General features: G+C 39.7%; 2 protein-coding genes across 3 annotated transcripts in view; both read right to left on the bottom strand.

Annotated features, from left to right (window-relative positions):
• TPH1 (tryptophan hydroxylase 1) overlaps positions 1-20,592 on the bottom strand; it is a 24,973-nt gene extending 4,381 nt beyond the window's left edge. The window contains exons 1-10 of one of the 2 annotated variants that reach the window (XM_069073122.1): positions 20,531-20,564; positions 17,351-17,447; positions 9,167-9,304; positions 7,679-7,862; positions 5,482-5,582; positions 4,032-4,099; positions 3,630-3,826; positions 2,340-2,475; positions 1,569-1,695; positions 1,291-1,386 (exon numbers count right to left, since the gene is read on the bottom strand). In XM_069073122.1, the coding sequence (XP_068929223.1) occupies positions 1,291-1,386; positions 1,569-1,695; positions 2,340-2,475; positions 3,630-3,826; positions 4,032-4,099; positions 5,482-5,582; positions 7,679-7,862; positions 9,167-9,304; positions 17,351-17,413 (1,110 nt within the window). In that variant the 5' untranslated portion in view covers positions 17,414-17,447; positions 20,531-20,564. Of the gene's footprint in view, positions 1-1,290; positions 1,387-1,568; positions 1,696-2,339; positions 2,476-3,629; positions 3,827-4,031; positions 4,100-5,481; positions 5,583-7,678; positions 7,863-9,166; positions 9,305-17,350; positions 17,448-20,530 lie in introns of both variants that reach the window. The other variant, XM_069073128.1, reaches the window with a different exon arrangement.
• Positions 20,593-45,042: 24,450 nt separating this feature from the next.
• Positions 45,043-62,755, bottom strand: SAAL1 (serum amyloid A like 1). The gene is made up of 12 exons (XM_069073110.1): positions 62,540-62,755; positions 60,912-61,028; positions 59,891-59,974; positions 57,223-57,302; positions 54,889-54,948; positions 54,642-54,757; positions 53,706-53,886; positions 52,249-52,331; positions 51,966-52,154; positions 50,123-50,316; positions 48,415-48,507; positions 45,043-46,803 (listed from the first exon to the last, which is right to left on the bottom strand). The coding sequence occupies exons 1-12, from the start codon at positions 62,678-62,680 to the stop codon at positions 46,711-46,713; spliced, it is 1,431 nt and encodes a 476-aa protein (XP_068929211.1). The 5' UTR covers positions 62,681-62,755; the 3' UTR covers positions 45,043-46,710.
• Positions 62,756-72,089: the final 9,334 nt, after the last annotated feature.

Here is a 72,089-nt window from a genome sequence, read left to right as displayed (position 1 = left end):
ATCTTAGCATCTTTTCTCTGAAACTACATTCAATTTATCATATGCATAGATAGATGATTGATAGATAGATAGACAGATGATAGATAAACAGATAGATGAGAGAGAGAGATACACACAGATATGTATCCACACACACACACATTATACATAGTTGTTTGTATGTTGTCTCCTCCAATAGACTGTGAGATCCTTGAGAGTAGGGACTATCTTTTGCCTTTCTTTGCATACCCAGAGCAATAGCACAGTGTCTGGCACATAGTAGGCACTTAATAAATGATTGTTATTATTATTATTACCATTTTATAGGTAAAAAAATAGAAGGAAGCAATGTCAACAAAATTGACTAGGGTTACAATCAGCATGCGTCGTAATCACAACTTGAACTCAGATATTTCTGATTCTAAGACAGACCTTTCTCCTAAATGACCTTTCCTATTTGCTTTAATAATAATAATAATAATAGATTCTTTTCTATGTTGATTGTGGATAGATTAATATAAATTATTTCTATCAGAAAATGACATTTCACCCTCAAAGAAATCCACACCTAACAGCATATGAGATGTCTTCAGAAGGACTTCTGTCAACAGTCTTAGGGTCAAAGATCAACAAATGGTATCAAAGATTTAAATATGGGAGAGATCTTTGTGGTCTTTAAGTCCAACTTCTCTCCCCATTTCATGAATAGGGAAACTGAGGCACAGAGACATTAAATGACCTGCCTAAAGTCATACAATTTGCAAGTATCTAAGGCAGGATCTGAACCCAGGTCCCATTCATTCTGGTCCAGTGCTCTATCCATCATACAATTCTGTCTCTCATCTTCTAATTAGATTCCTATCTAGATGATATAGTTCTTAACCTGGGGCCCATTAACTTTGTGGGGGGTTTTTTAATATTTGGATGACTACATTTCAATATAATTGACTTTCTTTATAATGTTATATATGTATAAATTTTTTGTATTGTATTTTATGTTTTCATTTTATATTATGCTTTTTTAAGAGCATTATTGTCTTCAACATGAATTTTTTTAAATGACACTTAAAAAATTAAGAACCCCTGTCCTAGATACATGTAAATGGAAAATTAGGATGCCAACTACAGTATAATGGTAGACATTATTTTAATCCTGCTGGAGAAATAGTAAGTCTACCTAAGATCTTTATATGGCTTCTGTCCTGAGGCCTTTCCATGTGCTTTCCATAGAGGGTGCCTATTTAATTCACCCAAATACTCCAATTCCTGTTAATAAAAGAAATGAAAAATGCAAATATTTATGGCTCTTACTTTGAGTTCACTGATGGAAGAGAGTAGCCCAGCACCACAAACTCTCAGCTGCCCTCCTTGTTTGCATAAGCCAAATTCCACAGTGAAAAAGTAACACTTAAAAAAAAGCACAGAAAAGGTATTTGTTAAATTGCTCCCCAAATCACTCTGCTTAACCAACATTACATTATATTCTTAAGCACCAAGTCCAATCATTTTAAGTAGGACGGTTGTGTGCATGCCAACTACTAATACCCTGGCCAACAGGACCACAGAGCTAGAAATGTTCAGGTCTATACCGTAGCCAGCTTTTGCACTTCCTCATCCGATGCTCCAAGGGACGCCAAGCCAATTTCCTGGGAGAACTGAGCAAAGCTAGGTTCAGCCAGAAGAGGGACATGACCCAAAAGTTCATGACAGGTATCCCTGAAACATAAAGAGATTTAAGCATAGCACACCATGATACTTGCTGACAAAGCAGAATGCAAGTGTGTGACTATTGACTTTAATTCAGCAGAAAATAAATTTTTAAACATTATCTTAATTTCACACCACAAGATAAAACTGGACATTTAATAGCTGAGGAGTCAGGAGGCAGTTTCAATGGAGTTATTTCTAACAGATTATGCGATATTAACTCTGGCATTAGATCCCAAAGGGTGTAAAGGCATGTACAATTTCTGTACTTGTTGAGATGAAGATCTGTGATTTAGTTAGTGTAGGGAACTCCCCGTATGTCAACTCCCTCCATCAATAGAGATCAAAACCCATCATTGATTTAGCATATGATTGCTAGGGAGAGGCTTGAGGCACCAAGAGGAACACAGAGCTGAAAGGGGTCTTAGAGGTCACTGAGCCCAATCCTCTCATTCCACAGATGAGGAAACCGAAGCACCAAGAGGTTAAGTGACTTGCCCAAGGGCATACAGCTAGCATGTGTCTGGGATGCAGGATTTGAACTGAGGTCTTCATAACTCCACATCCTGTATCCATTATGCAGCAAAGATGTTTGTTGAATATCAGAATTCTACAGGACGAGGATTTTGTAATCATCAAGTAACAATACTTACGGCTCTGGAGTATAGAGAGGGTCTGAACTGTGTCTCACATACTGGGTGCAGTGAAAAACACGAAATGCTAAACCTGCTAAGAAGTCTCTTGGTGACAAGTAGCCAGCAACTGGACGGATGGAAAAACCCGTGCGCTCTGAAATATAACAAAGAGATGTTTAAGAGGCCTTGAAACCTCATCATTTTCATTCTCAGCAAGATAATGATAATAATTAATATTTATGTTATAATAGATAGCAATATATACATCATATATACATAACTTACTATATGATAAGCACTGTATTAGATGCTTTACAGTTATCTCATCTGACCTTCACAACAACCCTGGGAAGTAGGTGCTATTATTACCCCTGTTTTACAGATGAGGAAGGTGGAGGTTAAGTGACTTACTCAGGGTCATACAGCAAGTAAGTGTCTAAGGTTGGATTTGAGCTTAGGTCTTCCTGCTTCCAGGTCCATTGCTCTATCCCACTGCACCCTCTAGCTGCCCAGATCAAAAGGTCCTATTGATCTCAATATCCTATCTCTGGCAATAACACCAAAGGACATTTGGTGAGAGACCTTGGCTCTAAACTTCCTTGCTCCCCCTCAATACTATCATCTATGTGTGAATTCTGCTCTAAATTCTTCCTGAAACTATGCAGATTTTCAGCTAGTGGAGGGGATACCTACGCAAATGATAACACCAAATTATATTCTTATTATATACTATGGCTCATTATCATAATATGCTATTGCAGCCAGCATTTATATAGTGCTGTAAGACCTGCAAGACACTTTACATGTGTTATTTCATTTGATCCTCGTGTCCAACCTATAGAGTATATGCTATTATTATCTCCATATTACAGAGGAGGAAACTGAGACTGAAAGAAGTTAACTAGTAAGTGTCTGAGGCTGGTTTTAACTCAGTTCTTCCTGACTCCAAATCCATCCCAGCCACCTAATCCACCACCCTTGTAGTTTACTCCATATTAAATTATTAATGTATGTTAAATATTAATATATTATATATTTATATATTTAAACTAGCAGTATAGCAAGTGAATCTCAGAATTATCACTAATACACAAGCAAGATAACAATAATGCTAAATACCACTGCTCCAAAAGTACCTCCCCTTGGGGTCATATAATTTTACTTCCCACCATGTACATCTTTTGCAAAGATGCATAGCAATTTGTATTCTCTTCACTCCTCTTTGGGAAGTTTTATGTTTCTAACATTAAGAAAATAGCATAGTTAATGTGCAGGACAGCATTTCTTTACACAACATAAACTGGTCACCTTTTAAGAAGTGTGAGACTTCTTCCAGTTGAGGGATATTGTCTTCCCGATACCCACAGTGTTTAGAAAGCAAAGGTAAGTTTTTGAGATATTCTCTGCAAGCGTGGGTTGGGTAGAGTTTACTGAGCTCTCGGAACACAGTTCCCCAAGTCTTTATCTCTTCTTCAGTGAATTCAATCTTGGGAATGGGGTCGCCACTAAATGAGATAAAAACACAGGTATTAATTTGAATTGAAAATCAATACATATAATTATTATATTTATATATCATATAAATATTATCCATTGATTTAACTTGCTTCAATTTGGCTAATTGGCAAACAAAGACCATTTGTTCTCCACGTATTACTTTGCTATTGTCTCAAAGTTAGATAAGATATGCTTTTTAATCATAGAACTTACTGTTTATAATTCATAGCCAAGTCTGCAAAATATTTGCGTCTTTTACGATACATGTTGTCTTTGAAACCCTGAGATTTGGAGAGAGAAAATATATTTCAATATTTTACAATGCTTTTGGTTTCATGTTGATATTAGGTGAAAAACTATGTATGTTAGGAGTAAGCTTCTTAAAAATCACATTTTTAAATGTTTTAATTTTAACTACTATATTAGTTAACAAATAAAATTAAAATAATAACTAGCATTTATATGGTTCTTTAAGGTTTTCAAGATACTTTACAAATATTATCTTATTTTAATCTTCACAACCTTGGGAGGCAGGTACTATTATGATCCTCATCTTACAGAAGAGGAAACTGAGGAAGAAAGAGGTTAAATGAGTTACCTAGGGTCACACAGCTAATAAGTGTTGGAGTTTGAATTTGATTTCAGGGCTTCCTGACTCTAAGCCTAGAACTCTTTCTGTAGCACCACTTAGCTAAAAAACTTTTGTCAAGTTTGGAGAGAATAAATAATCAAGCACGGCCCTGCACAGGTATTATTTTTTTCCCCAAGAGCCATTAAGTACAGTGGAAAAGAGTTTGCATTTGAATTCACAGGACTCATGTTCAAAACCCAGCTCTGATATTCAATACCTGTTTGACCTTGGGTAAAGGACAACCTCTATGGGCCTTGCTTTCCTCATCTACAAAATGGCTATGGTGGTGAGTGGACTAGATGGCCAGCATGGTACAGTTGAAAGAGCCCTAGTCATTCACTCTGGGTTCATATCCCACCTCTGGAGTTTGTTTGTTGCTGCTATCCTTTCATTTTTCAGTTATGTCTGACTCTTTGTGACCTTTTTGGAGGTTTTCTTGGTAAAGATACTGGAGTTATTTGCCATTTCCCTTTCTAGCTCATTTTACAGATGAGGAAACTGAGGCAAATAGAGTTAAATGACTTGCCCAAGGTCCTACAGCTAGTAAGTGTCTGAAGCTGCATTTGAACTCAAGAAGATGAGTCTTCCTGACTCTGGGCCCAGCATTCTATCCACTGTGCCACCTAGCTGCCCACTAGTATATGATGTTGGGCAAGCCAGTTTTTGAAGAAATTGGACCAAATGGTATCTGAGATCCATTTTCAGATCTCAAAATATGATCCTAGGAATTTGGGGTCAAAATCATCTGAATACTTTGCCTATGCCTTGACCTTCACAATCCAACCCAAAAGAAAGTATTTTGGGCCCAGTGGTGGAAGGCTATCTAGGGGCAGGCAAGGCCATATAATATCCCTACATCTCACCATATGAGTGACTACCTATCTTACCAATATGAAATACCAACCCTTTCCTCCTTAACCAGCATTGGAACAAACATCCAGTATATAAGAGATAGTCTGTTGCTTTCTCAACAGAACTCCTGAGAATTTTAAAAGTTGTTTTTTGCAGAAAGCTTCCCCCTTTATCACTTACAGGATGATCAGCATCTAACTCAGACCCATACATCAGAACTCTGTTGGCACATTTGTCCAAGTCAGAAATCTTCTTTGGAAACCAGGGAACAGTCTCCATATCTGCAAGTAGAAAAACTCAATGAGGAAATAATCTTCAATGAGGCCCTAAGCAAGAAAAAAACATTCCTGTTTTTAGACAGTGTCTTCAATTATCTAAGTGCTGAAGTGAGAGGATGTGCAGTATGGTAGAATGAGGGCTAAATTTGAAGTCAGGCAGGTCCTGGATTTGAATTCTGGCTCAGGTAGCTACTTAGTCATATGACCTTGAACAAGTATGTCTCTAAGCCTTAGTTTTCTTATCTGTAAAATGAAGATTATAATACTTATAATTCTATTTCACAGAGTTGTTAGGAGCAAAGTATTTAGGAAGCAGGATGATACAGTGGAAATGGCACTGGCTCTGGAGAGAGAACACTTGGGTTTAAATCCTATCTCTGCTACTTACTACATGGGTGAACTTGGCCTAAGTTTCTTAACCGCCCTAATCCTCAGTTTCCTTGGCTGTAAAATGAGGCAGTCAGGTTAGATGTCCTCTGAGACTCCTTCAAACTCTATGACCCTATATGCCATATAAAGTCAAGAAATTGTTGCTGCATGGCAGCCCTCTATGCTGCAACAGTGGTCAGTCAGAGAATGGAGGAACAGAGATAACTGGGCTAGGATGCCAGTATGTGTGTGTGAGAGAGTGTATATATGTGTATATGTCTGCCAAGACTAGCATTCAACTAGTGGTCAATTCAGTCACCCCAGATGTCATCTAAGAAAAGACCAAGGCCAATGAAATATAGGAGGAAATGGAGAAAACATTGAGGTTCAGCTTCTAGAAAAACCACCTTTGAAGGAGGAGCCAGAAAATGAAGAATATAAAGAAAAAAGACTGAAGTTAACCAAGATCTTGGGAAGAAGGGATTTAGTTAAAGACTTTGAGCATATAAAACAGATAAACCAATAGGAAAGACATTAATAACAGAAGGGAATATGACCTCTAGGTCATCTAAATGAATCCAGAAACCTATGAATGCATATTTCAAGACAAAGGAAAATGAATCAACACCTGATGAGAAAGAAATCTATGCTTCCCAAGAGAGCATGGAACCACAGCAGGATATAATGGCTTAAGAGAGGAAAAAAAAAACTGTGAAGGTAGAGTTGATGGTCTACACAGCAAAATATTTGGCAAAATAGAAAAATTTGAATCCACAGTGACATATCTTACCAGAGAGAGAGAGGGAGAGAGAGAGAGAGAGAGAGAGAGAGAGAGAGAGAGAGAGAGAGAGAGATTATTATTATTATTATTGCTGGATAGTTTATTCCAAGGCAATGTATTTATTATTCAAATCATTTGGCAAGCTCTTATTTAACAAAAAATAACTCTTATTATAGTGGTAACAATAAAGTATATGACTCTTCTGCCTTATTTCAAAAGCATATAGTGGGTTCTATATTCTAGAAACAAGGCAAAAGTCTGCATTTAGCCATCTCACCACGCAATACAGCAGGATGGTGAAGCATTTATTCTCTGTATAGGCAAGTTACTCATGTATTTTTAATCTTTCAAAATTATGATGATAGAGACTTAAGAAATATGAAAATCCATGATGATTTAAATGGACATGAACAATTGGAAATTAGCTTTCTTTTACTGAAGATTTCCTCTACAAGAGTCATTTCCTTTTCACTTTCATAGAAATGAAGTAAAAGAACAACCTAAAGTCAAAAACCAATGTGGTTCTCATTCCTCTCCCCCAAACCATGCCATAGCCCCAACACTAATGCTTTCAAAAATAATTCAAAATTTATTTCTTCCAGAAAGTCTTCTCTGATTAACCCCCTTTATGAAATTTCATGCCCTCTCATCACATACACCAACAGTTTAAATTGTGCTGTATCATGTTTGCTGCCATTTAGTCAGACGTTGCTTTGAAACTGTTCTCTGGTTGTGTCTATATTGTGTCCTACAACTAGCCTGTGAGTTCCTGGACACCAAAGACTCACTAACTCACTTATATTTTTGTTGTTGGCATCACCCTAAAATGTTCAACATGGGGCATGTCTCTACAGAAGGTGTCCATAAGCAACAAACAGCAAGTGCTTGATGAATGACAGAAAATACAATTCATTTGGGTTTTAGGGAATATTTTCTTTTTCAAACTTACCATCTTCCTGCATAGAAAAGGCTTCAGGTGAATTCACAGACAATACATTTGTATGGGACTTCAATAGGTCAAAAAAGTCATTCAGTTGTTCTCTGTTGGTATCACAATCAACAAAAATCTCAAATTCTGAGTTTCTTCTCTTTGACTTTCTGGACTCAATGTGCAACAAATTCACATGTGTCTCCTGTTTTAAATCAGTGAATGAAGATCATTTGAAAATCTCTCAGTAATGAACAATCTTCTGACTAAATTTATGTCAATTTTATGATCATTTAAAAATTCATTTTATTTACAAAACAGCAAATGAAAGGGCAAAAAAGTTGTTTCCAGTACCACCCTCAATGATAGAGTTGCTTATTTTCTGCCCCTAAATCTTAAAAGGGATTTATTTGTATCCCAGTCCTTTGCAAAAGTGTAGGCACATGATAAATGCTTTATCTATAAATCAGCTGAGAGATCAATCCATCTACGTATCAATCAATTTATCTGTCTTTGTGTAATTCTCAGATTCGCATGTAGAAATGAACTTAATACTTCAGTTGTATGTTTAGTACAGTGGGGCTATCGCTTCCCTAATCCTGGATACTATGTTTTTCTTTATATATCTAACCTAAGACTGAATTAGCTATGTTGGTTTCCTTTAACACTATAGATTCATACTGAACTTGCATCCCACTGAAACTCCTAAATCTTTTTTCAAACAAACTCCTATATGCCGATGCCTCCCTCACTTTATACTACTAAAATTAATTTTTTTAACCTGAATGTAGGAGATTACATTTATACCCACTCAATTTAATCATCTTAGATTTGGTCCAATGTCTGCCAAAATCTTTTTGGATCTTGACTCTACAAAATAATGTATTTTCTGTGCCTTCTAATTTGGGGTCAAATCAAGTTTGATATAATCAGGTCATCAATATATGTCTTTATCTCTGTTATTAGGGAGAGACAGCAACAGAGAGAGAGAGAGAGAGAGTTAGATTGATTCAGAATCCTAAATTGTAAGATAAAATATAATCAGAATTTAAAAGACAGTTCCTTAAGGGTTGTGATCTTCAGGGAAAGTTTTCATGGAACACTTAGGAATTAAAATGGACTTTGAAAGATGGATAGGATTTGGATAAGGGAAGGACATTCAAAACAGGAGGAATGACATGACAAAGGGACGGAGAAGGGAAATGAGCCTGGAATGTGCAGGTAATGGTGAGGGGACAGGAATGGAGGGAGCTAAGAGTATGTATTGAAGATTAACTATAAATTAGCTTAGTTAGGTAGGGTCAATCTTGGAATAAAAAATAAAAGGCTTATGAGTGGGAAAGAAAATTTGGATTTGTTGGTTTGGAGGTGAAGGAAGAGGAAAAATTTCTAGTGCTCTTCTAAGACTTCTCTGTATCCTACATCAGGAGAAGATGCATCAACCCCAATAGTACATTTCATGCATAATTTTAAAGATTTCCATTTCACAATGACAGGAAAATCACCAACCTGGAATAGTTTCAGAGCTTTTACAAGTCCTCCCACCTCATTCTTCAAGGAAAAAATGATAGTAACTCTGTCTCTTTCTGAAGAATGGTCTCTATTCTCTTTATTGTCTTCCATCATGTTGCCATTTGTCTTATTTATCTAAAAAATAAATGCAAGAATATTGATAAATTGCTAAGAAGGCTCTTGCAGGAGTTCAGTGGTTTCATCTGAGAAGCATCAACTTGGGGTGTTCGTTCCTTGACAGATACATTCGTCCAACATGATTCTTTTCCTACAAGCTGACATTTGCTGAATGGCTTCTTTTTTATGGTTGTTAACCTGCCACCAGATGCTTGGTGGCTCAAATGCAGTGCAAGAGTGTGAAGAAAAATTGGTTGTAACAGAGCATCCACTAGGACACAGTCTCTGTTCCCTGAACATCAAGAGCATTGCACACACTATCTAAGGCTTTTTCTTATGTTCCCTTCCTTTCCCTCTTGACTGTTACTGCTCTTACCAACTGACCAACACTGTTTGAAAAAGGTAGCATGGGGTAGTGGAAGAAGCACTGAATTTGGAGTCAGAAAATCTGAGTTCAAATCTCGGCTCTGCCATTGGCTACCTGTACGACTTTGGACAAGTCACATTCTCTCAACCTTGTATTCCTCACCTCTAAAACAAGATGATTAAACTAGATGACCTCCAAGGTCCCTTTCAAATTTAAACTCATGAAAACTGTACAGGGCTCCCCTTAGTATTGTTTAGCATATATCCCTAGTCTTTCAACCACACCTCCCTCCTAATCTTTTTCCCAGGCAAAATTGGTTCTTCTGGACGCTCCCAAATATTGTGCTCTCTATTAAAATGGCTGTGGCCAACAGCATGACTTCCTTTCACTCCTAATTTGTATAATTTAATAATCTTGATGATGATGGCTGGTACATGTAGCAGTTTACAGAACACTTTGCTCAAATCCACATTCAGAGATATTGTCCCCATTTCTCAGGTTAAGAATATGAAGCTCAAAGAATATATATGACTTTCCCACAGTCACATGGCTAGTAAGAGGCAAGCATCCATGGATAAGATCAACCTCTACCATTAGGAAATGGATCACTTGATGTGTAGTGCTGGGGGTGGAGTAGGGAGTGGTGACCATCTTTACATTTTGTACTTTAGACCATAGCTGCTGGAAACTCTTCTGAGTCAACTGGCCCCCTGGGTTTGTGCCCAGATTCCTTTGTAGAGAGACATGCAAACTTGGTCATGGACTCATGCATACTATGTAACACGTGCGCTTGCCATCACATATCAGGAGGGGGACCCCTTGGGAGAAGAAACAGGCTTATCATTACATTCTTTGCAATGACACTTCTAAGTCATTTAGGAAAAAAAAGTACAAAGTCATTATGCAAATAATTAATGATGATTAAAATATCACTGGGTAGCAGGGGGAAACATCATACCCGATAAAAAAAATACTTGATATTTTTCAAACACCTTACATGTTAGCTTAGAGATACTCAGTTAGACAATAACGTTTTTTAGCTGATGTTATATAGCACTTTAAGTTTTTCAAAGCATGTTTGTTCCATTATTTAACCACGCACAGTATGATCTGCCTGTTACAGATGAAGAAACTGAGGACGAGGGAAGCTGTTTGCCCAGGATCATGGCACTAGTAACGGTCTCAGTCAGGATTTGAAATCAGCTTTTACTGATTCCAAGATCAGCCCTGTCTATTATACCAGGCTGCCTTTCTACATCCCAGGAGAGATATTATAAGTTCATTTCACAGATGGAGACATTTGGGATGAGGCTGAGTGATTTTCTCCCATTCATTAAGCAAGTGAATGTCAAAGTCTCCAGGCTTCCTAACGCTGTGGCAAGTACAAAGCTTCTTTTCCTCCTTCACACACAGGGTGATTTAGCAGGGAGAAATAGTACATTATGGTAAAAAAGAATACCGGTGGTTTTTCTCCCTAAATTCTGCTTAGGACACTAAAGCTATGGCCTCTGCCCTTGGGGACCTTACCATTTTACTCAGGACATGCAAATTAATTCCATGAAAGCTTGAGAATGCTACACAGCAGGACATAACCAACCATTGAATTGTGCAGTTTTCTCCCAGTTCTATCACCTAAACTAAATGTCAATGAGGAACTTCCTTTTGGGGGTCCTCACTTTCTTTATCTTTAAAACATCAATAGTCATACTTTCTCCATCTGACAGGATTATGGGTGGGATCAAATGATGTCATGGGTGTAAATGTTTAATAAGGCATAAAGTGACATATAAATATAAGATCCACAAAGTCCTGCTCAATGTCTCATCATGGCATGGTGATGATCCTGGGTTCTTTAAGGCAATGGTGGCAAAGAGTAAGCTCTGGCAAGGTCTGCCATGTTGGAAGGGCTTTGAATAAGGTCCCAGTAACAAACAGAATCTGTTTTCTGAAGACCATTCTATCTAAGCCTGTGGAAGCCCAGTTACCAGGAAGCTGGTCACCTGGTGATGAAGATGTTTTTGGTCATGGAATTCCATTTAAAAAAAAAAGAAAAAGTGGTTCTCAGTCCAATGTAGTTCCCTTTCCTTTCTGCAGTGATGGTGGTGGGAAATAGGGGAGAAGATGCTAAGTATCACATAGAAAAGTAAACTAGGACAATTTAAAGGGGATAGACTAGACCAGGGATTCTTAACCTTTTGTGTATCATGGACTCTTTCAGCAATCTGGTAAAAAAAAAAACTATGGACCCCTTCTAGGAATCATGTTTTAAGCAAAAGGAAATGCTAAATTTCAGTTAAAGATTGGTGAAAATAATGATGTCATTTCCCCCTAAATTCACAGACCCCTTAAAATCTGTTCACAAGCAGCTTGGAAGGATCTCTGCCTTTCCCATGCTGGTATTGTTCCCCCTCTTCCTAAGACCAGGTGGAGTGCTGTATCACCCAGGTTGAATGTTGGGTCAGCTTCTTTGGTCTCTGCAAACATCCTCCATCCTAACCACCATCATTCCATCATATTATCCCCATTCTCATGACTCTACCATGGTTTCCTGACTATTCCCTCAAATCTAAACTTGTCTACCTAAGTATAACACAGCAACACATTTATTAAAACTTTATTGTATGCCAAGCACAACGTCCATTGCCAACGGATATACAACCTTTAGATAACCAATAAATCATCAGTCATTAATATATAAATACAAAAATGGAACAATCCCTGCTCTCAAGGAACCTACATTCTATTGGAGAAGACAATGTGTGTATGTAGAAGTATATACCAAATCAATCTAAGATAATTACATGGAGAGAAGTTCCAGCAGGGGGAAGGGCAGGGATGGAGAATGGTGGGAGAAGATCAAGAAAGTTCTCAGATAGATGGCTGAGCTTTATAAGATCATGTGCTGCTGTCCAGTAAGAGGATAAGTCACTAACATGGATAACTGTAACACACATGTCATTCAGGTTTATCTTTCTTATCTAAACTTATCTCCCACTACTCCATGACCATGAAACCATTCTGTTCTAGTTAAGCCAATACCTTGACCATATGATACATTCTCTTCCTCTTTAGCCTTTACTTATGCTGTATCTCTGCCTTGAACACACGTCTCCCCTTTATCTCTGAGTATACAAATACTCCAAGGCTTGTCTCAATTCCTACCCTTCCCATGAACCCATGCTGATCTCCCCTTTCTCTGAAATCCTATATGGCTCTTACTTTTTTTGGTGGGGGGCAGGACTTGAGGCTTCACTGGTGAAAGAAACTCCAGGTAAGGAACTGTATGTACTTACCATTGTAGAACAGCACCTTCTCTGTGACTTAGAATCTCTGGCTTCCTTCAAGACTCAAATCAAGTGCCATCTTCTGCAGGAGGCTTTTCCTGGCCCCACAGCTGCTAATGCTTTCCTTGCCAGGGCTGCCTTCCTTTACCCTCTATGTATCTTATACATACCTATTTGTAACACATGTTGACTTCCAAATTAGAATGTAAGCTTTGTGAGGGCATGGACTATTTTCACTGTTTCTTTGGATCCTCAGTGCTTATCACAGTGTCTAGACAGTTTCTAGAAAGTGCTTTAAAATTGTCAATAGGTTGACTGATTATAACCTTAGAGATTTTCCTAAGGCACTAAGAAATTAAGTGACTTTCCCAAAGTCACATTGCCAGGATGCCTGGAGAGGTAGCCTCAAATGTAAATCTTTGGGACTCCAAAGCCAACTCTCTATCTGCTTATATTATATTGTTATTATTAATTATCCACTTGCTGTACTGGCTTTTATACAATACATCTGAGCACTTAATTATAGAGTCTAATGTATTGCCTGTTTTCATAGATGTGATTCTTGTCTCCCTAATAAAATAGTTAACTTCTCAAAGGCTAATATTATGACTTCTTTGTAATGCTACGATGGACCTTGAAGAATAACATATTTATGCTTTAAAGTTTTCAAAGTTCTTTCTTCGTTATGACTAAGCTAGGTAAGTAATGCAAATACCATCTCCATTTTACAGATGAGGAAACTGAGGCTCAGAGAGTATAACAAGTGTGATAACTTATTTTATATTTTAGGTATTTTTTAGTGGGCACTTATATTAATGTCTCTTCTGTTTTAAACATTCTCTCTCTCTCTCTCTCTCTCTCTCTCTCAGAAACAAGATTCAAACTCAAGTCTTCATGACTTCAAGTTCAGTACTCAGAATGTAGTCAGAGTGATAAGACCTGGGTTAAAGCCCTAGTGCTGATATTTATTATCTACATGATCTTGTCCAAGACACTTATCCTCTCTGAGCCCTCCCTAGCAGAGCTGCAGCCAAAGCCAAATCCTCTCAAAGCTCTCTCCACAAGAAACAGAACAGATGTCTACCTGGCCATCTTCCTACTAATCTCTACTCTCTTCCCACATACATGCCACCTTACCCCTTTCCAATGTCCTTTTCACTTGATACAGTACAACTACACTCCCAAAATAAAGACACATGATTGTCTTGGAAAAGATTCAAAAGACTCTCAAGGGTCAAGCAATTTTCTGAAGCTCATTTACTAGTTCATAATCCATGTTGTGTTAGGAGGTCCAAGGGTCAAAGACTCCACCTGTCGGCATCACCTGACCATTCTCTGCTTTGGAACTGTTACTTATTACCTCTAGTCACTTTCCTCAGTGAGCACAAGTGAAACAGCAGGAGCCAGCAGATTGGGTAGTAGAGTGATCTGCTGGCACCTGTGTGCCCCTTCCATGCTATTAGAGTAAACCAAGTGGCACAAATCATTTCTGAGGATCCAGAAATTGGGTTGTGTTTTAACAGAGAAAAGGTGATATTTTAAAAATCTAAAATATTTATATTAGGGTCACAGAGTTGTCCAAATCAAGGAATTCAAACATATCTCAAGAAATTAGTATCTTCTTGGTTCAAATGCTCTCCAGAAATGCCAGCTTGATGACCCTAATTTTATGTACTATGAGTTCTTCTGAATATGAAGGACCTTTTTTTGGATGTAGTATGCTACTATATTTTTAACTGCAAGTTATTACAATGTAACTTAAATTTGTTATGAATTTTTTCTACTTCCACAAAGTTTCTACTCTGATGTCCCATAATGGCATAAAGGTGAACCTGGGTTCTCAAAAGCTATGGCAGTGGATCTCTTTCAGGTTCAATCTGTAAAAGCTTCAAGTATGACCCCAGTAACAGACTGTCTACTTTCCAAGGACCAACCCAACTAAATAGGGAGAGACTTAATACCTGTAGGCTAGCCACTTGATGATTGGGGGAGGGGGGGAGTTGTTGTTTTATGAGTTTTTGGCCATGACAACTCATGAAGCAAACAAAAAAATACAAAATATCACTCAATCTTGCATAGTCCTAATCTACTTCTGCAGTGACCAGAGGAGAGGGTCATAAGATTAGGCAGAGGGTGCTAAAAATCACACAGTTTTCAATCCATCTATAGGTTTAATTATACTATTGGTACTCTAAATGAAAGATCCTTGTCCAGTAAACAGTATTAGACATAGAACTGGAGAAGTTAATCAAATACATTGTTATAATTTGAAGTTAAAGATGTAGTAATTTGCTACATCCAAATGGAAACTTCATATTCAGAAGAACTTATGGTACTTAAAATTAAGGTCAAGGAACTACCATATCAGAAGAGCATAGAGGAGATCCTTTGAGCCAAGAAGATATAATCTCTCAAGATCTGTTTCAGTTCCTTGATTGTAATGAAATTCTTTGAATTATAGGTTGAGATCCAAAAGGGTCTTAAAGATGAATCAGTCCAACCCTTCATTTTGCAAGGTTACTAGGTGGCTCAGTGAATAAAGTGCCCACCCAGAAGTCAGAGGACCTGAGTTTAAATCCAGCCTCAGACACGTACTAGCTGTGTGACCCTGGGCAAGTCATTTAACCCTGTTTGCCTCTGTTTTCTCATCTGTAAGAGAACTAGAGAAGGAAATGGCAAACCACTCCAGTATCTCTGCCAAGAAACCCCCCCAGATGGGGTCACAAAAAGTCAGACATGACTAAACAATTCATTTTACAGATAAGGAAAATGAGGCTCACTGAGGTTAAGTAAACCTGCCCAAGGTCACACAGATGATAAATTGTAGGGGTAAGATTGAAACCAAGGTCACTTAATTCTAAATCCAGGACTTTTTTCCATTGCGCCCCCAAAACCAGAAGAAAACGGAAGTTGAAGCTACATGGAAGACACACAGCTTTTCTCTTGGAGAAGCAAAGAGAGGAGTTGGAAGAGTTGGCTTTATCATCTGTTCAAAGGCAGTAAGAAAAATTACATCACTGGATATCTGTTCATTTTGTCTTGCAGAATGACTATAAATATTTAACATATTAACACTATGTAAGGCTATAAGAACAAAAAGACCATCATGAAAATAATTGCAGCTTATGTATCAATGTTGGTTATTAAGAATAAACACAAATTTGATGCAAAACTTGATAAGAATGCCTATATCAAATAGATACTCTGATGCAAAATTGGGAAAATGAGAATGGCAAGAACAAATCAAGAGAATCCCCAGTGAAGATACTCATAGAGAACAAGTAGACTTTTTACAAATGATATTTAAGAATTGATCATATTACCATTATTTTCAATTGATTGGAAGATGTAGAGAATATAAAACCCAATGTATTTATTGTTTGTTGATTACGAGGAAAATATTTGATTCAGTACAGCAAAATTCTGTCTTTATAGCTATTTTCCAATAAAGTGTCTCCCATATACACATTAAAACCATTCAAGATTCCTTGAAAGGTATAACAATGAAATAACCCCATTTCTAACCCTCTGATTATAAACACCAAACAAGAAATAAAATAGGCAAATATTCAAAGAAGATGCCAAGGGTGTTCATCATTGTGATGGAGAAGATCAGCACAGAGTCTAAATTAAATATACTCTAGGGATGGCGAAGTCCTCCCAAAGGTCCTATTTGCTAATTTCATCTAGCCCAAAAATATTGTAGCCTCCTGGAAGTTATCTATAACAACTCAGAAGAGTTTATCCTGACCACCCACATAGAAAAGATTAAATGAATGAAAAATGTGTGTTGCTTTATAATTTGCATTTAGACAGATGACCTTGTCCACACAAGATAGGCAGAGTGGGTGAGTAGTGGTTTGCCACAGATTTAAACCAGAAGAGCCAAGTGAATTGGATACCATTAGGAAATAGCAAAATTCCTTTAATGACTCCAAGCTTCCCATGAAAACAAAGGCCTATCTTTTTAATACCAACATTCTACTGGTATTCCTATATTACAGTGAAATATGGAATGCAACAATCTCTGAATAATTAAAAATGAAGATCACACAGAAGACAATAGAGAGATGTATAGTAGCTGTGAACAGGTGCAACATATAACCAGTAAGGAACTTCAAAGAAAAAGAGTAAAAGATGTCATCCAGATAATATATGATAGGAAGAAGACAAGATGAGGTGGCCGTGTGGCAGAGGTAAAAGATAGTAGGTAGACAGATAGAATGTTGGTATCTTGGCAACATAAGGAAAAAATGAGGAAGGTCTCTAGTACTTTTGATGAATTCTTTCATGAGTATATGGGAGGATATGGCCAAGAGTTGCATAAGCACGTATAGATTATGCTTTGCATAATTGATAATTCTAAACCTTTGAGGTCACAGGTCTATTGGAGTAATTTTATGTAAACTCTACCTTAAAATTCCAAAAGAAGGAATTTCCATAATCTACCTTCAATAAGAATTTAAGGGCTTCCATTTGGTGTTGGTTGGTTTGCTGGACTGCTTTTTCCCTTTAAAAAAAAAAAATCTTTTATTACAAAGGAGAAGGAAGGGACACATTCAGAAATGAAGGTGATGTAAAACAAATGATAGCAATAAAAAGGGATTTAAAAAAAACCAATGTTCTCCCCACATTATAGGAAACTATGCTAATCCATGAAACCAGGATGAATGATAATGTGATAATATTGAAATAACAGAAGTCTGACCACTGACTCTTTGCTGCCCCCAAGTTGGAGGTGTAGATGAGTCCTAACAGACTTTGAAACTCAGTGTAGGCACTACAGGTCCCTTCTCACTGCCATTCCTTCTAGATCATAAGCTCTTTGAAAGAAGAGACTCTTCATTTTTCTCTTGTATCCTCAGCACCTAACACAATGCCTTGCACACAGTGGGCACTTAATCAATTATTTGTAGGATCGAATAAAAACACATTTAAATAGTGCTTTAAGTTTAAATGTAGTAGAAAGACTACTGGGCTGGGAGTCAGAAATCCTCTCCTAATAACTCACTAGCTGTGTGAAATCATTTTACCTTTCTGAGCCTTGATTTACTGATCTGCAGAAATGAATGGGTTGGACCAAAAGGTCTAAGGTTTCTTCCTGCTCTGACAGGCTTTAATTTTACTATACAACACTTAGTAACAGGAAGTTCTTAGTAGGACAGATAACAAGACACAGGCTCTGTGTGAAGGTTATACCCTTTGGTGACTTTTGAACTGAAACAGTGGATACTTATAAACAAGAACTAAAGGGTCTTTTGAAACATTTGACTTTGACACAATTTGAACAATGCATGTTCAAGCAAATCCCCTTATAAAAGACATTCCCTGATCAAGTGTTAGCTTATCAATGAGAAGAGGTGAGTTTTTGTAGTCATAAACACTCAGAGACTTTTTTTGCCCTGTCCAACTTTGATTCAGGCTCCACATACCTTTCTCACTCAGCCTACAAAGGATCCTTTCCCACAATATGCAAATGTACTACCTTCCATCACCTACAAGTGGGAGACACATACATTTATAAACAGACCATCTTGTTGTAAGATAGCAAAAATTTCCCTCTCAGGGGTTTTATATTAGAAGATGCAAGTAAATTCAATTCAATTCAGAAAGCATGTATTAAGTACCTCTGTGTGAGGTAGATGCTAGGTAGCTAACTTCAAGAAATCGGCATCCTATTTTTCTGATTCAAATTTTTATTCTCTCTGTATGTGTGAGTATTTGCAAGACTTTTTTTTTTTTGAGGGAGAAGTCAGGACAATTGGGGTTAAGTGACTTGCCCAAGGTCACACAGCTAGTAAGCGTGTCAAGTGTCTGAGGTTGGATTTGAACTCAGGTCCTCCTGACTCCAGGGCCAGTGCTCTATTCACTGTGCCACCTAGCTGCCCCCGCAAGACTTTTGTGTCATTCTATTTGGTGACAGTTGTGTTTGTAGTTCTTCTTTTTTATATGCTGATTTTTAAGTTTAAGTATTTTATTTATTAAGGTATATAAGTGCAGCTAGAACACTGGGCCTAGAAACACTGGGTTCAAATGTAGCCTCAGGCATTTGCTTGTTATATGACACTGGACTAGTCAACTAATGCCTGTTTCTTCATCTGTGAAATAGATATAATAATAGCACCTATACCCAGGATTGTTGTGAGGATCAAATGAAGTAATATTTGTAAAGTACTTAGCACAGTGCCCATCACTATATAAATGAGTTGGTATTATTATAATTATTAAAAATGTCTGACTAGAGTTCATTTGGTGTTACATAAAGATGGACGGAATGAAGCATTGAAAAATAATCTGCCAAATCCTTTCTTCTCTGTTTACTCACATAATCTACCACCATTTGCCTAATATTTTTATTATAAAACAGGGATGCCAAAGAATTATATGATCATATGAAGCCTTCAGTGAACTCTACTACACCATTAAATTTATTCTATGAGCAACCACAAATCCACAGAATGTCAGAGTTGAGAGGGAACCTGTATTCCATGTGGTCCAACACCCTGGATCACAGGTAGGAAATCTGAGGCTCAGATCAGTGCAGCAAGCTGTCCTAAGTCACAGATAATAAGTTGCTTAAGTGAGACCAGAATGAAGTTTCCTGACTTTCAAATACTGTCTATTCCTGTCACTGAGCTTTGCATCCATTTACCAAGGAACACAATTACACAGCAGGCAGGTAAAGGAAATCAAAGTTGTCCAACTTTTTTACTTCCTTACAAAACACATATACATATACAACTACAAAAAAACAGAGGAATGTCTACTCCTTTATACTGTATTCATTTGTTTTAATCTAAAGAGAGATCCATTTTTTCTTGACATCTCCCAACCTCATGGAGAAACAGTAAGGTATAGAGGAAGAAGCATTTAATTTGGAATTAGTGGAGCCATGTCACCTGCATTACCTTGGGAAAGCCATTTTAAATTATCTGAGCCTCAGTTTCTTCATCTGTAAAATGAGACCTAATGACTGCTAAGGTCCCCTCAGTTTTAAATCTATGATACTCCAAACATTCGATGGTAGATTTAAGCTCCTACTGAGTTAGAATGGAGGGAACGTAAAGAGTTTCTATCCAATGAATTCTGAGGCCAATTACTAGATACCCTAATTCTTGTCCTTAATTCATTGGAAGAGAACATCAGTGGAAGCTTCATTGTAAGCCCCTGAAAATGCAGTAATGCTAATCCTTCTCGAAGTGGTCACTAGTTCTGATCTGGAAAGCAGCTGCTTCCTCCCCAGTCAGGTTCTATAACCCAGCTCACATCTCCGTAGTTGGAGTGGGGAGTGTTGCAAAGTGACTGCCTGGGACTACCTATTACCCAAGGAGTCTCTGTAACTCTTATGGGGAAGGAGAAAGGAAGAAAGGAAGGGTTGGACAAAGAGAAAAAAACAATGTCTTGGCGGGGAAGCTCCTGTCACAACCTCCCTGGGTCCCTAAACCCAGAGGGTGGCTGAGTGTTCGCCTCAGCAATGGCAAGAAGTCAAAGCCTCTATCCCAGGGAATATATGGGAGACCCCAGACTGAAGCCTTCCACCCTCAGTGACCCCAGTTCGCAGACCTCCTCTACAACCCAGCCCTTCTTGGGTACCTGACTAAGCGGCTGCACTCCGGTTTGCAGAGAGTCCAAGGATGTTCCACGGCCCAGTAACATAGTCTTGTTCTACCCCCTTCTAGCCCATTTGCGCCTCTTTATATAGGAGACAGCTGAAGGGTGGGGTCAATGGGACAGGGAGGGTTTGAAAACAGGGCCAATGAAAAGGACGGGGGGGGGGGGGAGGGAGCGGGGGGGGGGGGGGGGGACGAGGGAAGGCTGGCTCCCACAGGCTTCCCAAGTCCCTGGTAGAACTTCGAGGAGCTGTCCACAAGCTAAAGGTACTGACAGTCCGAGGGCCAGGTTCTGCCAAAAATTTTCCTCCGGAAAACCCTTTCTCTGTTTCTCCTTCAGCAACTATCTGTCCTCCAGTTGGGTCAGAGCCATCTCAAACTTCACTTACTTTCTTGTTTATTTCTAATTCCTCAGAGACATAAAAATCCTTGCATTTTAAGCACGCGACTTTAAAGTCGGTGCCTGACTTAACTTTGCTTGAACAGTTCCTCATCTGTAAATTGCCTCTAAATTCCCTTACAACTCTCAATCTATGACCCTGTGATTCTGTGACATTATTAACCTAATATTTGTTGTTCAACAGACAAGCAGAACATCTTTTTAAAGTAAAGTATGGAATTACATACTTTTTAAAAGTGGGTATGAAATGGAATCCGAGGTTTCATGTTGAATTTGCGTGGGTGTGTTTTGCTGAGTGTATATGGAAATACCCCTTTTAGATTAAGATCAGAATAATCAATACAATTTTAATTTCGATAAAAACCAATGAACCTGCATTACAGAGCTGCTAGGTAATGATAAACCCTGGGCTCCAATTTACAGAGATCCTTCCTCACCACTGCATTGTGAGGGGAGGGAGGGGGGGAAGGGAGAGGGGAGAGGAAGGTGCAAGTAGTATTACCTCAATTTCCAGATGAGGATTCCAAGTCAAAAATAATCTTTTACCAGACCATGCTGCCTATACCAGGAATGCATTCCACACCGCACATTCAACACATTTACTCTTTAATCTCGGGTAGCAGCTACTTTCTGCAAGATTAGCAACCTTTTAAAGATTCACAGTTGGCCTAAAGCCATTTGTCTCTCGGAGGTTATTCTTTTTTAACGGCTATACTCCAGATGTGTCTGTCTATCTGCCTTCTGCTGCAATTGTCTAGGGATTGGGGGGGTGAGGAGCAATTCAATTTACCGACCGAATTAGACAAACATTTATTAAACACCTACAGTGTGCAAAGCGCTGAAGGATCCAAAGGAAGTGATCCCCGGCCCAAAGATCTTGCATTCTACTGTGGAGATTAAACCTGTACACAATCCTTTCTCCTTGGTCCTTCCCTTTCGCCTTTGGGAAGAAGTGATCCGTGTAGCCGTCGCTCTCCCCCTCATCACCCAACCCCCTTGCTCTTGAACCAGTCCTTCCCACAAACGGTGAAAGGGAAACAGCCAGGCAACGAAGAAACGCAGTCACAGCTAGGAAGCTGTGTCAGTAGTCAGCCCCACATCGCTAAGGCTTTGGTGGAGAAGAAGATAGTCGGAGGGCCGACTAGTTCGCATGGCAGCGGGAGGGAGATACTCGCCAAAGACCCCGGGCAATCCATCCTCCGCACCTCCGCACCGTGAGCAGAAAATGGAGCCCCTTGTGGGTTTTAAGGAGAGAGCAAAGAGTATGCATTTAACCCCCACAGAGTCTGTGCCGGGGAAAAGGAAGAGAAGGACTGAGCCTACTTCACCTGGATAACGCTATGGCTGAAGAGAGCAAAGGGAATAGTGGGACAGGAGGAAATGGGGCTGAAGCTAAAAGAGGTGAAAGAAAAGAGGGACCATGGAACAAAACAGCTGCCTCTGGGCTGACTGGTGTGGACCCCTGAGATCTGGCCTCCGGGCTTAGTGAACAGAGAACCCTCCTTGAAATCAAGAAAACTTGGGCCCTTCCTATGGCATATATGTATATAACTCAGGAGACCTGAGTTTTGTCCCCGCTCTGCCACTAACTGTATGACCTTGGTCAGCTTACTAATTTTGTGGTCTCTCCCCTCATTTTAGCTTTTATTTTATCCTCAAAAGAACATAGGGCAGTAGGTGCTATCATTGTCTCCATTTTACAGATGAGAAAATTGAGGCGATCAGAGATTTAGTTACAACCAGGGTCAGGAAACTCGTCATTGTATGAGGTTAAGTTTTTTTAACTTGTCACTTTCTGACTTCTGGGACAGCACTCTATTCACCTAGCTGCCTCTCTAAGGTCCTGTGACCTGGGGGAAAAGGGGAAGAGGGAGACTGGGAAAAGAAGGGAGACAGTCAGACAGAAGCAGAGAGACAGAGACAGAGAGACATATACACACAGTGTTTGTATTCACACACACATAAGTACCAAAATGTAAAGGACCTATACCTGTGATTTCATTGCTACTTCATTACACTGGTTACCTTAAACTTGAAGCTATTTCAAACTAAAAAGTGTTTATCACATGAACCACTGTTCTAGCTACATCTCTCTAATTCTATACTTACAAAGCAGATATTTTTTGGAAGTCAGTTGTAGAATTTTGAGAAGTTTTATCTTATCAGAGTTCTAACATATTGAAGTACTTCTGATACTGTCAGTCAACAAGTTAACAATTTCTCTCAGCTTTCTATCATCTGAAAAATTTGAAAATCATAACATATATGACTTTTGATAAATCATTGATTAAAAAATACTGAGCAGAACAGAGTCAAGGACAGATGCCTGTGGCAGTCTACTAGAAATCCCTCCCAGAATGATTATGTGTCTGGTCATCCAAACAGTTTCAAATCCATCAAATCATATTGTCTTCTTGCCTATAGCTCCCAATGTTAACACAAGAAGCTGTAACTTTGTGAGATGTTATACTGAAATCCCCATATACTATAATTATCTACAGTATTTACCTATCACAGAGCCCTGAATAGAGTAAGGACTTAGGAAATGGTTTGTTGAATTGAATTGAATTATTCCAATCCCATGGTAGTTCTTAATGTCAGTCCTCATTATAGGACAGACTCTTTTTTACAACCCCATAATCTGAAGTCTAGTGACTGTACACTAATTAGAGGGGGTGGCCATGGTTACTGAAGTCTTAGGGAGGAGTTCCTGATTGCTGACTTCCCAGCTCTCCTCAGGTCTGCCCAAGGTTTTGATAGATGGCCACAGATAAATGTCATTTTCAAATTATCACTTTCAAAATATCCTGAGCCTAAGAGAATATGAGACCTTGTTCTGGATAACATTAAAGCCATATTCATAATCAGTCACTCAGCAAATATTTACACAGAGCCTACTATATACTGTGCTAAGCTAAGAAAAGAAGGCAAAAGACAGTCCTTGATATCAAAGTTCTCAAAGTGGGAGAAACAATGTGCAAGAAACTACATACAAGCAAGTTGTACACAGGATAAATCTGAAAAAATAAACAAAGGGAAGGCACCAGCATTCAAGGAGACTGGGAAAGACTTCCTACAGAAGGTAGGATTTTAGCTGGGACTTGAAAGAAACCAAGAGGTGGAAAGGAGGAAAGAAAGCATTCCAGGCTTGGAGGGACAGTCAGTACAAATATCCAAGTGTGCACATTTGTATGTATGACTACATACACTTGCCACACACCTTACCTCAAGAAACTGAGGTGAAATTGGGGGTCCAAATTCCAAAGAATTGAGTCACTCACCCAAGTAACCTCAGCCCAGTTAAGAGGCCATGATTCTGATCACTCTAATGGGAGAAGTAAAAACTTCAAACACCAAGAGGTGCAAAAAATACAGGCTCTTTATGCAAGATTTCAAAGGAGTCTCTTTGAGAGGACTGGAGAGTGCTGAACTTGAAGTCAGGAAAACCAGAGTTCAAATCCTGCCTCAGATGTTTATTAGCTGTGTGACTCTGAACAAGCCATTTAATCTCACTCAGCCTCAGTTTCTACATCTGTAAAATGAGAAAACAGAATCTACCTAACAGATAATATATATCCTTAACAATATATGTAATATATAATATATGCAGATAATATATCTAAAGGGCTATGTAGATGTAGATATCATCATCATTATTGAGCATTCAGTATGAAGATTCAGCTCTTAAATGAGGTAAAAGGATGGAAAGAGAGTAAGTCCAGGGCACATACCTTTCAGTTCTCAATGTCCAAGTCTCATAAACCTTCCTTCACAAAGCACACTAATCTCCATGGCATGGACCTTTCAGTACTTACCTCTTTCCAGCATGAGCCCAAGAGGCTTTTAGAGAAGATAGGGGGATAAGTCTATTACATACAGCTTTGCACAGTCTAATTCCCAATCTGTTTGGGTTCTTAATTACATTTTCCTTAATTGCAGATAGTACTTCTGTACATTGCCTTTATATCTTTTACTGCAGGAAAATAACTCATGATGAGGAGACACCAATTTGTGGACATTTCAAAAAGAAAAAAAAAGTTTTTAAAATAGTGTTTACCTCAGATGACCAAGCAGACCTATTCTATCTCTAGTTTATTTAAATATGATTCTGAGATAAGCCATCAACCCATTATAGAGAAATTATTATGAGAAGCTTCCACGCTAAATGCTAAATAACAATAACTAACCATTTACAAAGGACTTAAGGTTTACAAAGCATTGTTCAAACATTATGTCATTTGAGTCTCACAATAACCCTGTAAAAGAGATGCTACGGGTGACATTATGCACATTTTCTAGATGAGGAAACTAAAACTCAGCTTAAAAGATCTGTCCTTGGTCACACAGTAAGGGGTAAAAGGTAGGATTTGAATCCAAGAATTCCTGACTCCAAATTCAGCCTTCTATTCACTGTTCCTCTAAAGAGAAAAAGAAATCATAAGATCTCAGAATCCTAGAGTTGGTGGGACCCTCAGAGATTTTCTAGTCTAAACCCTATATCAAGCATGCCTGATATGATGGAAAGGGTCAGAGGAACCAGGAACTACATAGTACCTGTGGGACCCTGGACAAGTCACCACAGACTGAGGTCTATGGACTTTTGTTTCCTCACTTATAAAATGAGGAGGTAAGATGAGATAGTGAGTAAGATGGATCCTAGAGATCTGGGATACATCCTAAATCACAATCCTAAGAGATTAACTAAGCTCAGCTCGAATACCTACAATGCTAGGGAACTATCCACCTTCTGGGAACTGAAATCAGATAGCTAGATATTGGATGGTTAGATTGGGTAGCTAGATCAGGAAGTTCTTCCTTATATTGACTGATCCAAAGTTCACCTCCCTGTAACTTGTCCCCATTTGTCCTGATATCCCACAGGACACATCTAATCCTTCTTCTTCAGGACAACCCTTTGAACAATTGAAAACAATCCTGTGACATGATTGCCATGATATCTCTTCTCTATCCTCATCACCCTCCCCTGGATATAATCAAGTTTTTTAGTGTCTATCCTAAGATGTAATGCCCACATACTATAAAAAGAAAAGAATACCAAGTTTATCTATTCCCTGATGGAAGTAATTGTTTCCCTTTTAGTTTTTAGGGAAAGTAAGACTATTAAAGCAGAGCTGAATTTGTAAAAGCAACCTGCTGCTATAGGATACCCAATTCCACCAACTTCCCTGCTGTTTATATGTTTGCTCTGTGTTGTTTAAAAAAGCATTATCACCCCTTTCATGTCCTGCAACCAGCTATTTCTCAAGCAAATCAAACAGTATTTGGTCAATTGGAAATGACAAGCTGCTGAAAGTAACCAAGTACCACTCTAATTAATGTTCTTGGATGTTGTCATGAAACATCCTGGAAACAATGAAGTCATTGGATCTACATCAAGAGAGATAGAAAACTGGGACTTTACGCAAAATCTCCCAGAGGCCTTCTTCCTTCACATTGTACCTAATAGTCACGTCACTAAGCCTTACCTGATATGCTCTTTCCAAGCTGTTGAGAAGAGTTGGGCTAAGATTGAATCTGTTAAACGTAAGACACAGGCTCATCATAGATTTTCCCCTATGGTATCCCTCCATGCATAATTCAGGACAACATAACAAGCATAGCTAAAAACAATAGATGCTTTCTATGCTGCTTTCTTGAATGGGACAGCTGATCCAGCTGATCAACAGAGCCCAGAGATATAGAAAGGAAATTTTCTTGGAGTCCAGGCTACTATAACTTCTATCTCTGGTGAAAGGGATGGGGATAGGGAGAGGTTAGGGTGAAGGTTTTTGTTTGTCATGGTTTCCAGTCCCTTCACTATTCTGGTAGCCATCTTTTAGACATGTTGAATTTCTCAATATCTTTTCTAAAATGTGGTTCCTAGAATTAAACACAATACTCTAGATATGGTCTGTGTAAGGCCTTATTAAAGGAATAGAGAATAGTTAGGTTGTAGGAAAGAAGACTTAAAGGAAATATGAGATCTGTTCAAAAGTATATGAAGGGACCAAATGTGGAAGTAGGATTATACCTGCTCTGTTTGGAACCAAACATCTGTCCTCTCTACCCATACAACCACCATCTTCATTCAGATCTTCCTCACCTCTTGTCTGGACTATAAAAAATGGCCTTCTAATTAATTTTCCTGCCTCAAGTCCTCCTCCTTTCCAGTCTTCTCATATAGCTTCCAAAGTCATTTTCCTAAAGTATGGATGTGATTGTGTTACTCCCCTAACTCAATAAACTGCAATAGCTCTCTGGGAGCAAATAGAAACTCCTCTGTTTGTCATTTAAAGTTCTTCACAACCTAGCTCCAGCCTACCTTATAAACCTTATTGCATTTTTTGTGCATAAAACCAGGCACAATAAATATTTGCTAAATTGAATTGAATTGATACTCAACCTAGAGGGCGCCACAGGGACCCAGTTGGCAGACAGTCATAATTGCCATGTGTGGCCTTTCCTGTTCCAAGTTTGACCAGCTGCACACCTAGGATCGAGTCTCAATGAATATCAATGAAAGAGGTGATGAATGCAGCTTAAAAAGGAAAGAATGGAGAACCTTTTGTCTGAGCTGACTGAAGGGCTCTCAGCTGTGTTTTGAAGTGTCTGACCTTGTTAAATCACTGTCTGAACTGTGCTTACTCATTTCATCTAAAAGGTACAAAGACTTCTCCTATGTTCTTGGGTGGCTTTCCTTCTCAATGCTGGCTATGGGGTGACTATGCCTCCCTCATGAATTTCTGTGAACATTCACAATAGGGGCTCCCATCAAGTTTATTTATGCATCTGGTGATAGACAGCCTCTCCCATGAGGGAAAGGTTTTATACTTCAAAAGCTGTTTCCTATGGGTGTCATCACTGAAGAGTAGCCTGGCTGCTTCTCTGAGAAAGAAATTCTCATGTTACAGGATCACCAAATTTTCAAGTTGGAAATGACCCTAGAGATGATAGCCTCAAAATCGGAGTTGGAGAGAACCCCAGAAACTACCTGACCAAGAATTCTGGTCTGTAACATACCCAACTGGTGGTCACCCAGTCTTTGCTTGAACCTGTGAGAGGTCAGTCAATTCCACTTGTGAATAGCTCTAATTGTTAAAATGTTTTTCCTTATATCAAATCTAAGTCTACCCTTTTGGTTTCTACCCTTGGCTTCCACTCTTGTCCTTGAGGCACAAAACAAACATCTCTAATAACTAATGCAAATATTGTATTTTAAGGTTCACAAGTTGTTTTATATATCTCATTTGATCTCCTTTGAAGCTTTTGGTGCAGGAGTTCTGACTTCACTGTTTTCCTCCAGTTCCATGCTTTGCTCCTTTTTGTCCCCAAAATAGGAGTGTAATGTTGAATCTTCTGTCTGCTTTGTTTCCTTTGCCTGCTCATTTTGCCACTCAATTACTTGACTTTTGGGCTTTTTGCCACAGTAGGACTCTGCCACCAGACAGGGGAGCTTTCGTCCCAAACACTGGGGTTTCTCAGCTGCCAGAGGTATTAGATGGGTGCCCTCTCTGAGGTCTCCACACACTCTGGCAAGCTGAACACACACCCCAGGACCTCCACCCTAGACTGAAATCCAGATCCAAGCAGGTTAAAGCCAGAGCAATTACCCCTCAGCCTGGTGCTTGGTCCCCCTACACTCTGCTGGCCAGGAGCTGAAGCTGCCACGTGGCACTGGCTGGCTGTGCTGGCATCTCAGCAGCTTCTCGCCCTGGGAGTAAAAGCCACGTACTCCCACTTACTGGTCCCAAAGTCCAGACTGCACTGACCTCTCACTTTGTCCTTCACATCTATGTGTTGATAAATCTGGAAACAGCCACCACTGCTGCTGATCTGGAGTCCCTCTGGCTGGTTGCTGGTCAGGCCCGCCCTGGGGCTAAAGCCTCAGCGTGGGGCTGGGCTTGGCCCTCATAGTGCTGTGCTAGATTCCTGCCGGCCTGCTGGACTGTCCTCAGCGGGAGGGTAACTTCTCTGTGTCATTTTGTGGGTTCTGCATTTCCAAAGTTTGTTTAGAGTCCCCTTTTTACATGGGTTAGGAAAGGTGGAAGCCGGAGCTGCGGGAATGTCGTGCTTCTATTCTACCATCTTGGCTCCACCCCTCCATCTCATTTGATCTCAAAAACCATGGGGGGTAGGTGCTATTTTATTATCTCTGTTTTAGAGGTGAGGAAACTGAGGCTGTCAAGGATCACAATGCTAATAAGTTTCTGAGGCAGTATTTGAACACAGGGCTTCCTGATACTACATTCAACACTATCCACACTAGCTATCTGATCCCACTTCTGCAGGAAGTTCAAATCCATGAAGACAGTTATTAATTGCCCCCCAAGTCATTTTTTCTCTACACTAAAATTCCTACTTCCTTCAACTGATCCTCACATGACATGATCTTAAGGCCCTTCATCTTCCTGACCATCCCTATCCAGATAGTCTTCAGTTTTATCAATATACTTTGATAAACTTACATAGCCCTCCATATGTGGTATGACTAGAGTAGAGAATATGATGGGACTATCAAAACTCTTGCTATCCCGTAGGCAACTATGGGATAGGGAACTGGGTCTAGAATCAGGAAGACTTGTATTAAAATCTGGACTCAGACACTAGATGTGTGATCCTGGACAAGGTACTCTCTGTCTACCTCAGTTTCCTCAACTATAAAATGGGGTTAATAACATTACCTCCCTTCCAGGATTGTTATGAGGACCAAATGAGATCATGTTGGTTAAACACTTAGCATAGTGTTTGGCAAATAATAAATACTTGTTTCCTTCCCTCCTTTACAGATATAATAGCTTGCTTAAAACTATCTAAGAGGTCATTTAGCTTTTCTGGATGTTTTATCATACTCTTGAATGTTCAGCTCCCAGTTTGATAAAACCTGGAGATCTCTTTAGTTCTGCTATTTAGTGAATCCCCCTTTATCTCATATTTCTGATGTTGCTTTTTTGAACCCCAGTGTAAGATAAATTTCAAATTAAAGAAAACTATATCTATTACAAAGACTTTGTTTTAGGGGAGATTTTCTGTTGGGAGGGCAAGGTAGTAAAAGGATACAACAATAACAACATCCAAAAAAGGACAGGGGAAAAAAAAAGAAAAAACAAGGGAAGGCAAGAAAAAGAAAGATAAGAAAAGGGAAAGCAAGAAAAGGGAAGGGAAAACAAAGGAAGAGAAGGGGGAAGGGAAGAGGAGAGGAGAGCAGAGGAGAGGAGAGGAGAGGAGAGGAGAAAAAATCATTAAGGCATTTTTTTTGAAATGGAAAGAAAAAAATAAAAGGAAGACAAGAAAGAAGATCAGACAAGTGGGATAGCTTTGAAAGCTAAAAACTGATGTTAGCATAACCTCAAAAAGAAAAGAAATAGTATAGTCCTAAAGTTCCTTATATATATATAAAGTTCTCTGTTCTATGATGCATAGGCAAATGTCCTTTCTATTTGGAGCTTGATAAGTTAACAATAAAAATAAAAATTAATTTTAAAAAATTAAATTGGAATTGAATAAGCTCTTCTGGAGGCATAGCCTACATGTGTATTCCTGCCTCCCTTTTATGAAGGATAGGAGGGATAAGACTGACATCATCCATATCCTCCAGGAGAGGTCTCTAGTATCTGCCCACAGTACACACAGCAAACATGTCCCAGTTGTAAGATGTGATTGTTCACTCTACAAAGTCCCTGTTTGCCCCAGAGCAGCATTACAGGGATACGTCCTAAAGTGCAAGATAGAGAAGTCAGATTGTGTGCCTTTTGAATTCCTCCTCACTACATGGCAGTTGGAGTCTAAAAAGATACTGAGACAATGTCTCAAGACACAGAGAAAAAAAGCAGGAGAATAGTGATTTCCTTCCTTAGTGGCTGTCAAAGGAACTCAGTAGAACAAGTCAGTGTTTCCCCAATGCCAACGCCACATATAAATCTCATTCTTTTCCCTATTCACATTAATGCTTAGAATATGAACCTGTGGTCATGGCAGTTGCTTAAGAGTAGCCTCCACTGACAGAGGGAGGGGCACGGGGAAAGTAAGGGGCGAAATTTACATAAATTTATATTTAAAAGGAATACCAAGTTGTACATACTTGATTTGCAGTTTTATGTGCAACTTTTTTTTATTATTATTATGCTGTTCTGGAAACGTTTGTTTTATTCCACAAATTAAAAATTAAGAAAAGAGTAGCCTCACCAGCATAATGTTGATTGGAAGGTTGCAAAAGGATGTATTTTTATAGGTGTCTCCATCCCCACTTCACACTTCATTTTGCTGGAATATTTGGTAAAAGCTAGATTAACATGGTTGGTGAATTTGCTTAGGCCCTCAATACTCCTCAAGGGTAGAATAGCAAAAGGAAAAAGGAAGGAAGCAGATTGGACTCTGGTTGCAGAAAGCAGACCAACTGTTGCTGTTTTAAATCCCCACTGATTTACCCTTCCCTGCAAGCAGCATCATGATCGATAGATGCTGGGACATTAACAGGACAGCAGAAAGGAGGGCTAGTAGTGACTTGGCTCCCCTATGAAGTTTCTTCTATCTGAGGCCAGACCAACATCCCTACACAGATACCACTGTTTGCAGGGAGGAATCATGGGCTTTCAGATTCATTAGATCTTGCATATCTCTTAACCCCTAGTTGATAATGCTGCCATTGGTATGGTAATTTTGGAAATGGAGAGGAATATAAACTAGCTGGTCAATGAATAGCAAACAGGACTGGGAACCAGGAAGACTCATCTTCCTGAGTTCAGATCTGGCTTCAGACACTTACTACCGTGTTTCCCCAATAATAAGACACTGTCTTATTATTTTTTTTTGGACAGAAAAACACCAGAGGGCTTATTTTCAGGGGAGGGCTTATTTTAGAGGAATCTTACACAGTAAGGGGAGGGCTTATTTTCAGGATAGGTCTTATTATCGGGGAAACACGGTAGCTGTGTGACACTAGGCAAGTGACTTCACTCCATTTCTTCATCATTTTTCCTGTAAAATGAGCTAAGAAAGAAATGGCAAAGCTCTCCAGGATCTTTGCCAAGAAAACTCCAAATGGGGTCATGAAGAGTCAGACATGACTGAACAAGAGAATGATACACCGGGGCGGCCAGGTAGCACAGAGAGTAAGAGCACCAGCTCCAGTATCAGGATGTCCTGGGGATCGAATCCTGGGCATAGACACTTAGCACCCACCCAGAAACACTTGGCCGTGTAACCTAGAGCAAGTTACTTAACCCCAATTGCTTAGGGGTGGCCAGGTGGCTCAGTGAGTAAGAGCACTGGCTCCAGTGTTGAGATGACCTGGGGATCAAATCCGGGCTTGGATACTTAGTACCATACCCAGAAATAACTGGCCGTGTAACCTTGAGCAAGTTACTTAACCCCAATTGCTTAAAAAAATTTTTAAAAAAAAAGAGTATGATACACCATACTAGATAACAGTATTTGCTTATTCATATATATTTTATATATTATATATGACCATATATAATATATCTATTTATATATTTGTTCTGCCTCCTTCCAATTTAATTCATACTTTAGGACCTTCATGCATAAGAAAAATCCCCAGATTTTTCAGAGCAATCCCCAGAAGCAGATCCTGGGTTCCAGAGTGGAGCCTCGTGGTTCCACTTGGCTTATTTAGACTATCAGACTATCAGTTTAGACTATCATTTAGACAGTGAAACTGTCTGCTCTACGCCAATATTTCCTTCATCTGCTAAGACAGTGCTACATGAAGCTTCTCTCTGGCTTTTTATGTTGAATCCCTTTTATTGACTCAATAGGAACTGGGGGATAAAATTATAAATGGGATCAGGGAGGAAGGGAAAAGGGAAGATTTTTTTTTTCCCAATTAACTTTATTTCTTTCAAGTCTGAGTAAACTCTTAGCAAGAGCAGCCAGGTTGATCTGATTATGGAAAGTATTAATCTCCTCATCAAAGGAGAGCTGGCTGAAGGTTACGAAGCAGCTGGCACGTTCCTCTGAAGGGTTTCTGCAGCCTGGGCCCTCCTGGCTTCTTCCCAGGACACAGAAGATCAGAGTGATAACTGTGTCTTCTCCCTACAGGACAGAGCAGGATCTGGGCAACAGCTTGGGACAGGCATTTCATATTCTCATTGAATATCTTTGGAAAATTAAGTGGTTTGTGTTTTTCCAGTGGGTTCAGAAATTACATAAGTGTCTAAGTAAGATCTTAAGTTTGGAAACTCATTCCTGACCAGAGGACCAAGTAATGAGTGATGATTTTTTTGGCATATAACTAAGGTGTAAAGGGTCTGTGATTGGTATCAGTGGGAGGAGTAACAATGCTATTGAAGTCACAGGACCTTGGAAGGTAGAAGAGGCAACAGGGGAGCTACAGACATGAGCACAGACAGATATGGGAAACCAAAATGACAGAACAACCAACGCTTGTAGCATCATCTAAGGCTTACCTAAAGCTATTCAATTTGGGTTCTTTCAAAGACAACCTAGAGACAGGTTTTCTGCAACACGTTGAAGCAGGAAGTTCCCAAAATAAGCTGTATCTCTACTATTGGAACAAATCGACAATCAGGAAGACTCATCTTCATGAGGTCAAACGCAGCCTCAGACACTTACTAACTGTGTGACCCTGGGCAAGTCTCTTCACCCTGCTTGCCTCAGTTTCCTCATCTGTAAAATGAGCTGGAAAAGGAAATAGCAAACCACTCCAGGATCTTTGCCAAGAAAACCCCAAATGGGGTCACAAAGAGTTGGACATGACTGAAAAACAACTCAGCAACAACAAAGCCCTGCTATTATAACCCTAGGAATGCAAGGGACTTTTAGCACTCATTTGGGCTACTTGTCTCTAACTAAAGCCACTTCCTATACACCTTCTGTTTTCCGGAAGGCAAAGGAGACAAAAGATTAGGGAATTATATTATATTGGGGAATTAAAAGCCCATTCAAATCTATCCTGGTAGGCACTGCGTAATATTGGCTTCAAAGCCAGAAGAAAGACATGGGTTCAAATGCCATCTCTGAAACAAAGCACCTAAGCAGGTGACCCTAAGCAGGTGCTATTGAACCTTATTGTTGCAGGTAACTTTTTGAGGCTACAAGCTGCAGAGAAGGTTCCAACATGCTTTGATAGAGGTTTGCTCACCCCAGAATTTCCTATATACTAATGAAATCATAGATCCAGTCTCTGCCTATCTAAACCATCATTATTTTTTTTTCTTCCATTGAACGAGCATTTATTAAGTGCCTACTGGGTACCAGGCACTGTGCAGGGGATACAGAAAACAAAAATGATAGTGCCTGGCCTCAAGGAGCTTATATTCTTAAAGATGATAAAAGGTAGGAGGTTCTTTGTAGAAGAAGTAAAACTGTGGTAGAAAGACTGAGCTTCCTACAGTGGCAGGCTCTCCCAAAAATTCTAGACACTGTAGATACTTAATAAATGCTTGTTTCTAGACCAAATCAATTTTCCTGGGTATAAAATGGTTGAATCTATTTAGGGAAATATATTCCCCATCAATTCAATGGAAGACATCTCCTTCCAATTGCTTCCAGGACAAAATATAAACTCCTCCATTTAGCTTTTTTTATTCTTTTTTTTTTTTTAAAGCAATTGGGGTTAAGTAACTTGCCCAAGGTTACATGGCCAGTTTTTTTTGTGTGGGTATTAAGTATCTGAGGCTGGAACCCATCCGGGTCCTCCCAACTCCCAGACCAGCATTCTTACTCACTGCGCCACCTAGCTGCCCCTCCATTTAGCTTTTAAAGCACCACCAACTTGGCCTTGATCTATCTTTGCAGCCCCACTGGGCATTAGTCCCCTTCCCATGCCCTGTAATACAGATAATCTAGCCTCCTCTCTATTCCACACACATGACATTCTATTTCCTATCTCCATACCTTTGCACTGACTGCTACCCACACCTGGAATGCACTCCCTCTTTACCTCTGCTTCTTAGAGTACCTCTTTTCCTTTAAGATGCAACTCAGGCACCAAGTTCTTCATGAAATCTTCCCTGATCCCCCTCATTGCTAGTGCCCTCTTTCTCAAGCCACTTTGTATTTAACTACTTTGTTCATGCTTGTGTTTATGCATTTTATATTTATAATATATATTTTATATGTGCTTGTCTCCCCCACTAGCACAAGTAAGGATTATTTCCTTCTTTATACCTGTATTCCCAGAATTTAGCACAATGCCTGGTACATAGCAGGCAGTTAAGAAATATCTATTGCGGGGCAGCCAGGTAGCACAGCAAGTAAGAGCACCGGCTCCAGTGTCGGGATGACCTGGGGATCAAATCTGGGCTCAGATACATAGCACCCACCCAGAAACACCTAGCCGTGTAACCTTGAGCAAGTTACTTAACCACGATTGCTTTAAAAAAAAAAAAAAAGAAATACCTATTGATTGTTGCCTGACTTGCCCAAATGCAGACCTAAAGAAAGAATGTATGCAAAAATATTTATAGCAGCTTTTTCTGGGGGCAAAGAATTAAAAGTTGAGGGAAAGCCCATCAGTTGGGGAATGGCTGAACAAGTTGTGGTATGTGATTTTCATGGAATACTATTGTACTATAAGAAGTGAGAGGATGCTTTCAGAAAAACCTAGAAAGACTTGTATGGGCTGATACAAGGTGAAATGTACTGTGTACAAGGTAACAGCAATATTGTAAGATGATCAGCTGTGAACGACTTCGCTATTCTCAATAAGACAACAATCCAAGACAGCTCTGAAGGACTTATGATGAAAAATGCCATCCATTCCCAGAGAAAGAACTGATGGTGTTTGAATTCAGATTGAAGCATGCTTTTAAATTTTCTTTATATTTCTTGAGGTTTTTTATCCTTTCTTTCACAACATGACTATTATGGATATGTTTTGCATGACTACACATGTATAACTTATATTTAATTGCTTGCCTTCTCAATGGGGGTGGGGAGAAAGGGAGAGAATTTGTAACTCCAAATTTTAAAAAGGAATGTTAAAGATTGATTTTACATGTAACTGGGGAAAATAAATTACTAAATAAAAGCTAAAAAAAAATAAAGGATACCATCATGATGATAATGATGATGATAGTATTTTCTAGTACTTGAAGATTTGTAAAGTGCTTTATAAATATTATCTTATTTGATCATCATAACAACTGTAGAAGGTAGATAGTATTATTCTCCGCATTTTAAAGATAAGGAAACTGAGTCTGAGAACAGTTAAGCAACTTACAAGAGAGAGGTTGAGAACTGGATGTTTAGATTTGAGACTCATCTTTATAGAGATGAAAATTTAATTCATGGTAGCTGATGAGCTCACCAAAAGAGAATGTAGAAAACAGAGGGGGGGAGAAAGAGTCCAGAATGGAACACTGGTATTCATCCATATTGGGATGCAGATAATGATCCAACAAAGAAGTCTAAGAAGGATTCGTCAGACAGTAGGAGGAAAAGCAGGAAGACTTCCATTGTGATGGAAGGTGGCTTTGTAACCTTGTGATATTGGAGTAAAAACATCAGACCCGAGCAAGAAAAGTATCGTTTCTTAGAAGCAACTACTCCCTAACTTCTTTTATTCCTCACTATTCACATGGGCCCTGCATGGGGATGATAGTACGTGGTGGCAGAGGAGGGAGGGAAGGTAAAGACAACTATAAGGGTTATTACAAACAGATGCCATGATGTCAAAGGAAAAGCAGCTAGAAAAAAAGGCCCTTTAATAAACATCCTCTAGTTATTACAATCTGCTTGACGTCACTGATTATTTATGGTTCCCCACATTAAAATATACAGCTGCCCTACATCATGGGCCAGGATGAAAGGATATGTGGACTTTCCTGACTATTTTAATATCCTTGTATTGACAGTAGATAGAGAGGCTGAACCAAGACTGAAGACAGGAAATGATTTTAGTGATTTCATTACTGTAATAGACAAAAGCATTTCATCTGTCAGGTATAGCAGATGGTCTGGAAAAGCTACACCTTCCAAACAGCCCGTGGATCAAAATGCTGCCATGTAGCAAGTGGGGCAAGCACAATATTGATCCAAGCTCAACATGCAATCATTTGGAGAGTCAGTGGGATAGGCGCTGTAGTCATACAGCAAAACACAGGACACTGGCTTTCTAAAAGACATCTGTATAGAACCCTTAGGAAAGATATTTAGAAACATGAATAAAATCTCAGTGCCTTATGGGCAGCTTGGGAGCCTATCACCAAGTGAAGGCTCCTATGAATTCTCACATTTCAATGAGTTCTGCTTACAGTGGTTTGGTTACAATGCTAATGACACACTAATACCTGATAGTGCCTCTAGATCTTCTTACGAGGTTCTGAAAATCATTTGGTCATTTTTTTTCCTGGTACCAATCATGGAACAGCATCCTTAGAAGAGATCCCTAAATATTCTTTTTTATATGGGATAGCTTTCAGGAAAGTGGAGGATGAAGGATACAAGGGGAAATTTAGAGAATGTAAAAACAAAAGATATCAATTTTAAACTTCATTTAAAAAAAAAAGAGATTCCCAAGGAGCAATGTCAAAGCATACAATTGTTTCAAATCCTATATCAGTAACAATAGATAGCATAGTAGTTGAAACACCCCCAAGGATAGGAGTTATACATTGTTGGTCTATATAGTCAGCCAGGCTATAAATGAATCATGTAATGTAGAAAAATTAGCTGTCTGTGCCTTAGGATCCCTATTTGCAAACGTGAGTTACTAGCATGGTATAACAGAATCATAGATTATAATCAAAACTCAGGGTTGAAATTTGGATTCTATAATTTACAGATTGTATAGGACTGGGAGCTGGGGATCAATAAGGTCCCCTCTAGCACTTAAGCCCAGATTCCTATAGAACAATTAGAAGCTTTATGTCCCATCCCCTTCACAAATGCTACATCACCAGCAAGTTAGTTCAGTTCAACAGGATATATGAGTATAAAAGATTAGCTTGTAGTTTTGGTAATAACAGCAAAAACTCTTAACTTGAGAGTGTGATGGGAATGATCCCATGTCTTTGTACTCTCTAGTTCCAAGGGGATGGACTGGTCCACTGGTTTCTCATTAAGGAACAGTCCTTTCACTTTGTTGACATAACACAGCAACTCCTGGTTGATCTCCAACTACCCATTGGGAGGTACTCTCTAAAACTACACTGTTTAGATAGAGTTATACTGAACCTGAAGGGACTAAAGAGCCATGACTGGTTTCACAGATCTGGACTTTGTAAGATGCTTAGATAGCAAATATCTGAGGCAAACGTGAAAAATTGTCCTGGGAGGAGTGATGGGTTCCTGTTTTATTTTTTAAGTATTTTTGAATGAATGTTTGTCAGGTAGCTAGGTAGTACAATGGGTAGTGTTGAACCTGGAGTCAAGAAGACTCATCTTCCTGAGTTCAAATCTGACCTCAGAAACTTACTATCTTCATGACTCTGGGCAAGTCACTTAACTCTGCTTGCCTCAGTTTCCTCATCTGTAAAATGAGCTGTAGAAGGAAATGACAACTCCAGTATCTTTGCCAAGAAAACTCCAGATTGGGGTCACGAAGAGCCATGATTGAAAATAACTAAACAGCAACAACAATGAATGTTTACAAGTCTTTTGTGTTTTAAGCATTTTTTATGAAGGAGGAGTTTGTTGTCCTAAACCTGATATCTTCTTTGTACACTGAGTGTTTTCTTTCTGACAGGGAACCTTTTGGGGATTAGACATGAGCCATACTTAAGCTTTGTTTTAGAGATTTTTGCCTGGAATTCTGGAGTGGGGCCATCATGAGTCAGAAAATGAGAGGAGTCTGATGGCCTGTCCCAGGATTGAACCTGGAATTTAGAACAGAAGATCCCCCTGATTAGGATCTTCTGTTTATAGAGAACCCAAATTCCTCCTGGAGGGGTGGTTTGACTCAAAGGAGAGGAGATCAGGCTTCTCCCGAATTCTCCATCACTTCAGAGTCTAATTCTGAAGAAACTCTCTAAAATAAAGTTTAGATATGCTCTATGTCTAGATCTTTCCCAAATGGGATTAATAGTATCCCTTCTCAAAAATTTACCCAATATACAAAGTAAATATCAGGTCTATGATAGTTATTTAAGATTAGAAATGCCCTTTGTTTCAGGATTGCTGTTCAATGACCAGTACTGGGGGGGAGGGAAAGAGGGGGACAGAACAGAAGAGGTAGCCAAGAATTTGAGTTCTAATCTCAAGCTCACCTAGCAAGCCTATATTCTCACTGCCATGTGCAAATAACTGTCATTGATGTAGAGGATGTGAGGGATCCCCTCCCCACCCCCAACTGTAGGTCCAAGAGAGAGCTGGCTCAAAAGAGTGGGGAGAAGCCTTACTATAGCACTTACAGCCTCCTGGGGAAGGAGGGTCCTTTGGAAAAGCCCATCTCCCATGACTCTGTGATACAATCACTCTTCGATCTAGCCTCAGTCACAGGGACATGTGACTTTGTTCTTACTGAGCACCATAAGGTGCAGAGTCACTATGAGAAAGAGGAAGTAAAGGAAGAGAGATAGGGGGTGTAAAAAAAAAATGTCACTCACTACTAGAACAGGTCATATATGAGGATTCATCCAGAAAGCAACCAAACCCAGCCTTCCTCAATTCATCCCAGTCTCTCCAGTACAGGCTAGAATTTCTTAAGCTAATCTTCATTCCATCCCATTGGTAGGAGGGGAAGAAAGAAGGTACATGTATTGTCCTGGTAGTCATTTCACATGAGTAAGAAGAAGCAAAAGCAATCAAAGGCTACTGTATATACATATATACAAATGCCTAAATGCCTATAAAAAGGAAGTAAATCCCACTGGGTGCTTTGAACCTAACAGTAACACACAAGAAGTTATGAGGTTTCCAATTCTAGTGGAAGCATCAAACTATGGTGTTAAAACATTACACATCACCTGCTCTTCTTTGGCCAGCAGTTACTGGTGTTCCACGTGGTTAAAAAAAAAAAAAACACAAAGGGCAAAAAGCTTCTTACTAAGTGAACTAAATTAAAAGAGTTGTTAATTTTTACATAGCAGATTATGCATGAATAATCTCCTTTAGCAAATATTTGTATTGCTTTCAATATTGTCTGTATACTCTGCAAATACGGTGGTTTGATTCTATTTAATAAGATAATATTTGAAAAGTTCTTAGCACGGTGCCTGACACAGAGTAGGCACTTTATGAATCCTTGTTGTCTGCCTCTATTTAGACAATGATAAACAGGAAGCATCATTTGTAATGAAATATAATGCTATCAATGGTGGTTCCTGAACTTTATGTGTCACCATCAAGAACAATGGAAATAGATTAATTCAAGTGATATGATTCTCTATGCATTACTTCTACAATTCCTTTCAATAACATTTCCTGAAACTATTGGCTAGGACCAGGAAGAAATTTTACATGACAAAAATGGCTCTAGGGTAATCTCAACTGTACCAATTACCATGGCCTTGGATTTTAAAGAAATGAAGCTAAGCTTAGACTATGTCCAGGATCAGTATATTTTGGAATTGAAAGGAATTTTAGGGAGATGGTCTAATCTAACCCCTTCATTTTACATTTAGCAAAACTGAGGCCTACAGAAGGAAAATTACTTGCTTGTGGTTCCACAACTACTAAGTGGTGGAGCAGGGATTTAAACCCTGCTCTTCTGATCCCCAGTCCAATTCTCTTTCTACTTTCTCATGCCATCTATTGAAGGGATAAAGAATATTAGTTAAAATAAGTGATACCATCCACAGCACTAGCACTTTAATATCTCAGTCTACTAATCCTCACATTTATTCTCTCATGTTGAGAAAAACTGGGAAATGTCTTGGGGAAGGGTAATCTTATACCCAAAGATGTTCTGAACTTGATAAGGAGGTGGTCTCTGGGTGACTTTCAGCATATGTTGCAATTGGCAATAATTACACACATTGGGAAACGTGCCCTATAATTACCTTTGGGCCTTTTCCCTTCTTTCAGAAAGGTTCTAAAGTTATGCACATGGAACAGGTCTCAAAATCAGGACACCCTGGGGAAGGTTTTGTCAACAATTAAACAGCCAAAGTGTGAAAAGGTAAAAAGCCCATGGGGTAGCAGGAGGGATGAGCCAAAACTTTTTTTTAAAAAATCTTCAGAGATGGCTAGGTGGCACAGTGAATAGAGCACCAGCCCTGGAGTCAGGAGGACCTGAGTTCAAATCTGGTCTCAGACACAACACAAAAAGTAGCTGTGTGACCTTGGGCAAGTCACTTAACCCCATTACCCTCCTCTCCCCCCTCCAAAAAGAAAAAAAAATCTTCACTAAACTGCAGCAGATTTATGGTGTTTATTTTATCAAAAGTAACTAAAAATTAAGGGCCATTCAATGCTAACAACCTATCAATTCTAAGCAATGGGAGTAAAAAAAAATTCACTGAAGTCCATTTATATTTTGCTTGCAGTGGCTGGCTCCTAAGATTTCAAAAGCTGCATGTGTGATTTTAAATCAATCTGAAAACTATGTGATAAGGCAAAATTTCTGATTTTCTCATTCAAATTGCATAATAAAGAATTCAAGTTCATTCTATCTATGCTGGAACCTTGAACAATCATCAAGCGCAGGAACTATTTTTGGTTCTCTCTTTGTACTCAGTATCTAGCACACTGCTTTGTATATCTTTGGGATGGGGAGGAAGAGAGAACATGGAGAGAGGAATGGATCTATGATTTTGTCAGTGTGAGTGTAATCCCAATGTGGAAGCTCCCTCCACAGACACAAATGGGTGTCTTGTCTGTAATTTAGCCCAACAGTTTCCTTGGGGCAATGAGAGAAAAAGGGATATGCCCTGGACACACGGCCTATGTTAGAGGCACAACTTGAACCTAGTTCTTAGAATCATAGATTAAAAGAGATTTCTGAGGTCAAAACCCCCTCATTTTGCAACTGGGGAAACTAAGGTGGTGACTTGTCAAATGTCACACAGGCGGAACTGGGATTTGTAATGTTTGTAAAATAGATGGAATGTTGTACTTGGAAGCAAGAAGACCTAGTTTCAATACTACCTGGGTGACCTTGGGCATCTGAACCTCACCTACCTCATCCATAAAATAGAGGTTTGGGCTACCTTCTGGCTCTACATATAAGCTTCTAACTCTAAACTCTACTAGCTACCTCCCCCGTCTTAAAGGCCTGTTCTCTTTAAATCCATCTCAAACAGATTGAAAGTGAAGACAAATTCCATTTTTGGTCTCTGAGGGGTCAGAACTACTGTAGGTTTAAATGGATCCACTCCAATGTTCTTTGTACTCCAATGATTAGAACTGATGGATTCTCAGGCCTGAATGATCCCTAATTTTTTAATATTCAATAACAAACTTCTGTAATCTGTTGCAGCTGCGTGCAGATTTTTTTTTTTAAGTTTTTTGGCCCACTACTCCTGCTACCCCACAGAATTTTTGCCCTTTCATACTTTGGCAGTGTAGTTGTTGACAAAGCCTCCCCCTTCAAATTCCCTGAATTTGAGGGCATGACTTTAGCATGTTAATGAAAGAAAGGAAAAGGCCCAAAGGTAATTAAGGGGCACACCTTCCAATGTTTGCAACTATTGTCAAATGCAAGACATGCCTAAAGTCACCCCCAGGCTTCTTCACTACCAAGTTCATAAAAATCTTTGGTGTGTCAAATTGCTGTCTCCCAGTGCGTTCCAGTACTCGCCAGCATGCAAGGATGAGTATGAGCATAAATTAGAGACCTTATCCTGTTGTTCTGGGCCTCCCACTTGTAAGTCAATGCTTGTTGGATTAGATTATATGATGTTCCTGGATTGTTAAAGGCAAGGCAAGTACATGGTGATTCTTAACTTTATTTCAGTAAATAACTACATGAATTTAATAAGATCAAATGAAAGTAACAAGAGACCTGCTTCCAAACTGAAGGTTTTAGTACAGATACTTTTAAAGTAAATTTTTACAATCTTTGGTTTTTACAGCCCCTACATTTTCCAATATGTCCCTTTCTCTTCTCTCTCCAAGAAAACAATCTCTTGCAACAAATAACTTATGTCAAAAGTCTAACACACCCATAATCTCCCACCTCCATAAAGCAACTAAGGGGGGTGTTATATGCCCTCTTATCCCTTCTTTTAGGACAACTCTCATCCTTGTACTTTTGCAGCACTTAATTTCAGTTGGTTTACTGTTCCTTCCATTTACATGGTCTCATTCTGTATGTTGTTTTCCTGATTTTACTTGCTTTACTTTTCACTAATTCATCTAAGTCTTCTCACACCACAGGCATTTTCGTTCTGATAGAACATTTCTACTGAAGCCCTCCTCTGATGCTCCACCCCCCCCCCATACCCCTGGAGGTGACCCTGGGTTCTCAGAAGCTATACTATCTTCACTTAAGCTCTGACAAGCCTTCCCAAGACGCAAAGGCTCTAAGTAGGAGCCTAATGTTGGCCTATCATCCAAGGACTAGCTTTACCAAGTTTGGAGAGGTTCATGGTTGGTTGCTGGGGGATGAATTTTTTTTATCATAGCTAAGTTTTGAAGGCCATTTACTATTGCAGAGGACTGACCTTCAACAAATCAAATCTCAGTTCTTTGAACGATTTGAAAATAAGGTGATAATTCATTAAAACTTTTTAAAATTACCACTCTAAAGATTTTATCACCATGACTCTGTTGCCTTTTCACCCTGGAACATCCCTTAGTTCCTAGGACCTTCTTATCTTGGAACATCCCTCCATCATGCTGGCTCCCTTCTCTTTGTAAATTTTCTTCTAGAGTCCCCATTTTGGGTATAGGCCCAGGCTGCCTTCATTTCTCTCCTGGTTGTTTCTGACTCCCTGGACTTCACTACCATATGCCCAAACTCAGGTACCTTCTATTCCACCCCGTTCCAAGTCTGCCCTCTCCCCCTCACCCCCCAACACAGACACCTTTTCAGCTCCTTTTATATGTTGTCTTCCCACTTGAAAGTAAGCTTCTTGAGGGCAGGGTCTTTCTGCTTTCTCTCTCTGTCTCTCTCTCTCTCTCTCTCTCTCTCTGTCTCTCTCTCAAGAGAACCATATAAGAAATAATAAGCTTTTTAGTTTGCTTTTTAAATCATATATTAAATTTAACAAGATAACTAAAATTTATGCTTGTGGCCTTCCAAATAACTTTTTGTATTGTATTTCTTTGACATTTTACTGATTTTATTCATCTTTTTTTCCTGAATCTTTTATTCCCACTAACTCAGCCTCCTACCCTATAGAAGCCCCTCCCTGGTAACAAATTAGTCAATCAAATCAACTCATTAGCCACATTTGAAAACACAGACCCCATTCTGCACCTTTATCTAGCCCATCAATGTTCTGCCAAGGCCTACTTTATCATTAGTCTTCTGAAAGCAGGGTTGGCCACAGCATTAGTAAGAATTCTAAAGTCTTCTCAAACTGTTTTTCTTTATGTTATAGTGATCATTACATAAATCATTCTACTGGTTCTCTGCTCATTTAACTCTGCATCAGTTGATATGATTCCCCCAAGTTTCTTGAATACTTTACAACACAATAATATCCCATTATATTCATATACCCCAATTTGTTTGGTCACTTCCTAATTGATGGGTTCCCAGTTTGTTTCTATTCCTCTGCTACAACACAAAATACTGCTATAAATAGAACATATAAGTCCTTTCCCTCAGTCTTTGACCTCTTTGAAGTATAGGGCTAGTAGTGGAATCAGTAGTCAAAGGGTATGTAGATTTTGGGGGTATGGTTCCAAACTGTTTTCCAGAGCAGAAGGACCAATCTATAGCACCATCAACAACAGTGCATCAATGAGCCTTTCCTCCAATATTCCAAGGTTTAAGTTGCAGTGAGACCAAAAAAGAAAAATAAATACATGTGTATGTGTGTATCTTTCTCAAATGATTAGGTGCAACAAACAATAAAGATTAAAAAGAATCAAAAACATCAAAATAGAAATGGCACACAAATTTCAAAAAGCAGCTGAGGTCAAATCCAGCTGAAAACTCCACAAAGGATCTAAAGTGGTAGCCCACATTCCATCTGTAGGTTAACTCAAGCACCACTCTTTTGCAAATGCTTTAGGGACTTCTCTTTTCTTTAGAATTAAGAAAAGCAAAATAGAAACAATACTCATTTCATTTTTATTTTAATTGGTAGTTTTATGGAAAAGTTTTCAACTCTATCAAAATATAACATATATGGAACAATATAAGTCCTCACCTTTGAACAGTGAAAAACATGGTGTACAAGACGGTGTGAAAACTGAGTGAAAACAGAGTGAAACTATGAAGTAAAGAACTCCACTGCTCCCATGTACCTTTGAGATCAAACTGTCAGGGGAGTCCTCTTCCCCCAGGTACTCAGAGTGCTTAGGTTAAAAGTTCTTCACCACACTCAAAACTTATTCTCTTGATAGGATTTGAAATTCATTTGCAGTAAGGTCTGATAAGCATCACCCTCCCAAGGAATATTTTAACAGATAAAAAGATTAATGTCTAACAGGAGAATTTCCAGCACCGGCCTGAAATATACAATCTGTCTGTGTTTTTGGTTGGGAGGCATGGCTTATGTTCTCTGACCGTGTGGGGCTATTTCAGCCACTTGTTCTGCCTATACTAAGGTCACCACCAGAATGAACAATATACATGTTCATGAACAAAAATACAAAAAAATCTACCAGTTGTAGCTTCAGTTGCCAGTATGTAATTTTCTACACAAATGGTCCTTGTGAAAAGTAGAGATCCAGAAACCATGCAAAAGTGTGTATAAAATCTCATTTCAACACTAGAGAAACTAACTGTATACTTACACAAAGCTAACTTGAACACTTTTACATTTTCTGGGTAGGTAAGCTTGGCCACAAAAGGCAGAATATGATCTAAATTAGCATTTGTAGGCCAAAATGTCATGGTCCAAACAGGGAAACCACTACCAAAGTCTACTGGGAGTGGCTTTGGAGTCTATAACAAACAAAACCCAAACATGTCTGTTGGTCTTCCATTTAAATCTGTGAGAATGACAGAAGCCAAAGAGAGAATCAAATTCTGACATTCCAGCCCAGAGTAACTGGTCACAGTGGACAAATAACACCGGGACCATTGCCAAAATCTGACAAGCAAAAAGAGTCATGAGCTACATTTTACCTAAATCAGGGGAGATTAGAGTAATCAACTGTTACTCAAAACAACTCAGTGATTTGAAACCAATTATTTTATGAACCGCCACTGGAAATAAGTTGTAAAGGGAGATGTCCAGATTTAACCATGATCACACAGGCATGGCAGCATTTCTACTTTCCCATACACAATACTGTTGAATGTTGGCCCTATAAACAAACCCAATTTAACATCAAACTCTGATGGGTTTTACCTTCTCTCCTCAGGTATTTAAAGACCCTGATGAACTATCCTGAAATAATTACCATAAATAAATGCATTTTTAAATGTCTAAGGTCTAACCCTACTTGCACATGAAATTGTGGCACAAAATTCAGTTTTAGGTAAGCATTCCCTGTTGACACTCTAAATACTAGCATGGTTTACCTTCACTGAAGCTGACAAAGCAACATAGCCAATAGCAGGTTTATCCTGGTGATCACAACACACAAAGATGAGGAGAGCAGGGCAGTCACAGTCCATGGAGGTTCCCTATCACTCCACAAGTCGTCTCCCTCCCTCCACTGTCCCTTGTAAGTTTCATCAGGTTGGCAAGGTTTACTGGAGGCTGGAGCCCATCATGTTCTTTAGCCAGGGAAAGAACAGAGTTTTTTCCTCAAGTAAGGGCTATTCTGTTCTAGCTTTAGTTCCGTGTCTTCAAACTTGGGAAATCCTTCTTCAGATCATCTAAAAGAGCCTTGTCAGCCTCACTCAGGACTTTAAGGAAGCCTTCTACCTACAGTCAAAGAAAACATGTTACACAGGTTTGCACTCATTGTGACTTAACATCTTATACAGAGGGCAATTCCATGACCCACATGCCACAGTTGTCCCTTAATGTCAATAACTCCTGGTTCCCCCCTTCCCAGGACATCATCAGGTAAGTGGACTTCCCTCTTCCATTTACTCCGATGACTAACATCCTCCAATCTGCCTCCACCCCAATATCTAAAATCCAAGTTCCGGTAGTGCCACTACCCTCCACGTTTTAGAAGACCCTTCATTATCCTGTTAATGATGAAACTGTTGAAGAAAATCCTACTGGATGACACTGTGTAAGAATCTTGTCTTTTTATCTTGTCTACTTCATATATAGAATATGCTGAAGATGGGGGTGGGGGAAGAGTTCTAGGCAATTACAATATCAATTTAGAAAATAAGTGTAAAACAATATAGGTTAAATGTCTCAAGACTTAGCATGTAGTTGAGGGAATAAAGAAGGCCCTCAAAACAGAGGTATTTGTATGCTGGCATTGGGACCGGAGTGTCATCTGACCCTATCCTCTTCCAAGACCCACAGACTGACCCTTGAAAACATTCCTCACCTCTGTTCCATTCTGATTCGTCCCACTGCTCCCTTTTTAACACTAGGCACCATCACTACCAGCCCACATGACTGCTCTATTCACCTGAGAAGTCTCCCTACCTCTCCTCTCTCCCACCTCCAATCTTGCCTCTATATTGCTACCAGAGCAATCTTTCTTTTGCATAGTTCTGATAATGGCAATCTTCTGCTTAGCTGTGTCTTACCTGTGGCTTCTTACTGCCTTCCAAGTAAAGTTCACAGTTCTCTAACTGGTATTCAAGGCCTTATCTCAAAAACTCCTTTCCACAGAGCTATGCTCACCCCAAACTGGATAATTCCCCACTTCCCAAACAGGCTGTTTTCCTGGGCCTCTATGCCTCTGCTCAGTTTGGGCCCTGTATCTGAAATGCCTTCCTTCCCTACTTTGTCAAATTCCTACTCTTCTGTGAACATCCAACCCAAGTACCGCCTTCTCCAGGAAGTCTCTTCTGATCCCCCTGGTTAGTAATGAGCCTCCTTCCCCCAGATACCTGACCCAGATACTTCATGTGATATTTTGCTTTGGAACCAGAATTTATCACAGAATAGTGTATGTTATACCTACCTATCTTTGATTATTATTCCCCACTAAACAGTACATTCCCTGAAGGCAGGAACTATGTCTTTTCTAAATTTTCTATTCACCCCCAATGCCTAACATAATTCTCTGCTCACAGTAGCTTTTTAGTGTTTTTTAGAATGAGGAATTTAAACTCTAACTGCAGATAAGGAACAGGCATCTCTGAAGACAGGTTTGTGTCTCAAAGTATACTTTGGTTATCCCCAAAGCCAAGATCTACAAGCAGCTAGGGGACACAGTGGTTAGAAAGTCAATCAGGAAGACTCTTCTTCCTCAGTTCAAAACCTGCCAACTACACCAGCTCGAGAAGGAAATGACAAACCACTGCAGGATCTCTGACAGGGTCAGGAAGAGTCGGACATACCCCCAGGTCACTGCGACACTGTGTTCCATGGGAGTCCAGGGGCTCCACACACACTTACCACCGAGCGGTACGTGGGAAGAAGGTTTTTAATTGCACAGGAACACTTCTGCTTGCTTAGATGGTCCTCCTTTAAAGCCTGAATGATATTTTCCTGAAAACAAAAATAGGCAAAAAAGCTATAAAACAGCAGAAGAAGACATCCAAAGCTCAATCTGGTCATCCTTGTTATGGTCCTCCTTTCCTCTCGCCTCAAGTGTTTTCCTGAGAGAGCTGGGATACTGCCTCAATGGTATTGCTGATACTCCTGGAATCTTCCACATGTCTTAGTAAGTATTCAAAGTTGACGTCCTTGATAAAAAATTAAATGAGGGGTAGCTTAGTGGTGCAGTGAATAGAGCACCGGCCCTGGAGTCAGGAGGACCTGAGTTCAAATCCAGTCTGAGACCTGACACACTAGCTGTGTGACCTTGGGCAAGTCACTTAACCCCAACTGCCTTGCCTTCCCTCCTCCAAAAAAAAAAGTAGAATTAACAGTAACTCCAGGAGAAGATGGCCCTGTCCTCTTAAGCTTCAAAGAAGGAAGCTCCATGCAGCCACATCTCCCTGAGATAAATAGTGTGAGGTGAGAGAAAGAGGGCTGTACTTCAGAGTGGGACAGAAGCCCTTATCTGAGTCTTGGCAACCAGCTGTATGCCTGTGGGCAAGTCTGCTCTGAGTCTCAACTTTCATCTTCTATAAAATGGAAAGAATACTGGCACAATCTACCTCACTGGGGTGCAGAGAAGAAAGCACTTACTATTATTACCCTAAGTTTCAGAAAAACAAATTTAATCAGAGAAAAGCATGTCCAAAAAGAAGGTGACCAGGACTATAAAAGAGTTGGGAAATCATGTTTAATGACAACTTTGAAAGGAACTAAGAAAGGAACTTCTCTGAAAAAGAGAAAATGGAGGTAGGGGGAGGGAAGAATGGATGTTTCCAAACATTTGAAGAGCTAACACATGGAAGAGGGATCTGATGTTAGTTTGTGTTTCAGGGGGAAGAACAAGAACCAAAGGATGGAAGTCCCCAGGAGGCAGATTTTAATACAACAGAGATAACTGTCTAACAATGCTTTGGTTGTTCAAGTTTAGAATGGGCTGCCTTGTTGGGCGGTGAGGGCCCAAAATTCACTGGAATTTGCATCACAGAGGGGATGGAGAGGAAAATCACTAAGATTTTATGGTAAATAAACCCAACCCCACCACTGGGATATTTTTGGAGGGGGGAAGTAGATCTGTGATTTCATAGAGAGAAGGAAATCCCAGGTGTGAAAACTCCTTCTATAAATGAAGGACAGAACTCTCTTGCAACTGCATGTCATAGAGAGGTGCCTGGGGCAGAGAATAAATGATTGGTGCCTATGGTCATGTAACTAATAGGTGATAGCTGCAAGGCTTGAATCCAAGTCTTCCTTTGAGGGCTCGGAGTGACTCTCTAGCCAGCTACTACACTGCTTCTCACTGGTACCTAAGTTCACTATTTTCAGAAAAAGACAAAGACACTCCTTCAGATAACTTCCCTGTACTGCTGCCCAGCCCCTAAAATATGTGCACCCAGCACCTCAACTGTTTCACTAGAGGCTTCCCCTAGGCAGTCACACAACGCCCTGAAAGTCTTCCAGCTCACTTCTCCACACCCTCTACAAAAGCTTAAGGAAGTAAACCTCCCAGAAATTAGGCCTAGCCCTTCCTTACCTGAGTCAACATAAAAGAATTTTTCAGTACCTTTGTCAACTTCCGAAAAATATTCGAAAGTAATTCGCATGAAACATCCTTCAAGACTTTCAAGTGGAAATCTTCCTCAGGTGCATCAGACTTTTCAGTTTCTTCTGTACTGCAGCCTGCTAAATTCACTAATCTTTTCTCACAGTCCTCCACATTGTGCAAGACCCGAATCAAGCCGCCAATTAGAGATAGGTCTATTGTACGACCAACAAATGAAGAGATACAAAGTCAGAAATATATTGAGTATTTCTGCTATCATAAAAATAAGATTTTTAAGAGATCTGATCAAATTAAACACATCTAATTGTGTTCTACAAATGATAAATGTCAGCTGTAAATTAAGACTATGCATGACAACAAAGGAGGTTACATTCAAAATATGTAAAAGTCAAAAGCCTAAATCCCAGCCAATGGATATTCCTGAGCGTGTCCTGCACTGTCCAATCTCCCTGTAATAATTCAAGCCGTCCTTGTTAGTAGGTACCTAACATTTTTCAATGTTAACAGGTATGTAGGATCTCACAGATGTGGCATCTCCCTCTAAAGGTAATGAATGCAACCTATACAAGTCATCTCATCCTCTGTGCCTCTAGCCTATCTCCTTCTATAAATCCTCTACAATGGTCTAGTCAACAGGCAGGAGCCCTTTCCTCTAAATCTCTTGTAATTGGGTGGCTACCTCCTGAGCATAAAAGCTGCTCAGGATCAATCCACTTTAATAATAGGACTGGCCCACCTCCCTCCAGTCATATATCTCTCTGATGACATCTATTTCTCCTACACAATTCTTCATTGGTAATACATCTATTTCAGGTGCCCTGAGGATGAAGTATTTGGACATAGTTGTTTGTAGGCTGTCTTCCCTATTAAAATGTGATCCCCTTAAGGAAAGGGACATCTTTTGCCAACCTAGTTCCCTCATCAGTAAAAGAGGGTTAATAACTCCTACTGCACAGGGTTGTCAATCAATAAGCATTTATTAAGTACCTACTATATGCCAGGCATTGTGCTAGGCATTGCAAACGCAAAGAAAGGCAAAAAAAAACAACCCCTACTCTCAAGTAGTACAAAGGGAGATATAAACATGTAAACAACTACATGCAAACAAGAAAAAGAGTAAAATGGACATAATCTAAGAGGGAAGGCAATAACATGAAGGAAGATCAGGAACGGCTGTTTGTGGAAGGTAGGATTTTAGCTGAAACTTGAAGAAAGTCAGGGAAGGCAGGAAGCAGAGAAGGAGGAAAGCATTCTGTGGATAGGGGATAGCCAGGAAAAAGGAATGGAATTAAGAGATGGACAGTCTTGAGAGAAGAACAGCAAGGAGGTGAGTGTCACAGGAATATAGAGTATATGTCAGGGAGTAAGGTGCAAAAGACTGGAAAGGTAGGAGGGGGCAGGTTATGCAGAGCTTTGAATGTTGGAGAATTTTTATATTTGATTCTAGAGGTGTCACTGGAATTTACTGAATGGGGGCAGGGGTGGAGGAATGACATGGTGCTCATTACAGAAACTGACTTCTACACTGACAGGATGACCACCATACAGGATTTTCCACATAACAGGATATTTGGCAACAAGATCAGTAAAAACACTGTTAGTGTGGACTACTGGCTAGTTGTTATACAGAATGAGAAATTATAATGGTATTTGCTAAAATTAAATTCTGCCTATCCTTACTTTGTGCAAATTTCTGTTTCAGTAGAGTAATTCTGTCTCTATCATTTCTATTAAGGTTATGCCCAGTTTGTTCAGCTCTGAGGGTTACACATGGGATGTGTGTAGGTTACCAGTGTTAAAAAGGGGGTCAGCATTATTCACAAGTGGTAGAAATGTTACTTGCTTTTTCCCATCTTTATGTACTCCTCTTCAGTCTGTGACACATACACAGCAGACAATACTGAGAAGACAGAGGCCAGTACTGTTTTCTGTTCCTGAAGGATGATCGGTGGATCATCAGGCTGACAAAAGTCATGGCAGGCCAGATCAGAAAGAAAATTCCAAGTATCTCTTCCAGCATCAGGAGGCTGAACTTGATAAAGAAAGCACTGATTCAAAAAGGGAAAATAATTAAATGACTAAAATAAGCTATCATCTTTCTCATACTTCTCCATAAAATAACTTACCAATTGCTTGAATTCCATCATCCACAGTAGTAAGTAGTTGTAAGATGTGCATATAAACATCCAGTCCTACTGGGTTATCAAAACTGCACACAAACAACAAAAACACTAACTCAATGACTTCCAGACCAAAAGAAAGTTAATTACCCAATAGACAGAATCTAGGAAACAAAATATTTCCAAACCCAGACCCAAATCCTCCTACAGAAAACCCTAAAAAAGACTTTCAGTGTTTTGTTTTACTTAAACCAGCAGAATTTTGTCCCACCACCCCTAAAAAACTGATTTCTAGAGCCTGCCATCAAGGCAGCAGAAACAGTATTGACTTCTTCTTGGCTGTTCTAAGGACTGCCTCCTGTCCTCAATGGTGAGAGCTAAAAAGGAAACCCCTTCATTATCAGTGATGTCTGCGGCCCAATGTCTGGATTCCAACCAACTCAGACTCCTCTAAAATCTCCATTCACTAAGGAAAAAGATCCTTTCCGAGACTAACAGCGGTGTTCTTCCAACAACTCAACAAACCTTTATTAAGTAAATTTTATATGCAGAGCACGGTGCTAGATGACAGAAACACAAAGGTGAAAAATGACCCAGCCCCTGCCCTCAAGAAGCTTACATTTTTATTCTTATTTTTATTACTTTTAGCTAGGTAAATCAGGGAGATTTCGTGTTAGAGGTAGCATGTCAGCTGAGCCTTGATGGAAGACAATTTCAACAGGAAGAGAGGAGCAGAAAATATGTTCCATGTACAGAGGATGGCCTGTGCTAATAGAGTCATGATGACACTGGGGACAGCTAAAGGTCCCTATGGCTAGAATGAATGAAGGGAAATAGTGTTAGGGCAGGAGTTAAGAAACTGTCCAATGGGTGTTAAAGAATGACAAAGGTTTTTAGCAGGAGAGTGACATGATAATAAAGTCTATGCATTAGGAAGATTATTTTGGCTACTATGTGAAAAGTGGATTGGAAATGGAAAAAACTGAAGGAAGATCAGTAAGAAGGTTATCATAATGGTTCAGATGAGAAGAGATAAGGTCTAGAATAATAGTAGTATTCAGGTAAGTCGAGGAAATGGAAGTGAGCTATACTGCACAAGTAGAATCAATAAGACTAGGTGATGTGGGAGATGAGAGGGAAGGAAAACTTGAAGCCTAGATGACTTAGAAAAGATAGTGGTTCAATCAACTGAAGCCTCATCCACAGAGAAAAAAGGCCAGGACCTTCCACAATAGGTGAGGATGGGAAGTGGTGGAAGCAGCATACTATAACACTACTCTCACCTGCCCTGTGGGAGCTGGGTCCAGAGCCCATGCCACCCTAAATGGACACAGGAGCCTACAGGGATTCCTGTGGGCCGTGTAGGAGCTATTCGGTCATGTGCTGATCCAAGGCCTCCCAAACCCCTCAAATGAAGGAGGTTCCAGGGCAGACCAGGGTTACACCACTCTGTAAAATCCTACCGGATCTGCTTAGCAGCTTCAAGTACACAGGGGACAAGCCTCAGTGGCAATTGCTCTTCAGAATCCCCAGAGGACTGGTCCAGGACCTGAGAAGCGCCATTTTTAATCCACTCGACCATTAGCTTTTCATCTAAGTCAAAGAGCTTGTCAACCACTTCACCCACTTTCACCAGCAAGTCAACTGCAGAGAAGAAAACACCCATGAAACTGAAATTAGCCAAGTTAATGAAAATTCCTAAGGAAAATCACCACACAAAAGTCAAACTCCTACAACAAACACAATGTTCTGAGGGACTTTTTCTCTCCTGTATCTATTGCTTTCTTAAAAGTCACTATCACTGTCCTGGGGCACAAAGAGAATAATTTACTTTTAAGGAACCTTACAAGCAAAGTGGAACAGAGACCAGAGAGCTCTTCTCAGAGCCAGGGAGCTCTCCATTCAAGTCCCACCTCTGACACTCACCGGCTGTGTGATCCTGACCAAGTCACATAATCCCAATACTCTAGGCCAAAGGTATCAAACAAGAAGTCCACTTACAAGTGCCAGGAACCAGATTAAAACATAGTTAGAAAATAGTTAACAAAATAAATGAAAATATACTAGAACATAGCTATGTTAACATGTGCAGTCTGTTGGGATGCCCATATATGGTTTAGTGATTCCCTTTCTGTTTGAGTCTGATACTAACTGCTCTGGTCCAATCCTGTAAGTTGCAGAGAAGATTCCACACCACCCACTAGTCAAATGAGATTCTTCATCTGCAAGTCCTCCATACTAATGAAATAAATCTAATGTCTGCTGTTACCTTGAGCTGAATGATTTTTTTAAACTTCTTCTTATGATCAAGGTATATTTTTCTCTGAGGCTCAGGAATAATCCCTTGACCATTAAAGATGCCCTAAAAATTTGATTCTCCAAATGGCTTGGTTACCTACCATTTGTTGAGCTTGACATGACGAAACAAATGCTCTCATAGACAGCTGGATTTTCCCGTATCCTTTGAATCCAAATATCAGCAACTTGTGGCTGGGAAAGGCATGTTAGCAATAACCTACACAAGAAACATGAACGGAATATCTGACTAAAATAGGGTGAATGCAATTCAAGTATTCTCATGAAAAATTAACTCTACATTGCCTTGTGGATGAAATAACTGGACTGAGTACAAAGAAAATGGCACACCTGCTTATTTCCAGCAGAGTAGGAGGATCCAAGTCATACAAGCAGTGTAGCAATGTCTGCCTACAAGACAAATCAATTCACAAATTCTTACATTTACTTTCTTTTCATTAAAACATCGGTCAAGTCAAATGTTTCATTTTAATTTCCTAATTCCCCTTAATACTAGTGCCTTTCCTCTGCTGATTATCTCCAGTTTATCCTGTATACATCTCCTTTGTATACACTAGTTGCATGTTTTCTCTCTCATTCAACTGAGAGCAGGGGCTGTTTTGGGCATTTCTTTCTATCTCCAACAATTAGCAGAGTACACAGCATACTTAATAGGTCTTTAATAAATGCTTGGCCAAATGACTGACATTTTTTGTTTAACAAAAATAACTCAGCAAAAGGTCTGTTTCTGAAATTACAAACCTATCAATATTTTATACTCTGCGAATTTTGAAAAGAGAATAATTATCAAGGACTATACCAGGTAATTCTAGAAAGAAAGAAAGATAATGAAACCTTCAAACTAGCTACATAAAAGATCAAGACGACCTCAATCCTCAGATACAAACTTGCTTGACTAGGAATCTAAAGCCCTTGATACATGTATTATTATGCTTATTTTGCTTGGCCTCAAAAGGCACTACAAGGAAAGCCAGCTTTGGCTCAAAATAAGGAAAAGTTGCCTAATCACTGAGCTATCCAAAAGTGTAAAAACCCACCTCAGAAGATAATGGGTTTGGGAGCAGCTAGATGGTGCAGCGGATTGAACACTATCCCTGGAGTCAGGAAGACCCCAAGTTCAAATCTGGTCTCAGACACTTGACACTTACTAGCTGTGTGACCCTGGGCAAGTCATTTAACCCTGATTGCCTCACCTCCCCCCTCCAAAAAAAAAAAAGAGATAGTGGGCTTCCCCATCCAAGAGGCTTTTATGTGGAAACTGAATGATTTATTGTCAGGGATATTATAGATTACTGTTTAGGACAGAGTTAGCCCAGTTCAGCAGTGTGGTACAATGGAAAGAGTTGGATTTAAAAGGACCTGGGTTTGAATCTGACTCCACCACTTACTACCCACTATTATGGGACCCTGAGTAAAAAATCACTTTACCTCAAAGGCCTCTGATTCCTCATCAGTAAAATGAGTGGGCTAAACTAAAGGACTACAAAGGTCCCTTCTAGCTCTAAATCCAATAGCATCTATGACCTAGAAATTCTGAAGGCCCTTTCAATCCTGAGGGTCTGTATGATTCCCAGAACCCCAAGGATTACCCTGGACCTCAGCCTTCTCCAATCAGCCTTCCTCACTTTGATCCAGTAGCCTGGATCCAATACTTGACCACCACCTTTCATAGTTGTCTCCTCCATGGACCATCCAGGTCCCCATTCCACTAAAAGGAAGTAGGAGTCATCAGTTTTTCAACAATGCACTACAGTAGCTCCCAGCAATACCTCTACTAGGTCTGCATTCCAAAGAGATTTAAAAAGACAAAAGGAAAAGGACCTATATGTACAAAAATATTTATAGCAAGTCTTTCTGTGGTAGCAAAGAACTGGAAATTTAGGAGATGCTTCTCAATTAGGGAATGGCTGAATAAGTTGTGGTATGAGATTGTGATGGAATACCATAGTGGTATAAGAAATGATGAACAGGATGCTTTAAGAAAAACCTGGGAAGACTAACATGAACTAAGGCAAAGAGAAGTGAGCAGAACCAAGAGAACATTGTAAACAGTAGCAGCAATACTGAACTATGATCATCTGTGAATGACTTAGCTATTCTCAGCAATACTATGATCTTAAGACAATTCCAAAGGATTTATGATGAAAAATGCTATTCAGTTCCAGAGAAAGAACTGGTAAGAGTCTGAATACAGATTGAACCATACTATTTTTCATTTAATTTATTTTGCTTGTGCTTTTTTTGTCTGCAGTTTCTTTTATAACATGAATAATATAAAAATATGTTTTGCATGACTTCACATGTACAACCTATATCAAATTATTTGCCTTCTGAGGGGAAGGAAGAAGGGATGAGAGAGGAAGGAAGAGAATTTGGGACCCAAAATCTTTAAAAAGAATATTAACAATTTTGTTTACATGTAACCAACAAAATTTTAAAAAATATTAAAACAGAAAATTTCAGTAAAGTTATTGAATACCAGTTACTTTGAAAAAAGGGAGCCACTGTAATTCAGCTTTTTACCCCTTTAATCGAATGCATTAGCTTTCTTTAGAAAAGCTGCTCTAGTAGATTTTACTAAATACATATCAAATAAAAACAAAGTTTATGAAAACCTAATAATTACTATGCAATATGTAATAAATGTAATGTAATAAGACTTACCCAATATTTTTATCATTACTGATAGACACACATATCTCCTTGAAACAGGCCATATTTCCCAAAATTCCCACACAAATTTCCTGCCAAACCAAGCATGGTATTAGAGTGGAATTAGAGTAAGCAAGAGTTTTTAAAAATGGGTAAACACTGAAAAACAATTGTACAAAATCAATGTATAAAAAAAAACGCTGTGCTTTTTAGAGTCCAAAATAGGTATTTAAATTATTTTTACTAGCACCATTCTTCTCAACCGCATCATATTACTGCTTTTCTGTGAATATTATAAATTATACATATAGATTTCCTATAAGGCAAAATTGGCAGGGAATGTATCCCCTATAGTGAGACCAGATTGGTTATTCATCTAGGTCTTGCCATGTGCCCTGTACAATTAAAAACTATGGAGAGACGGGGCGGCTAGGTGGTACAGTGAGTAGAGTGCTGGCCCTGGAGTCAGGAGGACCTCAGTTCAGATCCAGCCTCAGATACTTAACACACACAAACGAAAAACCTAGCCATGTGACCTTAGGCAAGTTACTTAAACACAACTGCCCTCCAAAAAAAAAGCAAAAAAAAAAAACTATGGAGAAACATAGAAAAACATAGATGACAAGGATTCTGACCTCAAGGGGTTTGAAGAATAGTTAGGACAACAAAACAAACTCAATAAAATGTGGTAGATTAATAACAAGTATTATTTAATCAAATACAAAATGCAGAATAAAAATACTAGTATATCCAACTGAAAATTAAAATTCATCTGGAGGAAAAAAAGGGTAAGAATATCCAGGGAAGTGATGAAAAAAGTGGGAAGGAAATGTGGGAAGAAAAATGCAATACAAAGCAATAATAATCAAAACAATTTGGTAATGGGTAAGAGAGACTATCAGCGGGACAAATTAGGTACACAAGGTCTGGAAGCAAATGAGCAGAGAAGCCAAAAGATGAACCCAAGGATCTCAGTTACTGGGGCAAGGATTCATTATTCAACAAAAATTATTAAGAAGACTGGAAGGCAGTCTCGCACAAGCTAAATAACTACCAATATCTCACATGTTTTATCAAAATAAGTTCCAAATAGGTACATGATTCAGATACAAAGGGTTAACATCATATAAAAAATTAGAGGAACAAAGAAAAAATTTCCAATCGTATCTATTTGGAAAGGGGAAAAGTTCATAACCAAATAAGAAATAGAGGAAGTAAAATGAACAATTTTTGTTACATAAAATTAAGAAGTGTATGCGTAAAGAAAATGAATTCAGCTGAAATTAGAAGAAAAGCAGATAAAAGGGGGAAAATGTTTATAGCAAGCTTCTCTGATAAATGGCTCATTTCTAAGATATATAGGGAACTGATTCAAATTTGTTAAGAATCAGAATAAGCAAGATTTCATTAATGGCGGAGCGGCCAGGTAGCACAGCGAGTAAGAGCACTGGCTCCAGTGTTGAGAAGACCTGGAGATCGAATCCCGGGCTCAGACACTTAGCACCCACCCAGAAACACCTGGCCGTGTAACCTTGAGCAAGTTACTTAACCCCAATTGCTTAGGGGCGGCCAGGTGGCTCAGCGAGTAAGAGCACCAGCTCCAGTGTTGGGACGATCTGGAGATCGAATCCCGGGCTCAGACACTCAGCACCACACCCAGAAATAACTGGCCATGTAACCTTGAGCAAGTTACTTAACCCTGATTGCTTAATAAATTTAAAAAAAAAAAAGATTTCATTAATGGCTCAAGGTCAGCCTGGGAGAAAGTCTCTAGTGGGAAGATTCAGGGATCTGTCCATGGTACTGTACTATGAAATATTCTTACCAATGACTTAAAGGCACAATTAGCATATTTATCAAAATTGAAAATGGCACATAACTGTAAGGAAAAACAGTGGATGACAAACTCAGGATCCAAAAAGGACTCAATACACTGAGACACTGGGATAAAGCAAATAACAGCACTTAAGAGGGCAAATATTATTATCTTACATTTGCAATCAAAAACTAGCCACACAAATACAATATAAGGGATTCAAGTATGAAGTATACTTGTCATACGAAGTATACAAGTCAAGCATGCAGTACTTCCTGTAAAAGTCATTTTTGCATTTGTAGCAAACTTCGAACTCAATATGAGCTTTCAGTGTGACATTAGCAGTTAGAAAAGTCAATACAATCTTAGGTTGCCTTATGAAAAGCACTATGCCCAGAATGAAGGAAAGAGTCATCCCACTATATTCTGCCCTGGTTAGACCATGACTCGACAATGTGTTTAGTTCTGGTTATTAGGATTTAGAAAGAACATTAATAAGCTAGAGAATATTACGAAAAAAGACAACCAAGATGATAAAAGTGCCTGGCTGTTAGGCCATAAAAACTAGAGTTATTTTATCTGGAGAGTAATGGTTCTCATCAAATATTTGAAGTTGTCTTATGAAGAAGCACTTCTGGTTGGCCCCAAGTGGCAGAACTAGGAGCTGTAGAAGTTGCAGGGGAATATTTAGGCTCAGAGGAAAACCTAACAATGGGAAGAAAGTAGAGAATATTGAGGGGGATGGGGATGGTCAAGAGTGGCAAATACTGCAGAGAGGTGAAGTTCCTGCTATAGTTGTTTCCAGGCAAAGGACAAAAGGGGTCAATTACTGCTTGAAAAACTCACTTATATTTATACACTTACCATTAGTCGAGGACACTTGGTCTTGGCCAAAACTCCCATAAATATGTCTGGGGCATTAAATTCATAGAGAAATAAAGCTACATCCTAAAAAGGCAAAATATGTAATGAGCCAAGACCTTTCTTTAGACCTCTTAGGACTTCACTTTTACTAACTTATTTTTTTAAATATGTAGCTTATATCTTTTAAATTAAAGATAAAAGATAAAGAATGAAGTTAGGAATAGTGGTAAGATATAAAAAATAATGTTGCAGAGTCTTCATAATGTTCCCAAAGCAATTTTAAGTATGCTGTGAAACAAAAGCCACTGTACTAGCGATTTTTTTTCCTTTTTTGGTACAGAATATTTCTACCTCCACTGTATTTGTGCCATCCAAAGGGAACTTCATTAAAGCATTACTACAATTAGATTTTTCACAAGGCTTTGAAAATAAGTTTTAGAAACTCTCAACAAAAAGCATGTTCTCACCTGTTAATTAAAAATATTACCAGAACACAAATGTTCTCCAGGTATTTAAAAAAATTTAATAGTCTTCTCATTTCTATTTCTGCTTTGGCAGAAAAGCAAACTTGCTCGTGAATGCACAGCAATCTTCACATTTCAAAGGAGATATCAAGAAACACTTGCTTCTTTCTTTCTCTCCTACTGCTTCATGCACTGGCACTGTCTCAACTCCTAAACCTCTAATGCCTAGGTTCAAAGAATCTGAGAAAAACCAAGCCAAACTAATCATGGGTTATACCTATATGAGTATCACTGTCCACAAATGGATGAGTTCTCAGCAAAGGACCTCCAGGAGATGCCAGCATAAATCTAGCCAATACTCACTGATAACAACAGGGATTCTCCTTCACCTCCAGAGAGAAAAATATATGGTGTGGAGTTAGCAGCAGCCAGTCCCCAGTACTCCTTGCAGGAGCAGCAGGTATAATTTAACAAGCTGGTCTCCAATACATGGGCACAGCCATTCACTAGCAGTTTCCAGGAAGGGCTCCCTTCCTAACATTACCCTACAGGCATACCTCATCCATGGACATGTCCCACACCCTGCACATTTCATTCTCCATTTCTTCATCCAATTCTGTAAGTTGCTCCTTCTTGTCATTTTCTGTGGACTTGGGTTTCTCAGGGTTAATAAGCTTCAAAAAGGCAAAGAAAGAAAAGGGATAGAGAAATAACACTCCCCACTTAATATTTTCCAACATTTACAATAAGGAAGAAAAAGACTGTGGAAAGAGAAGAAGAGTTTTCTGTGACTGGACATGGGGTGTGCAAGTAGTAGAGATGTGGAGGTTGAAATGGGTGCCTGGAGTCATTGGTTAGCAGTACAAGTGGAATGGACTGGGTAGAGGGAGGTAGTGAGACCAGGAAGGGGCTAGGATAACAGAAGGTTCATCTTGGAGGATGGCTGGGGAAGTGGCTGTAAGGCCTGGCACAAAGGTCTACAAGAATACACCCAATGTCACCTGAAGGGAAGTATATCTGAAAAAGCCTTTAGGCTGGGTGTCCTGGAGGTGTGTGAGGAGTGGGGGAGTCCTTTGCCACAACACCTGGACTAAGAGTTATAGGAGACATCCAGGAGAGCTGGATTTGGGAGGAGGAAGCGAGGAACATAAGTGTCCTGTGAAGAGGTTCTGGGGTTGAGGAAACAGAACAGAGATAGCAAAAAATGGGGGGGGGGGGGGGGGAGAGGGGTAAAAATGTAGCCCAAGGTAAAGTAAGTGCTAACCAGATACCAACAGGTCCAGAGTCTAATTGAGTGTCAGGGGTAGCTTCTGGTCTGAGAGGGTGCCAGGGTGGCGCGGAGGCAGAGATAGTCAGGGACAAGCTCCCTGGGTAGCCTGTGACTCTGCATTTGTATTGGAGGAAGCGGGAGGAGTTTGTGGGACTTGAGACCTGACTGGTGGGATGTGACTGAAGCAGGGGGCATGTTGTGATTCGGGGGGAAGGGGTCCAGGTCCGGGAGGGTAGTGATGCAAGAGGGAGGATCCGGGTCAGGCCTGGGTCCAGGAAAACTGATGGGGGCAGGGGAAGGGGAGCTCAGAGCTGGAGGGCTGTGACGTGGAGAGGAGGGGATAGGAGAGGATGGAAATGTGGTAAGGGAGTGTATGGGGGGGCTGAGACAGGGAAGGATATGACAGGTGGGGAGAGAGCCGTGATGGGGGTGCAGGAGGCTGAGATCCCCGGGGGTCAGGGGCCACGGCCTTGCCAATGGGGGTGAGTCCTCATAGAAGGAAGGGGGAGGTGATGGGGGAGAAGTGAGAAGGGAAAGGAATGGGGGCATGTGATGGAGAAGGGGGTGGGGTCTGAGTCCTGGAGGGCTGGGATGAGGGTGGATTGGACAGGGTCTGGGGATACGATGGAGGGTGAAAGGGGGCGTGGGCCCAGATCCAGAGGGCTAAGATGGGGCAAGGGAGGGGCTGGGGTCCAGGTGGGAGGCGGGGTCTGGGGGCTGTGACGGGTGGGGGAGGGTGTGGATGGAGGGCAAGGGGAGGGGGCTGGGAGGGTGTGGATGGCGGGGTCTAGGGGCGGAGACGGATCGGGAGAGGAAGAGGGAGCAGGACATGAATGGGGGAGGGGTAGTGACGGGCTGGGAAGGGGGGCGGTCCGGGTACGAGCTGGGGGACTCCGCCGGGAGCGGCGGGCGCACCTGGATGAGGCTTCCGAGGACGCCGAAGAGCCAGTGCTTGCTGTAGATCGTAGCCCCGATGGAGTCTCCTCCCGTGGCCTCGGCCTCGGCCTCGGCTTCGGCCTCCAACCCCCTCCATGGAGGCGATGGGTTCCGGTCCATGGCGAGCGGCCGCGGCGGGAGCCCAGGCTGGAGGAAGAGGAGGAGGCGAGGAGCAGGCGCGGGGGCGGAGAGAGAGAGGCGCTCCTCGCCGCCCGCCACCAGGCCTCCCCCGGATACGCCCCCTGGCGGCCACAGGTCCGCCGTGCAGGAGCCGCCCCAGGAGCCCAGAGCACCCACCCCAAGGAGGCTGGGGTGCGGCCAGCCACCGAAGGCACTGGACACGGGATCCGCATACTGTCCACGGGAAGTGGACACACTAAAGGAACGAGACGACTAGGGACAGGCATCGAGAGGTCTGGACGTCAGGGAGTTTACACCAAGACACCTTGGACAGTGGTAGAGTGGCCAGAACACTGGTCCTGTACTCAAAGGACGTAGGTTCGAGTTCACCTCTGATACTGCCTGTTGGACACAGGACGAGTCACTTAACCTCCCTTGAGCTCGGTTTCTGCATCGGTAAAATTGGGGAGTCCTACTAGCTCCACTAGCTCTGAAAGCGCCCTCACCCAAAGTCCTGGAAAAAAACTGTCAGCGCTTGTCTCCCTGACTTTCCTCTTGCTATTCTCAATGCTACAACCTGTCTTCCCACCTCGTGGCTTCGCTAAAACTGCTGTTTCATTCTCCATTGCTTTGGTTTCATGAAATGCTGCTGTTCATATCAAGTCATCATCCTTCTTGGAAAGGTTTTATAAACAAGTTTATATCCTAAGCCAGTTGTGTCCCCGACTGAAATCTCTTTCAGCTAGGCAAATTGTCGTGTATTTGCTGACTAAGCAGCTTTTTTTTTTTTTTTTGGTGCCTCCAGACTACTTAATGTGACAATAGATTTACATCAATAGAACTGTACAAAATTAATTTAATTGTATTATGTCCGCTCTCCGTGCTGGCAGGGGAGACTCCATGGGAGTCAGCAAAGTTACCAATGATCTCTCCTTCTTAAATTTTCTTTTTTATTAACATTAACTTGACGAACATCAACAAACAGACCACAGGGGGGAAAAAAGCAGTTGTATAGGATACCATGTATGTACATGGTGTGGGGTTTTGTGGGTTCAAGATTTTCCAAGTTAATTGCTTGGCTGTCTCTCCCACACTAGTGGTGTGGAATTATAATGGGGTGGGAAGAAAGGATATTTTTAGTGACCATGCAATAAAGTCCTCCCAATCTTCTAGATAAAATTATGAGTTTGTAAGGAGCAGGGAACAGAGAAGACAAAGATGTGAAAATGTAACCCTTTCAAACTGTAAGCAGCCCAGGTCTGTGCATATAATAGAATATTACTGTGCGATATATATGATATATGCAATATATAATAATATATTATATATATAAGCAATAAATATCAAGAAAAATGGAAAGATTTATATGGTCTGTTACAAAGTAGAAGCAAAGAAAACAAACAATATACAAGACTACAACAATGTAAATAGAGAGAACAGCCATATAGATATCAAAAGTGAATGTTGCAAAACTGAAAAGAAGCTCGATCCCAAAGCTAAGAGATATAAGATGACATCCTCACCTCACTTCTCCTAGGAGGAGGAAGATCCATGGCTGTAAAATATTTCACATACTTTCAGACTTTTTTGATGTATTGCTCAGTTTTTCTTCTTAACCTCGTTTTACTTTTTTTTTCTTTAAAAAACATTACTTGATTTTTTTCTGAGACGGCTTTCTGGGGGAGAGAGAAGGTGAAACACTGGGAGAAATTCAAGTGAAATAAAAGTTTAAATCTATCAATGACAATTTATAAGCTTTTTAAAAAAAATAAAATGTATGGAACTTGGAAATGAAACGTTCTGCATGAGGAACAAGGAGGCTAGTGTAGACAAATCATAGAATAGTAAGAGAAGAATAAAATGCAAGAAGACTAAAAATGTAAGAAGGGTCTAGGTTGTAAAGGTCTTCAATTAATAGAGATATTTATTGAGTCACAACTGAAAACATTTTTCACTAATGCTTGTCAGCCCACGCTTTGTCTTGACATCAACTGAGTTCTATCAATGCACAGTCCAGTAAAATATACCATAAAAATAACATTTCCATTTTTAAAAATTCTTCCTTTTGGAAATTTGTCTTACTGTTGCATTGTCATCAATAGGGTTGTAAAGCAAAAAAAAAAAAAAAAACTTGCCTATTCATTGACCTCAACAGCTTATATTATACAATGTAATCAAATGAGCATCTTTAACTATACTTATTCCATGAATTGCTGCAATGCAAAAAAAGGGGTGTTTTTTGTTTCTAAATTAATCACAAAGTTCTTCAGATATGGGCAGTATACCTTACCAGCATATCACCTGCAAGAGAAAACATATTAAGCTATTCTGCGTATGATTTTCCGACATATAAACTCTCAGCATTGAAGAGAATTAGAACATCAGGATATTTTTTTAATGGAAGGTAATGAAGAAAGATGGAATAGGAATGGAATTTTAAGTGGCAGGCAGTTCAGGGATTTTTTTTTCAGATTATATCATTTCAAGCTTTCCCAAGATTTTTGATGCATATTTAGAACTAATGCTCTTGAATGACTAATAAAGAAGTACCTGGTATCACTAAGAAAATGGGCATAGACTCACACGTGGGCCAGGCCCTGAGCAACAGAAAAAATAATGAACCCAGGGTCAATAAGAAACCAAGTACATGGTCACTCAGGTGCCCAGGGTCTCTCAGGAGCAAGAATCAAGGTCAAAGAGACACAAGTTGTTTGAATTCGTTGTGGATACATAGTCAGAAAAGGTCATAGTTAGTACTGATGTTTACTAAATTCCTACATGTTAATATCTAGACCTCTGCACACCCAGAGCAGGAGACAGGACCCAGAAGGAGTTGACAAAATATAGGGAAGAAGAAAAAGCCAGTTTATTATTTTGGGATTCAGGTCTGAAGGTCTGAATTGGGGTCTTTGGCACCTTGGCATCATTTGGTGACCTGCTGTTTTACTCAGGAGTACAACATTTCTTGGTCACTGTTATCATCTGGTGAGACTTCCCGGGTGTCTCTGGAAGAAAATAAGGCATGTATTAGAGAAATCAACCCTTTGCCTCTTGTCCAACCCTTCCTAAATCATCAACTCTCATATGTGACAAGACAAAGCCAAGCTATGTGTAAAATGAATTCAAGTACATAAGAACAACAGATTTCCCTAGTAGATAAGTATTTAAAGAATGTGAAGGGGGCAGCTAGGTGGCGCAGTGAATAGAGCACCAGCCCTGGAGTCAGGAGGACCTGAGTTCAAATTTGATCTCAGACACTTAACACACAAACTAGCCATGTGACCTTGGGCAAGTCGCTTAACCCCAATTGCCCTTCAAAAAGCAAAAAACAAAACAAAAACAAAAAACAAAAAAAAGAATGTGAAGGCCTTTCCAAATACTTTTAAATAATGACTCAAAACAAATACTAGAGTGGCAGAACTCACATAAAAATGGAATGAAATCATTTTCCAGTCCAAGACAATTTAGGTCAGCAGGAAAGGTCCATTGCACCAGGGTGAGTGTAAAATAAATCTAGTACAGGTCCCACCATTGCCGACTGATCCCCAACAAACCAGGAGCAGGTCTGGTGGGCGGGCAACTAATCAGTAGTAGCGGTGGAAGTTTCCAGACCTTTCAACCTAGAGAAGGTAAGGTGGTAGGCTAACTGGACAGAAAGAAACTACAGGGATCTCTTTGCTGGCACCAGAGGCAGAACTCCATTACCTTGTCTATACTTAGATCTGGATCACAGTCCTGGGTCTCAGTCCCAAGGCAAGGAGGAGCACTAGGCCACCAGACTCCATGGCCACAGGGGAGCTGGAACCCTGGTCACAGTTCCAGGGTGAAAAAAGGAGTGATTGTGGTCACTCACAGACTAGAGTACAGGCCAGGAGAGTAGCTAGCTGTGTGACGTTGGGCAACCCCAATTGCCCTCCAAAAAAAAAAGAAGGTAGAACACTTATGTGTCAAGGATGAGGGATGACATTTGGACAGCCTGAGTTCTTCAATGATGCCTTTGGAAAGTCAGGAGAATATGAAAAAAGTATCTAGCACACTGAAAGGATCCTGTGAGGTGGAATTAGGAAGGATAGGGACAAGATTCCCATAGGGTGGGCAGGCATGAACCTGGGCTAGTCTGGGTCCTGTCAAAAAATATAGAAGGATAGCCTGCACAGTGAAGGACAAAAGTGGCTTCACAGTCAGGGTGGAGAAGGCTAGAACTGGACAGGGGTCCATCAGCTGGGTAGGAGAGTAGTAAACACACCTCTCCCTAGATCATACCACCTTGGAAGAACTGAAAACTTGCAGATTCCCAGAATTGCCTCCAAAAACAACTGCACAAAAAACCTAAAGCTGGGACTGTGCCCCCTCCACTCTGGAAGCAGAGCTCCACTTTAGCATAGAGTTAAAAGTCAAGAAATAGGCTGGAAAATGAGTAAACAGAAGAAAAAGATCATGGCTATGTAAAGTTACTATGGTGACAGGGAAGATCAAAACACAAACTCAGAAGAAGACAATGAAGTCAAAACCAAGAATCACCTACATAGCAAAACTGAGTATAAATATTGGCAGGGGGGAGGCAATGTATATTCAATGAAACAGAAGACTTTCAAGAATTCCTGATGAAAAGACCAGAACTGAATAGAAAATTTTGCTTTCGAATACAAGATTCAAGAGGAGCATAAAAAGGTAAGCAGGAAAAGGAAATCATAAGGGATTTCATAATGTCAAACTGTTTACATTCCTATATCAGAAGATAATACTTATAAATCATAAGAACTTTCTCATCATTAGGTCAGTTAGAATAAGTATATATAGACAGAGGGCACAGGTGTGAGTTGAATGTGATGGGATGATATCCAAAAAAATAAAATTAGGGTTGAGAAAGAGGAATGCACTTGGAGAAAGGGAAAAGGAGAGATAAAATGGGGTAAATTATCTCATATAAAAGAGACAAGAAAAAGTTTTTTACAGTGGAGGGGAAGATGGGGAGGTAGCATGGAAAATTTGGCTCAAAGAGGAAAAAACATACACATTCCACTGGGTGTAGAAATCTTTTCTACCCTACAGGAATGTAGGAGGTGAAGGGAATAAGGGAAGGGTGGTGCTAATAGAAGAAAAACAGATTGTGAAAGGCAGTAGTCAGAAAGCAAAACACTTTTGAGGAGGGACAGGGTGAAAATAGAAAAGAGAACAAACAAGAGGGAAATACAGTTAGCAATCATAACTATGAAAAAATTTTGAAGCAAATTTCTCTCATGAAGGTCTCATCTATCAAATACATAGAGAAATGAGTCAAATTTGTAAAAAAATATATATATATATATATTTCCCAATTTATAAATTATCAGAAAATATGAAAAGTCAGTCATTTTTCAGATGAAGTAATCAAAGCTATCTATAGCCATATGAAAAAATGCTCTAAATCACTATTGATTGGAGAAATGTGAATTAAAATAATTCTGAGGTACTACCTGACACCTATTAGATTGTCAAATAAGACAGAAAAGGAAAATGACAAATGTTGGAGAGGATGAGAGAAAATTGAGATGCCAATGCACTGTTGATGGAGTTGTGAACTGATTCAATCATTATGTAATTTGGAACTATGCCCAAAGGCCTATAAAACCGTGCATAAAACACTACTATTAGGTCTATATCCCAAAAGATATTTTTAAAAAACAAAAGGACCTATATATACAAAAATATAGCATCTCCTTTCTGGTGACAAAGAATTGGAAATTGAGGGGATGTCCATCAATTGGGAAATGGCTGAACAAGTTATAGTGTATGATTGTGATGAAATATTATTGTACTATAAGAAATGATGAGCAAGATACTCTCAGAAAAACCTGGGAAGATTTACATGAACTGATGCAAAGTAAAATGAGCAGAACTAAGAGAACATTGCAGATAGTAACAGTAATATTGTAAGATGATCAACTGTGAATGACTTAGCTATTTTCAGTAATACAGTGATCCAAGACAACTGTGAAGGACTTATGAGAAAAAATGTCATCCATCCCCGGAGAAAGAACTGATGGAGTCTGAATGCAGATTGAGGCATACCTTTTTTAACTTTATTTTTCTTGGGGTTTGGTTGGGGGGGGGGTCTATGTTTTCTTTTACAACATGACTAACATGGAAATATGTTTTGCATGACAACATATGTGTAACCATTTCTTGCCTTCTCAATGAGGAGAGTTGGAAGGGAGGGAGAAAATTTGGAACTCAAAATTTAAAAAAAACAAATGTTGAAAATTGTTTTTACGTGTAATTGGGGAAAAATAAAATACAAAAAAAAAAGAAATAAAAATATGCAGTCTCAACATAGCCAATGTGTGGATGTACTTTTTCTAACTAGACTAATTTATTACAAGGAGAATTGCAGGGCTTTTTATGTGGGGAGAATTGAAAAGAAAAAATTAGTGGTAGTGATGTTGAAAAGAGAAAGGAAAAGGAGGGAAAGAAAGAAGAGAAGCAAAGGAGATGAAAAGAAAGGAAAGTACATCACTGAAGGATTTTTTTAAAAAACAGTCACTGAGGATCACAACTTTGGAAATAATATATTGAATTTATTACATACCTTTAAAAAGTATATGTAACAGTTTCATGTATGATCTCATTTTTCTTGTTCCTTCTTATAGAAATGTTCATACTTGTTAGTGTTTGTCAAGTTCATAATAACAAAAAAATTTTTTTAAAGATATCTTCCCTCCTTTCTGCAATTTAGGGAGTAGATGTAAAATTAGTGCCCAAAACACACCGGTCATCACTTTCTTCGTTAGACTGACAGACAGAGGGTCACTGCCCAGGGCTCTACACTGAGTGCTTTGGTAAATAAACAAGGTGTGTCTGCATTGCCAAGTGAGCTTACACAGGAGATTTTCGCAATTTTCTCAATTTCCCAGATAGCTCAGATCTGATCCACAGTCAGGAAAATTCTTAAATTCTTACCTGAATACTAATTCATCTATTTCCTCAGGAGGTTCAACCACCACAAAGTCAGTGCCCTTTTTAGATTTTCTTCTTTCTAAATAATTCCTGCTGTAGTCCTCCCACTTTTGCTCTGTTTCTAGAAAGAGAAAGGCAATGACAGAGGTATCCTGAGTCACAAGCAAGGCTCCAACAACACAAGGTTGGCTCTTTTGGAGAATAAAACATCATTACCAGGTTCAAGATCTTTCTAAGTGAATGGGTTGAAGAAGTGAAGAGAATAAGAAATTTATTTATGGCCTACAATGTGCCAGGAATTGAGCAAAATGCTTGGAACTGATGGCAGGGAAACCTCTACCAAACCAATGTCCACCAGCAAAAATGGCATGTCAGGATAATCCTTATATAATAGTGATTCCTTCCTCATGCAACTATAAAACACTGGATTTTAAAAATACAATTCATGTTGCCATTTTAGCCACTTGTAAATACTATACCATTTCTGTCAGAAAAGACCTGGGATAACATCTGCTCTGACACAAGAGCTTTTTTATTTTGTATTCTGAGTTATTCAGTACCAAGTTAGGATTATACACAGACACACACACACACACATACACAGCCATACTTGGGCCTCTTCTCCCATATAGAAGCATTCCCATCTAAATAAAATAGTCTTCCTTTTTTCATATATTTATGCAAAGCAACATTGTCAGAGGTGATGGGCTCTCCATGCAAAAGGGAATACCAAACCATCCCCAGTCATCATGGCCTTACTTTCCTGAAAGTTCCTTCCCAACCATGGCTCGCTGCTGACATAAAGAATTAAGGAGAAGAGGACTGTGAAGAGCTTCATTGTGAAGGTCAGACAGGAATGCTGTAAAGGGATGCTTAAAAAAAGCCTTATAATTTTTGGTTTTGCTGTTTAAATATCCTTATGATATTTATTTTTTATTTAATTACAGCCTTAACTATCTATTATTTGAAAGCTCAAAAACTGCTTAACAAAGAAGCAGAAACTATCCATTCTCCCCATCAGCTCTTGGAAAAAAACCAATAGAATACCCTTAGCATGGTATCATGAAGACTATGAAATGTTTTTAGGTTTTGCCACCAACTTTGCTATTCCCTAATAGAAGTGAGTGAAACACATTTTTTGATTAGCCAAATCAGTTCTATCATATGCTGTATAACGTGCTATGCCCTGGAGATTAAAAAAAAAATCAAAAGCATTTCCAGCTTACATTCTACGACTACAGAACTTATTGAGAACCTAATATGTTTTAGCCTAAAACAGAAGGCAAGAGGCTTTGCCCACAAGAACATAGTCAACTGGATGTGACAGTACATAAAGCAAAAAGGAGGCAAAGAAAGGGCTCAGAGAAACACAAGCTCACCTGGGGTGCCTCCTCTCTTCTCTGGCTGGTAAAGACAAACAGTGAAGATTGATGGGAAATGGAGGAAAGGCAGGTATTTATATTAACCTTTCGCCATTGGAACAAATAGGAATTGAGTCTGTAAGCCAATCATGCTAGGAGTAAGTTGGGGAATTCCCCCTTGAAATTTCTTCCTGGATGATTATTGAAATAAGTGTCAAGGAACAGAGAATCTATCATTTTCTTAGACTGTAAAGCACTCGACTCTGGTTTCTTGAAAGGTTTTCCTATTGGCATGCTTTCTTCCACTTTCAGTGTATTAGAAGAAAGGAAAGAGCCCCATGGGGTCAGGTTAAATCCATTTTTAAATTTAATTCAGTAAGCATTTATTAAACTGCTACCATGTGCCAGGCACATTGCTAAGCACTGGAAACACAAAAAGAAGCAGAGGAGAATCCCTGCCCTCATGGAACATATAATCTAATAGGGGAGACAACATGCAAACAAAAATTTACAAAGCAAGCTTTATGCAAGATAAATGGGAAATAGTTAAAAGAGTGAAGACACAGCCTTTAAGAGGGGCTGGGAAAGGCTTCTTATGGGATGTGGGATTTCAGTTGGGACTTAAAGGAAGCCAGGGATGTCAGTAGTCAGAGTGGAACAGGAAAGCCTTCCAGGCATGAGGGACAGCCAGAAAGAATGCCTGGAGCTGAGAGATGGAGTGTCTTGTTCATGGAAAAGACAGGAGTCCAGGGTCACTGGATCTAACAAAATGTGTTGGGCAGTAGGGTGTAAGAAGACTGGAAGGGGAGGTAATGGAGAAAGTGGTAATGTCGGACAAGAGAAGGGAGTTGTAACTGAGAGATGATACAGAGGTAAATTCGACTGGCCTTAGCAACAGGTTGGGTATGGAGAGTGAGAGATAGTAAGGAGTCCAGGTTGAATGCCTGATTATTTCCCAGCTGTCATTCCTGACTGAGCCATGGCCCATGCCATTCTTCCTGTATGGAATACTTCCTGCTCTCTGTCTATGTAAAACATGCCCTTCAAGACCTGAATGAAGTGACAACCCAGCTGGTGGACCCCTGTCCAGTTCTAGCCTTCTCCACCCTGAC

The sequence above is a fragment of the Petaurus breviceps genome, unplaced genomic scaffold, assembly GCF_028583685.1.
Source record: "Petaurus breviceps papuanus isolate PSGF00001 unplaced genomic scaffold, PetGlider_PUasm1.0 140, whole genome shotgun sequence".
Classification (NCBI taxonomy): Eukaryota; Metazoa; Chordata; class Mammalia; order Diprotodontia; family Petauridae; genus Petaurus; species Petaurus breviceps.
The sequence above is the reverse complement of the archived record's forward strand: the minus strand, read 5'-3'. Positions and strand labels throughout refer to the sequence as shown.

What these genes read in the sequence shown, in the direction of transcription:
- SAAL1 (XM_069073110.1), bottom strand. Translation starts at nt 62,680, where the DNA reads ATGGACCGGAACCCATCGCCTCCATGGAGGGGGTTGGAGGCCGAAGCC. An exon ending in CCAAGTGTCCTCGACTAATG is followed by an intron (nt 57,303 to 59,890) that starts GTAAGTGTATAA and finishes TTGGTTTGGCAG; the next exon opens with GAAATTTGTGTGGGAATTTT. An exon ending in GAAGCTGCTAAGCAGATCCG is followed by an intron (nt 52,332 to 53,705) that starts GTAGGATTTTAC and finishes GTTTGTGTGCAG; the next exon opens with TTTTGATAACCCAGTAGGAC.